Below are 72,089 nucleotides of genomic sequence, written 5' to 3' on the forward strand. Positions count from 1 at the left end.
CCATTGACCCATTATCCTTAGAACACAAAATTAAATTCCTCATAAACTGCTCGTCCAAATTTTTATTTTGATACGTCAACATTTTCAAAAAAAAATTATTCATTAAATAATTTACAGTTTAAAAAGGAGTGTTTCATTTAAAAAAACAGAAGTTTGTATCTTCATAAGCCACTTTTTAAGTAATACAATCAATCTCAAGAGTTTTAAAATATGATCATTAAGTATATTTAAAAAATTCAAAAATCAGATTTTGAGTAACTAATCAAAGAAAAAAGGGAGTGAGCATGCCAAGCGATCATCCTATTTATCACATACGATGCATATATTTTTAAAGACGTATGGTTAATTGTTATGTTTTTTTTAAAAATGAAAAAAAAAATCATACATCATTTATTGTAATATTATTCCATACAATATTATGTTCCGTCGTGGTTGTCTCTCCTAAGATAGACTAAATTAAGAATTCTTTTTCAACAAAATGTTAACTTATTTTATAGGAAGCTTAGCTACGTTTGAAATCGTTTAATGAATTATGTTTGCGTTTAGATTATTCTTCAGTATTCAAAAATATTATTTTAGTCTTATTTCATACATTTTAAAACTAACCTAGTTACCTAGTACCTACATATTATACGATCGACGAGTGACGACATAAAAGAATAAACGATTGAAAAACATAACATTGTTTAAAATAAATAACGTAACAATTTAATATAATTTTAATTGAGTTAAAATTATAGATTTTGTTAAAAAATAACATTTATGAGATCTGGTACTTGTAATTAAAATTAAAATTGTATTATTCGAAAATCGAAATATTATACAACCTGTTGCGTTATAAACTAATTTAAATTAATTGCATGACTTTGTTGTTCATGTCTATGTCCAATTTAAATTGAAGATTATTTTCAGAAATATTGCAATGAGTGTTAGAAATATATGTAATATATGTAATACCATGCAGGTATAATTATTACAGAAAATATGTAATTAAGTTTCAAACATTAAATTTCCATAAAGTGTCAAAATAACTTTGTACAGTATATTAAAAAACAGGACCTACATTGCATATGTTTATCTCATACTAATATTTATTATTTTTCCACACATAAATATATAAAACGGATCGTATATAAAATATGAACAATATATTGGTTTGGTAGGTATGTGTATACCTACTTTATACTTATAGATTTCAAAATACGCTATTGTGCTAATGTCGACGCGGTTTCAGCAGCTATTATAGCTACAAGTTACAACCCTAAAACATTGTAATAAAATATGAACTAGCAAATTTAAATTTGTTTGAAATATTTTTGAAATATCTATATGTGATGTAATGTATTAATTACATTATTGTTTAATTTTGAAATGACGTTATATAGGTATAACCGAATAATATTTACATGGCGGAATTTAAGTACAAATAGTGGAATTGAGCAACATGTGTGAAATTTCACAATGTCATGTCGACAGTTAATTTAATTGTTCGATAAAAACACCTATAAACGTAATGAAGAAAAATCCGGGTCATGGCTGTCCAAGCTACAACTGTCCGAGTTTTAAATAGTAAAAAATAATTAGAAATTGAAAATGAAATGAACACATGCGAGAGAAGAGCAAACTTACTATCTTAACACCATAGAAAAAAAAAAATAAAAAAAATTGGATACTGAAAATGTCCGTTAACAGTTCAAAACAAATCAAAATATTTGGAAAATTTTATAGTGTATAGAAAATGCTAATATAAACAACCAGTGAAAATTTGTTATAGAGTTACATCAAAAACCAAAATCAATTTTGTCAAAAATTCCCGTTTTTCCTTAATATTTATTTTGTTTGGTCTGGCGCTTTTGAAAACTATTGGGAATCTTTTACTTTTGACCCCCCAAAGTACCAACTAGATTCACTTTCCTATCAAAAAAGATACTGTTGAAGAAAATCTAAGCATTTTTACTGTCCTAAAAGGTGATGACAGCCACAAATAAAAAAAACACACACATCATTGTAAAATTAATATATAATCATAATATTTATGATTCATACATTTTCTTCCAGGTGGAAAATATCGAATATTATTTTTTGATTTATGATTACAATAGTTGTTATAATATCAATTATTTAAATTATATTTTACACTAGGAATTATATTGCCAAAAAATACCAATAACCATGTAAATATTGTAAGTGATTTAAAAAATATAAAATTCGGAAAATAATTCCACATATTATTGTCAATAAACGTATATACATATTGTGTTGTAGTCGTCACATTATAAATCAATTAATACGATTTTATTGTGTTATTAATTGTACCTACGCGTTTTATCGTTATGATTGTGTTATATGATTACCGTCAACATGTTACGTATTTTTTCTACTGACACAGTAAAATAAATAAATAATTTTTATTAAACTAAATCCAAAAATCAATATCTAAATCTAACCTAAATCTCCTCAAAAATATTGAGCATTTTTTCAAACGTAAAAAATCCTTAAACAGCCGTAAAAGCAACCAAAGTTTCCTATAAGGCTAATATTTTACACAGGAAAACAAAGCAGCCCACTTTGTGTATTACGTTGATATAGATTGAATGATACCAAATCAAAATGAAATATAATTTAAGCTTAAAAATAATTTCATTGATTATAATCTATACGATTTAGAAATACAGGAATAGGTAGGTATGTATAATAATTCTAAGTAGGTACTCGTTATTCGGGACAAAAAACGTATTTATCGCCGTTTGAATTGTAAATCGATATTGGAGCTATTCATTTGAATTCTATCTAATTAATTTCACATTATTGTAAAATGCTAATATACCTAGTAGGTACCTACTAACTACTTACATACCATAACATGGGTACCTGCCTGCGAAACGACGGTTGCCAATCACGCATAAATATTTTTGTCTAAATTGGCCCAGGAATGTCGATTCACCACTAAAATATCGTCCGACCAAATTAAATGTGAATTTAATTGTCCGTATGCTGTTTACCATTAAACCATTTATATATGTATAAATATACCTGATAGCAAATTAATATCTTTAATAGCAGAGCATTCGAACGAGCAGTCGAACAGTTCCAGACCACAGCTCATTGGAATACCACTTGTCCAGGCATATTGATTTTATTCTTCAAGTAAGTAAATTATTGTTTTATTTTATAGAATCGTAAATCTACAGTTATTAATATTTATTATAGTACTATGTAATATCACTCGACACGTACATTTATTCGATTAAACTTTTATTCAAATGTCATAAATAATATCGTTTAATATATTATTATTATCGACTAACATTTATTCGATTTTATTGACATTTTTAGTTATAGCTTATGTGCATTTCAGATTTAAAATTAAATAACATACACTGTTTAAGTAAATTTTATAATAAACTTGTATATTAATTTAATACTATGTAATCGATCAGTATTTTAAAGACGTTTGTAATATAGATAACTGAAATATAATCGGTACTTACTCAATAATAAATGGTATAAACTGTATAAAAATATATACTATGAAGAAACTAAAAATGATTTATATTTTTTTTTTAAATAATATTTTTGTCTTCTTTTTTTGGAAAAAAAAATATTATGATTAAAATGTTCAATTAATAGATACGGAAATTAAGATAACCTAATCATACAATACAAAACATTTAGAATGTGATTATTTTTAACCAAATTTATCTAATAGAATTATCTTAAACCAATTTTCCTAAATTCTCGTTTTACAGAATGAATTAAAATAATTATTTGTTTATTTATTATAAATGTTATAAAGCAATTTATTTTGTATGATATAGGGATAAAGTTTTTTTTCATCAATTAAAGTAAGTTACTCTGTCAAAAGTATAAAATATGACAAACTTTTGAGAAATTTATCAGTTATTAAACAAAAAAAAATAGTTTCATATATTCATATGACGTTAACATGATATTTATATGTTATATCAATACACCTTACCATAGCCATAAAAAACAAATATAAAACTTAATTTAGTTTTAAAACATTCATTTTTAAGTAACACATAGCTATTCCTAATAATATTAATGCAGAATTTAAGTGTTTTTGGACCAAAAAAAATACATAAATATAATTGTTTATAATATAATAAAGATATCGTGAAATCGTAACGTTTAGACGTGTATTTATATATTTTACAGTTAAATAATATTATAGCAATGTAACTGTACCTATCTTAGATAAATTGTGAAGATATGTTTATTAATGTTATACATATAGTTCTCAAATACCCCATCAATATAATTTAAGTACGTTGAATAGTATTTAAAAATATATCAAAATAATGTCTGTTAGTGTATTTAAAAGTTATTCGCATTTAAAAAAATAAATCAAAAGCACCAATGCAAGACAGTAGACTATTGTTATAAAATTGAAATCAATAATAAAATCATCGAATTTGAAAAGCAATTAATTCTGTTCTCTGGGGGTGGACTGCTGTTTATTATAGAGTTTACTGTTTATACGATGTTACGATGTTTTAGATTTTAAGTGCTGATAAAAATAATATTCCTATATAAGTAATGATATTCAAAATATATTGAGTATCATAATGAATATAATGATACGATAGTAAATATAAATTTCCAAAACTAAAAACACTGCCTAACTTAACCCAAAGAAATTAAACATTTAAGATTTTATAGAAAGTTTGACTATCATAATAGTAAATTAGTGTTTAAATGGCAAGCCTTTAAATTAAAAATTACATATTAGGTATAGAAAATGCATTACTAATAATATAGTTAAAATCTGCAGTGCAGTTCGAATAAATGTATTTATTTTTTATTATTTTTGTTAGTACATAATATTATAATGACTATGAGAATGATATTATAACTAGGATAATAAAAGTCAGGATCTCCCTTTCTGTATTTAAATCAAAATTATTTTTTCCTCCGAAATGCATAAACTAAAAATGTATTATGGTAAATGATAAACTAAATACATTTAATACGCTTATATTATTATTAAGCGTACATATAATTTTAAAAGAAATAGATACGTATAAATTAAAATATTTTATAACAATTATTTTATATGATTTATTTGAGAATAAAATTACTTTATTTTTAGTATACAAAATTTATATTTTCTTATTTTTCCATATGGATAGGTATATAAGATATTAATTTAACGAAATAAAACCCACTAATCTTACGTAGTATTTGCTTATATATAAGTAGGGAAAGTTTTTTTTTTTTTGCAATGTCTAATATTATTTATTTCAAATTAATTACCAATATTGATTTTGTCAACGTAACTATTAGGTCTTCCATGCATTTCTCCAGTTTTAATCAAAACTTGAAGCATTAATAAATGCTGATTAATACTCTAACTCCCTCAATGAAAAGTTAAGTTAATTAAGAGTAAATTTTACTATTTTTTTTTTCAATTTGGTGTTACTGTTTACTGGATTTCCAAAAAACAGTAACACCGAAATGAAAAAAAAATTAGTTACTTCCCTCTTTGTTTGAGGAGTCGACCTATAAGGCTATAGCTATATCATAATTTAAATCTTTGGGCTATAAATTCAGTATATAAAGTAAAAATTAAATCATATATAAAAAAAAGTTAATCTTAGCAGTGCTCAGTTAACACAAAAGTCCCAATTTATCTTAAAACTATGAAAGGCTATACTTAATTTCGTCATTTATTTCCTTAAAGTTCATAGACCATAATTAACGGTGGAAAATGTAAAAACTTACTTCTTTCCTTATTAATTTATATAATATGGTTACGTGACATTTTAGTAGCTTCTCTTCCCAAGAAATAAAAACGGGACAAGCAATAACACATCTAAAAGTTGTAACCTTTTATAAATATTTTATAATAAAATTGTATTTGTTGGGTAAAAAAGCGTGAAAATTTAATGCAAGGCTCCTGATATATTGTTACAATAGCAGTTGAAAAATATTAAAAATAAATTGGCACAATTTATTTTTATAAGCATTTAAAGTTCAAATGTTGACAAAATTTAACAAATTTATAATTTAATAATTATTTTGTAGTTAAAAATGTATAAAATGTTCAAGGTTATAGGTATTAGGCTTAGGTTATAAATAAATTACTTTATTCACAATGTCATCAAATATACTTGGTAATATCATAAGCTGACTGGCCGTTTTCGCTCAGAATCGTTTTCTTATACAATGATATTATATCATTGAATTCAAATTTAACACCATCCATTACAGTGACCCACTTGTAACCTACTGTACAGCAGAGTGACATCCACTTACCCACCTTTTTATTCTTATTTTATTTTGATATAATAATTATTATTTATACTGAAATCTATACCACTGTCCTTACAAAACATAAGCTTTTGGTTACATCTTATATTCATATATTATAACCTCCATGCATGACGCTTAAAATAAATAAAACCAAATCGTTTCTTTTATGAAATATTGTTTTTGTAGAATAGTCTGGTTGTTGCATAGATCCTAGCCTGAATTACTTTTGCCGTGATGGCGCGATCAATGAACGCTGAGGCGTGACAAAAAATAGTATGTGTGGCTCGTGCGGGAAGGCAATTTCCGCCCTTGCCACACATTATACTATTGTAACAGTATACTAAAATATTATATTTTCATTTATTTATTATTATATTAATTAGCATTTAAATGTTATGTTACGAATGGATAGGTAATAAACGCCCATTTAGTTATTAATTGTACAACAAAAATTATTTAAATAAGATAATTTTATTCATAACTTATTTTTAATTAAAATGGTTTCTGTTAAATTCAAAACGAATAACTGTTATATAGTAAAGGTGTACAATTAAGTCATTTAAAAGTATAGAACAAATTCTGGTTTAAACTGATATTAATTGTTTCAAATAGGTACTCATAAAATACTTTGATATTTTAATTTATATGATTAATAAAATAGTTTTTATTACATTTGAATTACGTGTGTGTTTATATAATATGTAGAGATAGCCTACAAATTCCTAAAAAATGACGATACAAATTTTTTTTAAAAATCCAAGGAAGTCACTTTCCTGTATTGTTGGTGCTGAGTGTAGCCGTGTTACATTAAGTAGGTCACTATAATAAATGTGTTGAATTTGAATTTGAATTAAATTATAAATTATGAATATTTATATATATATATTTATTTTTTTATAAAATTATATTTATATGTATATTATAGCGGTTTTTAAATAACTACTTATATTATAATATATTCATTTTGGCGCTTATGTCATACAGCCAATGCTATATAGAATATAGATAATACGAAAAATCACTCAGCGGTGACGTACTGTCAGTTTATATTTCTGAAGATGTTTTATATTTATTTTGTTATTTATTAATATTTAACTATACCCACGGACTAAGATATATCTTAGTCCGTGACTATACCTGGTATTATTTTTTTTATGTTTATAAAAATATACGTAGATAATGTCAAATAGTTTGATGTTAAAAAAAATTACAAATTACAACAAAATTACTAAAATTTTAAATTGTTGTTTAAATATCCAAATTGTCAACAATTGAACTCGAAATGTGTTTAAAAAAAATTGTGTATGTTTCATGTTTTTGAAATGTTTAGTTACTGTAAATCAACTATTATGAAGAACCTTATTAATTATTTACTTATGTAGTTATTATCACAATTTTTTATTTTTTAAGCTATTAAAATTAGCTTAGGCAATACTTATTCTTAAGCATTGATTATGGTTACGGCCCTAGTTATTACAGTTGAAAATTAAATACATTTTTAAAAACAAAATAATTTGAAAAATTTTGTGATTTTAATTTAGTTGTATCTATGCGTTTTCGATATTTTTAAATTACTATAAGCACAACTTATGTGGAATATTTTTAAATTACCTATCAAAGTTTTTGACCGAGCACATGACATCAACATTAATAGAAAAAGAGTCTACAATTTCAAATGTCTATGAATAGCTCAAAAAGAGCCATAATATTTTGAAAACTATATTATGTATAAAAAATTCTAATATAATTAATATTCGTTGAACGTTTCAAACATCTACGATTATTAGTTTTAGTATAACAAGAAAATAACAAAATTATTTTGTCAAAAATGTATACTTTATATTTTTCCATAATTCCCCTTCCCCTTAAGTTACAATTATTATATATAATTATAATCCAATTTTTAGCAAAACATCTCTCGAAGCAGAAGATTGAAACATTTTACTGCTTTAAGAGATGACACAAGAATTAAAATAAGACACTTCAATAATAAAAAATCCAAAAGGTAGGTACATAATTCATTGCTCCGCTCAATCTAAAATAATTAAGGATTTGGTCTTAAAAATGTGGTATGTTATATTCCATTCCATTTGCTAAGGATGTTACGTGTACTAAATGTTTTTTAAACCTTTTTCTGAATTTTCCATATTTACTTAAAAGTTAAAACCACACCAGGTACAAAAAAAGTAGAACACTGACGTGTTTAAATTATCATAGTCAATTTGGCAATAGTTGAATTATATGGATTTTCTAAGATTTCAGTATTAAAATAAAGTATTATTTTATTAAATTATCTAAGTACTTTCAAACATTTCCAATAATGACGTAATAGCCATCAACATTAGTCCAGACATCCATATAGTATTATTGTAATCCTGAAATTAGTTTATTTCCAACATAATATCGAATATAGTTGAATTGTATTGATTTAAATAACATAATTGTTGAACAACATTTTTTCATAGTACCTATTCATTATTCAATCATCTAAATTTTAGATTCTAAAATATAAGTTAAAAATAAAAACTCCGGAAAATTGTCAGATAGATGTGTTGTAGATCTCAATTTAATTTTAAATACTTAGGTTTGTTTTTTCCTCATATTTTCTCCTTTCAATACGAATACCTCGTATGTATTCTTTTTTCAGTTTATGTTTTTTTTCCAGTAGGTACCTACACAGTTACATACATATTATTATGTATACCTATTACACAAACTTTACAAAAAAACATTCACCTCCAAGAGAATAAATTTAGTTCCCAGACTCATTATCAAAATAAAGTATTCGACATCCTAACAGTTCCTAAAAAAATATGATTTAACTTCATACTTATTAAAATTAAAATAAATATATTTACGATCATCAATCCCATACGAATTTCGTCACACTACAAACTATAGTGTCATGATTATTATATATAGTTAACACGCATAGATTCACGATTTCAATCTTATTTTTTATATACAGAGTGTAACAAAATGGCCTCTACATACACTAAGTTAGATTATCTGATTATACAATAAAATATATAGAAAATAAAAAAATAAAAAAATATTATTATAATATGTTTATAAAGATAATTCATCTAACTTTTAGGCAATCACTTAGTTGTGGAAATAAAATACATATCAATAAAAATAAAAATCCATAAAATCTAAATGTTTTAAAAAAATAATAATAAACAAAATAAATATTATGTAATTACCTAGGTATGTGGTTCATTAAATAAATATTTTAAAATTAAACGTATTTATTTATTTTTTTGTATAAATATCTAATATATTTTTATCAATAGGAGATTCTAGGTACCTACTATTGATATATATTATCTATTATAAATTTTAATTTAACATGTTAAAATTGTTTTTTTTTTTTTATTATTTAATTATTATTATTATTTAATTTTTTTTAAATTAGTTTGTTCTATTTCAGGATGAATTCAATGCGATTACTAATACTTCTGACGTTCATTTTATATGAAACACAGAGTGCTCCAAGTATAAAACCTTTAAAGTTTTTAAAGTCTTTAATATCAAAACATTTACCATCAACTACTGAACAGCCACTTTCGGAGGAAGAAATATACCCCGCATATAAATGTGAATCTGTCGAAGAAGGTGCCATTGATGATTCAGTTATTGAGTGGAACCGCCAAGTATTTTTAGTAAATGAAAAACCTATTTTGATAGAAGTTGGAAACGTTGGACAAATTCAAAAAGAAAATCATGATGAAGACCTAACTGTTAGTCCAGAAATTAGTCCCGAAGTGAACTGTGAAGGAAATGCTGAAATAAATCCCGAAGTAAATCTTGAAATAAACCCCGAAGGACATTATGAGGAAAATTCTAAATTTAGTCCAGAAGAAGAACACAAAAATGTATACGAAAAAGATTTAAACACACAATGGTTATTGGGTGAGAATACAAGTGAAAAACTACCAGAAATAAATGTTGGTACGCCTTCAATCAAAGATAAAATCATTAATAAAATCAACATCATCAAATCGAAGTTAAAATTTAAGAATCGTCTAGTCATACCAATTGCGGAATCGGTTGAAGAAAACAAGAATAGTGTTGGATTTACTTCCATAAAACCTATCACCACAATGGAACCAATAACTACCGGAAAACCCACTACTGTACTACACATATCTACTGTGCAACCTATTACCACAGGACATCAATACACTACAACTATGCAACCATTCACTTCCACACATCCTGTAATTTCAGCACAGTACACCACTACTGTAAAACCTGAGAGTTATATACCCGACGCACAAATAAATTATGGCATCGAATCTCAAGAACCAATCGTTACTATTCCCACTCAAAATCAAATGCCTTTACAACCACAACAAATCTACTACTCAGACTTATATTATCCACCATGGCTTAATAATTGTCCACCACCTTTATCCCATCAAATTTGTTACCACCAAAACAATTATTACGCACAAAGCCCTAAATTCACCAATACATTGAACGCAAATCAATTTACCCTCGATAACACACCCTATAACACACCCGAATACCAAAACCAAAAAAATAACAATGGTTTGACCAAAGTGATAAACTATATCAAGATCGACACAACCCAACAAGTGAATCCGATTAAACCAAATCAGAATCAACAGTGGGTACATTATACTTATGACAATCCAAAACCTATTAATCAAAATCCTATATCTAATTATTATAACTCACCAACAGCCAACCCTGAATCACAGCCAGAAATTATATTTCCTAGCTCCAATGGTGTTGACTCTTCGTCAACCATGCAACCGATCGTTGTGTATACCGTTGATGCCAGTGCACTACCGATTAACCAAGTAGATCAAACACAATCAGAATACAATTTGAACCAGCTCTTGGGACCCGCAAAAGTGAATTCCAATGTTGAAGGTTCTCATTATCCGTTGAGGGGAGATATTCAATTCGGTGAAGATGTCAACCCCAATACTAATTACGATCAACCAGAAGGAGATAGTTCCGAATACACGTTGAAGGAACGCAGAAACGTAGGTCACTACAATAGCGATAGTAAGCTGGCTAGACCAGTATCTGAACGAGCTGAAACTCTAACTCCAGCTAATAAAATCGAAATTTCTGCAGTTACTGAAACTAAAACACCGATCATTAAAATCGAAACACCAATCACCGACGTCAAAAATGAAACACCTGCCGTCACTTCAACCGAAACACCACATCTCGAATCCAACAACTTCAACACAGGTGTTGAATAATACAACTTATAGATGCCAAAATTAAAGTGATTTAATCATTGAATTCACCATATTATGTAAATTATTTTATTTATTCTAACACAATAATCATTTGAAAAAATTATGTACCAAGTTATATTTATTAAACTATTTTTCATCTAAATGTTTTCAAGATCAAAATAGGTTAACTTTAAATATTTTTATTTAAGCAAGTCAGGCTTATTTACCATTATGATGTATTTTATGTATATAATTATATTACATAGTAAATACAATCATCAGTTTAAAATAGGCGCCAGATTGAAATGCCTCTGATCAACACAATAGAAACACATAATAAGCCAATTGTTATGAACAATAGTTATCGTACGTGAAAAACCTCTAAAAATTCGTTACAGTCTGGCTGATTATAAATAGGCCACTTAAATTATTAAATTATATATGTACCTATGTTCTTGTTACATTGTAAAATAAAAATTACAATTTTTCTTTCAATATAATATGATATTTGAAATAATTAAGTTTGTCCTTTCCAAAAATGTATGTTTGGATGCATGAAAAAATTGTTTACGATTAATTTATGACATTTGATTATAATCGCTGTAATGTTCTAACGCATTGCATATAAAATAAAGTATTTATATAATTATACTTATTTTACATTACTAATACATTATATTCTTAAATATATATTTATTTAATATATTCTAATAAACCACAAATATTTTTGTAAAAACCTTAAAAAAAAAATTGTTTTTTCTTATCATATTGTATAAGTTATTATCAGTTTAACTCGGAATAAGTTTATATTATATTTTTAATAAACTACTTAAATATATCTTAAAATATTTTTAAATATAATGTATGTGTAATGTGTATTGAAAATTTCAATTGTGGAATAATGAATATCAATCTCAATCAAGTAAATAAATTTGAGATAAATTATTCAAAATATTTAATAACTTTATAAATAAGTTACATTTTATATCTAAAATTTAAAATTCAATATTAATTTAGTAATTTTTTTCTTTCTTTCTTTTTAAATTTTAAAATTAATAATAATTAGTTTACAGTCAGTAAAATGTAATATAAGGTAATAACCATAGCAAATTATTATATGGCTGGAAAGCATGTAGACAATGGGATTACTTATTGGTAATACTGAATCGAATAATAATAGTTAAAAAAATCATTACATTCTATAATTTTATATACAGATAAAATTTCCATAAAAATGATACTGTACAATTAAATTATTCAGCCACATAACTATCGCAAGATTTAAAAATACGATATTAATTTTCATCTTTGACAAATATGTATATAATATAATATATAGTTTTATTTCGGAGTTGAGTAGGTATTGAAAATGTATGGATTATATTTTTTTTATAAAAAAAAAAATTTTAATCTTACTATTATATAAAATATAATTAGAGAAGTGTATAATATATATTATATATATATATATAAATATCATATAAGTTCAAATTAATCAGTATTCAGTATAATATACTTTTGCGCAATTATGAACAATTCGTGTAGTATAGGCATACCTATAGTATAATTAAATGAAAATAAGCAAAAGTGTCAACATTGTAGTATTTTCCGGTTTTGCTGATATAATAATAATAATAATATGCATTAGCGTACCTGCAACTGCAGTTTGATAATAATAAAAAAATAAACAATTCCGTGATAGGAAATGGAGATTTGGCGTTTAATCTAAAACGATTATAAGCAAATAATTGGCAACGGAATGAAAACGAGAGTGAAAATTGACCTCTTGTCCGGTATATAACATATATTGGCACCTACATACACGGTGACGAGTGGTTTCGACGACCGTAACCGTATACATAATAATAATATAACGTACCTATGCATATGTGTATTGCAGTGAAGAAAACAATGTAAAAAAACTATAATACACGTCGCGTATCGGCCAGGTTCATCTTTCCAGGTCATAACTCATAATTGTCGACGAAAAAAAAGTAACGAAAAGTAACCACCGCCGTTCGTACGAGAAAACGCGGTGGTGGAAATAATGGAAGGAGCAATTATATAAAAAGTGCTGTGAAAGCGGATCGTGGACCAAGTGATATTCAATCGCCCACCGAGCGATGTGTCGTGTTACAGTTACTGAATAAAACGCGAATCGTAACTTTTATAATTGATAACAGTCGTTCTATAAACCGTTTCGAAAAGTCGTCGCTGAAAAAACCTAACATAAAATACTGTACATTTATAGTTTTTTTTTTTCGTAAAAACTCGTTTAGACGCTAAGTGTACGGCCATACATCAGTCAAAGGATTCACACAATGGCTACGTGGTGCTCCGCAGTAATGGTTAGTAAACGAAAAAATACAACAAAGTCCGTGGTAACCCTATATCTAAAGTGAATTTACCTTCATTTTGTTACATTACATAATATTATTATAATTGTTGTTGTTTCAAAGATACTTATTTCAAATTTAATTTCTAACGAAATAATATTATACTATGTATATCGTAACGACTTTGATGTGGTTTATAGTTGGGTATCGGTTACAAACGCGTGACAGAGTGATGATTCGTAGTTCTTCTCCAAATTATATCGTAAAAGTCGTACGACCCCGTAATTTGTTCAAACTATATCAGATTTCCACTCTGCACCGCGGTGTGCTGTGATCATCCATATGTTATTTGCTCTGTCGTTAACGTAGTGGGGCTTTGGGCTTTCGACTTTCGACTTTACAAAAGTCTAAAGTAATATTAAAAAGGAATAAAATAATAATATACGAAACAAGACGAAAGTATTAGATTACCTTTGTGTAGGGGGAAAAAACTATTATTTAAACAGTAAAAACGGTGCGCTCAAATCGAAACACACGTTATCCGGTATCGCGCCGCTTTTGTAGTGTGTGTGCGTGTGTGTGTCTGTCCCATTATTAGCTTTATTGCGGATGTCAGTTATTGTCGTGACATACAACACAACAGTAATAATAATAATTATCACGGTGTATATATAGTATATACACTCAGAAAAGTCTGTCCGAATAATGTCGCACTTTTGTTGGAGTTCTAGCTCCAATTTCAGTATTGAATAACGATTATTTTATTTTCTGTACATTATTGTCTGAACATTTTATTTTATTTTTTTTTTTATGAATGCGGTGGCAGTTCATAGTCAGTTGACAAATTAGTGAATTTTGCGTATTAATATTAATTATTTAAAACGCACAATATAATTCCTATACAATAATACTTATTGTTTTTAATAATATGACAACATTATAATATAGTTATAGCCTATAGGCACATCCACTTAGAGTAAAGTTATTATATCATTATTATAAATTATAATTATTTAAGTATCAATTCTATTTTTGACTCTCTATATCTCAAAAAAGAAAATACTTAGCACTTTAATTGGATGATTTTAATTTAAAATTTGTATTCGAACGTCATCGTTAATTATATAATTTGATAAATACAATTAATTCATTAAATACATATTCAAGTATATTTTTTTTTAATCGAAAGTCATTATGCAGGAAGTAAAGTGTCATCGACGGTAAAATAAATATAATTATTATAACTTGAATTTAAAAATATTTAAATGTCAAACGAATAAATCATTTCTGAATTAATTGTCTCGTAGTATACTAATGAATGTTAATGTTTGCATGTTTTGAACATAACAAAATTATTTACAGATGTTCGTAAACTTTATTCTACTTAGAATATCAATACATTTTTAATTAATTCTTATTTTTAAAGCTTAAAACAGATTATGAATGTACAATCAATTCGTATAAATTACTACTAATGGTTAGGAGATGGATATCTTTCTCGTTTTCAATAAAATAATTTTTTTAAAAACAAAATAAAATTATATAAATTACATGCAAGAACCATACTAAGTACTGATGTAAAAAAAATAATCTTTCATTTACCTTTAGTGATTATTCAATATTAGTTCATTTCAATAACAATAAAATCATTAGAAATAACATTTACTTACTTCAAGAAATCATATATTGTGTATACAAATATACAATATCTCGTATATATTATACCTACTTACCTTTCAATGTAAATACATTTCTATCATCAAGACAAGAATCTACGAATTTTATTAACAACTTTTTTCTCTATAAAAGTATCCAGAAATATCAAAATTTAAATTTAATCTTGAACATTTAAATGTTGAATATTTCTTTTCTTACAAAAATTGAAAAATCCATGTATACAATAACTTGTATAAACTAAACAGTAATTCATTTTTTTATTGAAAACGATGTAAACTAATCTTGGAACTGTCAAAATTTAAAATACTGTAAACAACTAGGTATTGAGGAGTGACATATTTGAATTACATAATAATAATATGATATATTGATTTTATGACACATGCAACTAAGTCGTTTTAGTATATTTTACTAAACTTCCAAATACGATTAAACGATAAAAAAAAAAAAATCGCTGTAAAACTAATATTATAAGTACTACGTTTCTCGCTTTTTACAAATTTAAAAAACCTTATGTAGCACAATCGTAGGTATGACGTTATGTCGTTGTATACAATTTGTGTTTTGTATTAATCTATTCTTTCAAATTGCGTAATAATATACACAATACCTACATCAAAACCAGTTGAATGGAAACCAGTATTAAATATTTTACCAATCATCATTACAGTAGACAACATTACGTTGATAATGGTTGAAAAATCACCGGAGTACCAGATTTGCCTATTCAATACGCCGGGCCGTCTGGCTTCATAAAACTAAACAAAAAGCTATAAATTATGCAATATCTTCTGTAATAGTTGAATAAAATGCAACTATGACGATCTGAAAAAATAAAATGTATGATAATGTATGTAATTTAACAAATTTATTTTGAATATGAAGTTATTCACAGCCTTTTACACACTGCAATAATTATTAAATCACGAAAACGCATAAATAAGGAATACCTATAGATACATATAAAAGTACGAAGTTCTATGTTATCAAAAATTCGATGTTTTTTATGCACGCCCACACTATTTTTAAGTATAATATTATTATATTATATTTAAAAATACAATGTTATAACCCCCTAAAATGTTTTATGGAAACAACTGTGATTAAATCAAAACGTTCACAACTTCGCGTCAGTTAAGCATTTACTTAAAATCAAAAATCATGGTAAGAGTCATTATTTACAATGTGCTTATTGTAGTTGAAATGTCGGGATGTTCATCAAAAATAACAACAACAACAACACAGCACTGCTCTATAATAATCATCGTCTGACGCAAATTGTTCCTATAGCTATAATGTCTTGAAATGTTTAAACATAAATATTTATGTGGCTTTATTTGAGTACGCCAACGATTTGCAAATATTAATGCATCGTCGCCCGAATACCCAAGTGAAAGATAATCCATACTCCATAGACAACTATATTGCGCCAAAAGAGCCTTGTTGTTATTTGGAAAATCGAAAAGTCAAAATATATCATCATTTTTGTTTTCACATAATAGCTGAAAATAATAAATATACCAATGCGTATAATGAAAAGTGCTCGAATCAACAGTTTTTGTTTACTGTATTTGTGCATTTTTATTTTTCATAGTGAAGTTAATTTCCTGCACCACGACCATTAGGGTACTTGTATATAGTTGTATGATGTCGAACTGTAAACGTTTCGAATTTTCAAATAAAAACAAAAATGGCTAAAACGTAATATTTGACGTGGAAGAAGCAACCGACGGCTCGGATGTTTACCAGCCGCCCGGCAAAAATGACATTACCAGTGAAAACTGTGCGAACTACGTAGTATAGCGGTATTAAGGAGTCGGTCTGAATGTGTTTTCGTTCACCAGACTTTTGAAAGGTTTTAAATTAGATTATAATGACGAGGGAACGTTTCTTTTAAAAGGCCAATTAAATTCTCTACGACAAGGACCACTAAAGATTATAGAAAAGAACATTTTATATTTGCAAATACAACGCACGTTTTATAATTTACAAGACAAGACTTTCGAGTGCGCGTACTTAACTCTGCACAGCGTTTCTATCCAAAGAATTTAATATGACATATACATATACTCGCCTTAAGTTCCCCACTCGTGATTCGTTAAGTACAGAATCGACCTCAGGCTGAAGCAGCTCACCGGTTCGCACTACATATTATAAGACAATGAAAAAATCCAAAGCTCGTTCAAATTTTCCGTTCGTTCCCGCGTTCTTATTGATTTATTATTTAGAAGGGCAAATAATCTTATCAGTGGTTGCGTATGAATAGATGAAAACACTTCAAAAACTTTCGGTCGAAAACAATAATAATTAATGTGTGTGTATAAATTATGCCCATATAATATGTAATACACGCAACGTCAATCAATTTAATGTGTCACATAGTCACATTATTCGGCCAAGTAGGCAATGACTTCGTCTCGAACGCAATGAAAACGTTTGATTCAATGTCCCATGTTATAATAATATAATATATAAAAATATAAAATATTCGTCACGGTTATGCCGAGAAATCAATAGAACGTCAGAGCGAAATTATCGGTGTTATTATGTTATGTGTCTATGCAGAGCGGATGACAACCGAAAGCGCTTTTATAAACTTCTGTACGTAGATATTAATAAGTATTATACAACCGTTATAATTACAACGAAAGAACATATTATTATACTTGAAGGAAGACTTTTTTAGATAAATATAACCGACCGACGCGACGGTAATATTATTATTATTATTATATCATATTATTTCTCAGAAGACTGGTTTGAAATTACAGCTAAACTATATAACTGACAAAAATTATCGAAGAGTATGAACGTTAAATTATACAAATTATTATAAATCGATTACGTTTCGGGACGAAGGAGGATCGCTGCCTGCCTATGAGCTGTGCATATTAGCATATTAGCTGTGTATATTCGTCCTGATATTGAGTAATGCAATAACATTATAAATTATAATATTCCTATGTAATACCAATTATTATATTGAACCAGTGCGAAACTCGCGTGACATTTACCTCGGGCGACAAACATTGCTTTCCGATCGATCACAAACATAATTATAACGACATACAACTGTTTGTTGTATAACGGATGTGAAACGATTAAACTGGTATTGAGACGTGTGACATGCATGGTGCAGAAGACTGATGGCACATGAACGGGCGAAGTAAATCGGGATGGAATGTATACATATAGGTACACCGATAATTCGTCGCGCCAGCCATCCTACACCGTATATTATTTATTTTTGGGTTTTTTTTCACCACCGCCGCCGCGTATCCATTCTCCTATCTCCTAATTTGTGTGCAGACCAAAGTGGCGAGTCAATTACACACACCAGAAAATCTGGATTGTCCGTGATCACGAAACCAATGGATTGGTCACGGAACGGTTATTCTCGCGTACAATCGACTACCTTGTTTATATACTACCACTGATACTAATACTTCTACCGCAGGTGCACCGTGGTGTGTAGGTATACTGTGGAAAATGGAAAACAAAAACATGTTTAATGGGCCGCAATTTTTTCTCATAGTCTGGGTTTTTTTTGTTGTTTATTCTTATTTTTTTACGTAATCGATCCGATTTCCGTTTACATATCGGGTATTTTTTTTCTAATTTCCGATATCGGGGAACGAAATACATTACCTCGATAATAATAACAATAATATATATGAGGCATAATGTATTATGGTTCCCTCGTCGACGTCATAATATAACCTAGGTACTCAACGTCCACCAAAGAAGAAACCGAAAGTTCCGAAAACGGATATACTGCTATACCAGCTGTATATAACATGACGTATAATAATATAATATAATACATGACATACGCGCGTCTCTTATACGAACAATTGTACAAACACACTGCATACAAATTCAAAAATACAATGTTTTGTAGCGTTGTAAATTCCAGCGGGGCCACACATAATAAGCTAATTAAATAATATATACTTTCCAAAATACATATTATTATATCCTGCTCGCATAAATAGGTAGGCACTCGTATTATGCTAAATACGTTATGTCTGTACGTGTGCGTGCATTTCAAAGCTATAAATGTACCGCTTAAACATTTCACGACGTTTCGGCAATGCGTAACGACAAACGACGATGAAAAAAATGTGCACGATGATAAACCAAAATTTTTGAAAACACTGATGTTTTAGAAACCCATCCCAGATCTTCAAACTCCCGGATAGTTATTATAACGTTAAACGTATTACATAGGTACTATAATAATACTATTATTGTGAAATAAATATTTTCGTGAATATGCCTTGGTCAACACATAATTTCAAAGTAGTAAAATTCGTTCACTTATATTATACAAATAAGCAGATAAGAAAAATAAACTCATACCATTAATATCAGTCATCATAAAATGTGACAAAAATCACGTACCCCTATTGAATAAAAAAAACATTTATATAGTATTTATGATCAACAGTAGCATGAAGCATCGATCTACGTCAGATTGTAGTTTTATACACACAGATTCCCAATACGCCCAGGGGACACATTTGAACGGTTCACGTTGGAAAAGATACGTTTAGATTGATTTTAATAAAATATCTGTAAAACTATAACATATTATGCAGTATGACGACCCCTATACTTTTGCTAGATGCTAGTAGTAAAATAAAACAATTTAAATTGAATTAAAAATGAATCATCTACTAAAAAAATATAAAAGTTACCTAATCAAATATAAAATTTTGTTCCATTGTTATTTTGGTAATACGTTTATACCTTAGAAATATTAAACTGATGTGTGTCGTGTTACATCCGTGTTTGGACGTTAACTAAAAAAACGGGAGAAATCATTAATAATTTCCATAACAAATAAAAATGTTTTTTTTTTTTGGTGAAACTTCATAATCACGATCCCGTGCAATTCAATACATCAATAAATGTCAAACCCAAACTTGTAATTATTGGTAAATACACTCAAACATGAATTCCCCTACGTTTTACCAAACGAAAAAACAACAAATTATTGTAATGGTTAAAAGTGCAAGTAAATAACATTTCGATCAGGTCAGAAATTAGAATGATACATTTCGCCCAAATGACCAGTTATAAATTATAATACAAGTAAAATGTTAGTTTTCATGAATGAAAAAAATTCACGTTTACCCAGGTCCCAGACTGCTCGATACGATCTTAATCAAACTTGTATTCGAGCGAGTACAACTCATCACGTTTAAATTTAGATATTAAGTTAAATATTACGTATATTTAACGTCACACTATAATATTATCGAGTCATGTCTCGCTAAAATTACACGAGTAGAGTACTTATGTGCCAACAAAAATTGGGTTCATACATTTATAAATTACAATTTATCAATATACCTAAACACAAAATAGGAATATGTTATCAAATATATAATATTAGGCAAAAATTTAATTTATATATTACTCAAATCAAAAATATGTCCGATTTCATATGCATATAATTTTTCGCTGAGGAATAATTTTGTCTGTGCCATATTTTGTATTGTTCCTACAGACTACAGTATTTTTCATCTTAATGTAAATATCACATTTCAAACGTTTAATTGAAATATATTAGAATGGCTCACATAAAATATTGAATTATATTTAGAGTGAAACGTTTCACAACTGTTATAGTAGTATGAATTGTAGAACTGAAAGATTCTGCCAATACACAAGGAGAAAATACTAGTACGGCATAGTTCATAACATAGTTATCCATTAAATAAGTTAGGTACAAATTTTAGAATTTCAAAATTATTTAGAACATTATAAGACAAGATCAAACACAAATGCATTTTCAACTTTCTCTAGTTTGAGTAATGGTAAACCAAAAATATACCTTAAAAATGAGCTCATTTCGGAGACTTCGAGCATTTATACTCGGAGGAATTCCGAAGTTTCACAGTTTATCATTAATTATGCGGTGGTAACAATACGGCGAATGTTCTTGACAGAGTGCGACCTATAAATGTATATAGATTTTAATATGAACCAAGCTAATATAATATTATCTTCGTTTGATCTCCGTATGTTATTCCCGCGGCCGTATCGTATTAAAACTTCGTCGTCATGTAAGCGTGCGGAATCCCAAAACTGTTGTGTTATTTGTTTGATCATTTAATCGTAATTCTCTAGTTTCTCCTCACTCCCATCATCAACTTCCCAGCTAAATGTGCGTATCGTAACGAGTGTTTTAGGCATCGGTGCGAATAGGGGTGGGTGTCGGGTGACTCTGTCCACCGCCCCAAAATACATGCCTTTCGCATCAGAATAAAAGATTCAACATTATTTGTTCCTCCCTTTAAACTATATCACCTCTTATTACCAGAGCGTGCAGGGTTATCGTCGTAAAAAGCCGATCGTGGACATTTTCTTTATTCTTTTGTCGAATGGTACAGGCGACTGGGTGACTGACCCTGGCGCCCGAGTGCGTGCGTATCGCCCCCTCAACAACTACACCGGATGCTGCGCGAACAATCCTTGTCTGCGGTATTCGAACTACTTCGTATGATGCGGACGGAAAACGTCGTGGGTCCCGGGGGATGAGGGGCAGGAAATCGGGGAGAAAACGTCCTAAATTGCTGGAGTCCGATGACGTCTGCAGACGCCCTCGTGAAACTATATATAAACGTAATTCGGCGCCGTCGGTTATCCTATTTTATAACAGATTCCCTCGCGCTGCAGTGTAACGATCGATAATAATATTATGCTATTATTTGATTTCTACTTCCGATAGCGCATCTGTAATAGTTATCTAATAATCGAACAAACTGCACCGGTACCTACTAATGACGATCTGTCTGTACCTTAAACATTATAACATTTATAACGAACAACCATGATCCAATAGTAATTCATTGTAATCGATTGTATCCAATATCCATTGTAATCGATCCAATAGTCACGCTTGTTATTGCGCTCGAACAGTATACAAACAGTATCGATGTAGGACAACAACAATAATAATCAAATTAATTTCTAAGCAAATACGAAATAGATAATAATAGTATATAATAACTTATAACATTCGCTTCGCAACTGCTGTCGTATTCTATTAGTCCTTTATCGTGTCGATTTTCTTGCAAAATCTATTTTTGAAAAATCCAAAACATTAACGGTTTTAATATTATGAAAACAAGTGATACTCACATATATACAACAATACAACAACTAGATAGCCGTCTTTATACTACAGTTGTGACTATAATATTGAAATCGGCCACCATTTATAAAGCAGGCAATGTTTACATTTATTTATATACTGTGATAATATTATTTTGTAAACATTCCCTGCTTTGTAAATGGCGGCTGACTTCGATGGCAAGAAGGAGACAGCTATCTAGTTGTTGTATATATCTATGGATACTCATATAGGCAGGTAGGTACTCGGTAAAATAGATAGCCTGAATTGAAAACATTTTTCACTGATAAAGTCATGTATATAATATAGTGATTGTTCGAGTTTATTTCTGGAATACCGACCATTTCCACTTATACACACACATTTAATTTGCGGACGATCTGTCAACTTGTGTGGGTATACGCATCACAATATGTATGCATTTCAATATCATCGATAAAACTAATACGTACGTTGAGGATCAATACGCATCGATATAGTATTTTTATTTTATTTATTCAGACGGTTAGTTCAATACGCGTTACGATATTATTATGAAATAACTCAGCAGCTGCAGCCTGCAGTGGAAGTGTACTGTTCATCGTGTGGTGAAAACGATTTATATTTATTTTGCTGGTAACGAGCGAAACGTCTTCGACATCCGCTTTCAAAAGTTCCATCTCGTTCACATCCACATAAACTGTCGACACAAATAAACATCATCTTATTATTATACGTGAATAAAAACGATATATATATTATATTGTTTCAATCTGGACGTGAAGGGCTATCACGGACAAAAATTCAATCACGTCGCCGCGGTAGATGCTATATTTTTGTTGTTGAATGCCTGATGATATTTTTGTGTATCGTATAAGTTCTTATATCAGAAATTAGCTTACAAGTCATAACGGACACGTAAAACGACCCTCAGTAAATGCAGTAGACAGAACGTCTAGAGAAACCCATTAAATATATCATATTATACGTAAGGTAGCTGATTTAAATACTATTGATGTGATATTATTTCATTGCATTATGACGTGTGTAAATTATTGTGTTGTCCCATGTGTTACATAACAGATACTATTATTATTATCAGGGTTCGTAACTTATTGCAAATTTGCACTACAAGTACTCATGCGAATACGCAATTAAAATTACCAAAAAGATTCTCTATTTAATTACGAACAACATTTATGATAAAATACAATTTAAAGCATTATACTATTTAATGTTTATTTATTAAAAATGCTTAGGTTTCGGGAGTTGGTATTCTAAATTATTCAGCCAAAGTTAGAAAAAAAGCTGAGTGAAATTGTATATGAAAATATACACTGCAATATACACCTAATATTATGATATAAAAATAATTATAACATTTTTTGAATTTTGCCTTTTTTGTACAAAGTAACGAAACACGCAAAAATATGCAGTCAAACTTTTGGTTTTAATTCAAGATTTCACAAGCCAATTTTCTACCTTACCTAGAATATTCTTCAACTACCATAGAAAAATAATAAAATGCAAGATGTCCCAAACCCTAATTTATTATTATTACTAATTGTGCGTTGTTTGCACTTGGCTATATTTATGTATATCAATGTTTCTCCCAGCTTAGAGGGAGTTCAAAATGTTCAGGAGCAGCGTAAGATTTACCTCAATTAAAAAAAACTTCAAGATTAAATAAAAGTAGCTATCCTAATTTGAAATAACTCACACAATAATTACGTCACAAAATATTTTTTAATAGGGTGTAAAATTATTAAAAATATAATATGCTAAAAGGGGAGCTAAAGTAAAAAGTAAGAAACCTCATCGTCTGCTGTATATAACTCAGTGCCGGATATTAAAAGAGGAAAAAGGCCCTCATCACTTGTGTTCAACTTTCATCGCCAAAGAGAAATTATTGTGATGGGGGGGACGTCCAAATAATTACGAGCAATTTTCTTTTAGATATTATTATTTTTATCTTTGCAGCGAGTGGCTAATAAATGTAGTCTTTAAGTCTTTTGCAGTTTAGAATAATTGCTTGTTGATTGACAATTCTGACCACTGATAATGACATGATATTATACTGCGGTTTTGTAAAATGTTGACTATAATATTATACGTGTCTCATAGACGAACGCTGTATGATTCCTTGATTCGTGTATGATTCGATTTTATGTTGTTTTCCCGATTTTTCTTTGAGAATATTTAACATCACAAATTGTAACGTAAATTATACTATAATAATATTCATAATAGAACCTTATAGACCGCCGGACGGTACTTCGGAAGTTTGGCGCATTATATGATCATTTATTATATATTTAACTGCAGTCTACAGCCTGTAAGATGATAAAATCTATGCAAAAAGTTCGACGATCCTGAGCGAATGATAAATTCAATGGCGTCTCGGTGCTTCGTCGATATATATATATAGGACATAGGTAGATGATAGTCCACCACGATTTCCCGAAGAATATTTTACATAGATATATTTTGTATTGCATATAATATTGCAATACATTATATAATATATACTATACCTATATACAATAATATATTATGTAGTAATTAAGATCTATACTGTTTGTGGCGTGAACGCAAGGCTGTATCTCGATCTAATTTTTAGATGTTAACAGGGGTAGAGGGAGAGATGGAACGAGAAGAGAGTATTTTTATGTTTAAATTTATTATTTATAATAATATAAATAATTCCAATAACTCCGTTCATACGTTCAGTATTCTATTCCTTTGACGTTTTTATCCTGATAAGTTAAGATGAAAAAACAAAAATATAAGTGGCTACTATATAACGAGGACCAGTCGTATATATATATATGTAAATAATATATATAGGTATTACAATTGGGTTATATTTTACCTGTGTATCACGCACTCAGTAGTTAAAAAAAACGAAAATCAAAATGAACGAACTCCGCTAGTAAATAATATAGCACTCACGTCACGGGTTTGTTGAGTACGAGTAATGGTATTGAGACAAATTGGTCAAAATTGTAAGGGGATCAAAGAAATACGAGAGGGATGATATCAAATCGATAGTTGTCATGTTGTTGTCATATATTTATATCAATTACCAACTGAAATATAAACTGCACCTATACATACACACACACATATAATATAGCCTTACCACCCTTACCAGACGTAACCACATATACAGAGTGATAAGTAATTCACCTAGCTTCCTCACCAACCCGAGTTCACATAGCTGTGACAATAATTTATCAGTCATGGATTTATGGGCATAATGAAGGTACTCGTAAACAAAAATAGACTTTCAAATTTGAAGTTCAGTATTATAATTGTACTGTAGTAAAAAATGGTCTAACAAAAATGTCATCACAATGCTCAAAATGTATTTATCACATTTGTTGGCAATAAAAAAATTAATGGCAATGTATCATAATAATATTCATATTACATAGGTAAACCAGAACATATATATAGTTGTATTCATCTCAGTTTATCTTTTTCATTTTAAAACAATTTTAGAGGGGCTTCTCAACAGTTTAATGGGCTCATTTTCCTTATTAGCACCAATCATTTTTAACAAATATGTATAGGTAATATGTAATTATATTTAAATTTTAAATTATTTATAAATTTAAACAAGTCCTTGCGGAATACATGTTAAGTGGTAAAATCTGTATGATCGAAAAAATTACATAAAACAATGAGAGATTTTTTTGAGACGGGAAATATGAGTTATAAGTTATAACTATGTATAATTTGATCTTTTTGTTTGTGCCTCCCCTCCCCCCATAAGACATTTATAAATACGCCACTGCCGGGGCAGATGCTGCAGATATTGTTTTCTTTCGGCCACTGCGTTTGTATAACAATAATAATCATTTTACAATAATATCATAATCATGGTTCATCGATATACGCGTAAATATAATATTATTAAGACATAAAACCCGTAGGTACAATATTGTTGTACAAATGATCATATTTTATTGTCATGATATTAAGTATAGGTACTATAAATATACAAAAGTGGACAACGAATTTATCATTCGCTGCAGCGTTGTCCGATATCCTGACGTGAATCGTTCGTATAAAATCGTATTCGTATACCTAATATAATATTATAGTATATTATATCATATATCTTATTACCCCTCGAGTAATATAAGAACGCAAACGCGTTTTAACGGAAATCAGTCGACATGTTTTATTCGTCGTATTTCCGACCTCGGAATCATCTAAACGTATTCTCGAACCAGAATTTCGTACGCAATAACAATATATTATTATGTTTTATTTTATTATGAAACACAAGCCGACTGCGTCTTTATAAACTATAGCATTGGTTGCCGACAAATGATTTGAACGAATAAAGCACGATAATAATATAATACATAATTTATTGTATTATCATATTTTCGGCAAGCGCTTTCGATTTGTCTTGAGCATTATTATATAAAATTATAGTATCCACGCAGTATATTGTTGTTCATACACTGGCCGAACTCAAAATACGTCGTATTAATGTGAATATCATTATGTCATAATAACGATATAATAATCTCTTCTATTTTCCGGTCGTCGGCCGTTCTACGAAAACCGCCCGTTGTGGATAAAAACTGTTAGAACATAATTTATTTTTGATAGATGGAAATATTTTATTTGCATAGTCAATTTAACTTGAACGTGAAGAGTCAAGCGTTGCATACATTAGTGTTGCAAAGTTGGTTTATGTTTATTTTTACCTCTCTCAAAAAGTTTCATGTAACAACTTTGCTATGGACCGGAAATTGAGTCTTAATGGCATTTTGTGATTGGTGATTTTCTATTTTCTAAATAGTTTTTTAGTTATAACCTAACCTAACCTTTTTTATAACCAACAAAACATCACATACTATAGAACTTCCGAGCACCGTCCAACGTAATCCAATTAATATGAAAACTATAAGCAAGTATATTATAAATCTTTTTCAAATTAAGTGCCAGTAGTGATGGTTATGACAGATCGATGTCATCGATTGTAGTTTTACTATGTCTCCGTATGTTAAAAGCAACACTTCATAAAAGTTCGATAAATTTAAAGTATACGGCATAAAATATGATAATATTTGGTGAAAATAGTAATCACTCGTAGTCACGGAGTGGCTTTAAAGCAAAGACACCTATAGATATATAGTAAAATCAAAATTAGAAACAACGAGTTGTTAAATAATTAATAACAGTTAAGGACGGTAGGGTATCAACATTATTTAATTTTGATTATCTAGATGCCTACAATTTGACTGTAATTTTAAAAAAACGTTTATTATAATAAAACGCCCACCTACTACTTGTTTTTCAACAGTTAGTGTAAAAATTATAAAACCGTTATGATAAAAAGTAAAAACTATACTAAAATGATGCAAATACTATTATACTTTACAAGTATAACTTTTTAAGAGGGGACGGATGTTTTGGGAATAAATAAGACTTAAAGGAATAGAAAATGTAAATTAAAAAAGTAGATGGATTCTATACACCCCTACTTTGACCACCGCTCAATATTGATGTCTTGACGCAGCGGGTAACTCGAACAGATAATTATTTTTGCCATTTGTGTTTTGCAGGTGTTGTTAGCAGTGGGCCGAGGCCTGGGACGACCCGAAGCGCCCCTGACCGGTTTCGGCGGAGGCGGTGGAGGATTCCCTGGGCTCACGCTAGACAGCTACGCAGCCCCCATCAGTGGTGGCAGTAGCAGTGGGCCATACCCGAGCGGCGGGCCACCGCCACAGTACGGGCCACCGCAGCAAGCGCCTGTCATACATAAGCACGTGTACGTGCACGTTCCGCCTCCAGAGCCCACATACTACGCCCCGAAGAAGCCTGTGCAACCTCCGCCACCACCGCAGAAGCACTACAAGATCGTGTTCATCAAGGCACCTACACCGCCACCACCCACCGTGCCAGACCTCCCACCTATCGCGCCGCCAGCCGAACAGAAGACGCTCATCTACGTGCTGGTCAAGAAACCGGACGAGGCGCCCGAGATCCACATACCGACACCCGCACCCACGCAGCCATCCAAACCAGAAGTGTACTTCATCAGATATAAGACCCAGGTGATTATCGATTCGCGCCGTCGTCGTTGTTGTTGTCGTAGTAATATTGATGTTTATGGAGGGGGGAGGGGCGAAAAGTTCTAAATACGATCACCTCTCTGCCCGGCGTGTAATGAAAATGTTGTGCACTCGCATCTTTTCTGGTACATATTATACCATGTGGTATTCAACCAAACGATAGGCACCATGCAATTAATTATTATATAGATATTAAAAAATATATTATGCGCGTCCAGAGTTCTGCTCCAATTTTCGGCTAATTCCTTATTATTCTTATTATTCACCCGCGACAGATAGAATCTCACGTAATAGCGGCAATATCAGGCTGTATATTATTATATTACACCAAGGTCGATCGTTGAGACTGTGATCGCTAATAACCACTACCGTCGTATAGGTTATAGGTACCTATAGTACCTACATACAGGGCCGTATTTACGCCTATAGGCCGGCAAATTTTTTGGGGCGGCAAATTTTGTAAGAAATAAAAAACAGAAACAGGCAAGGAAGATTTCAGAGTAAATGTATTCTTCGTTATATTGGATAAATTGAATGCTGAACTTGTAAGACATGGTAGTTCATACAAAGATTTATGTGTCAAGTTTGATTTTCTTACGAATATAATATGTAGTCTTAACGAGGAAATTATTTCTCAAAAAACTAGGGCACTAATAGAACAATATCCTAATGATATTAAAGAATCATTTATGAATGAATGTCTTCATTTGCGTTAAATCTGACAAAAAAAGAAACGCCCAAGAACTTTGTAAGATGTTGTATACAAATGACTTAATAGATATTTACCCAAACGTCACAACAGCGTTACGTATGTATTTGTGCACGTTTGCAACAAATTGTACAGCAGAGCGGTCGTTTTCAGCATTGAAAAGAGTAAAATCGCATCTTCGTTCAACTTTGGAGTCGGATAGATTAAACGCGACATCCATACTACACATAGAATCTGAGATGCTTCGAAGTATAAATTATGATGATATAATCGACGATTTCGCGTCTAAAAAAGTTCGTCGTAAAATGTTATAGATAACATAGGTATAAGATTAAAAATGTATACTGCTAATGCCTAATTAGAATTTATAATTATTTGTTTTGTTTATAATGGCTATTGACCTAATTTCTTTAAAATGAAATTAATTTATTAGAAATAATTACAACATTTTTTTTCCTTGGGGTAGGGGCTGCATATTTAAAAGGGTCTAGGGTGGCACTTGTTCTAAATCCGGCCCTGCCTACATAAAGTACTTAGGTACAAGCATTCTAACTGTTCCGTCATCAGGGTAAAAAGTTTTGGAAAATCGTTCTCTAGATCTGCTCCTACGATGATTACGCAATAATTGCAAAATATAAATGGGAGCACATAAAAAATCCGAAAATGTTGTGTCCGAACCGCATTTCAGCGGATTAGTCCATAATATGGGGCGTATAATAATTAATATATTTTATTATTTCGTTACACGTCGACACTCAAAAACTTGATGAGAACAAATTTTACGTTTTTTTTTTACATTTTTATTTTCAGAAACAAGAAGGATACCCCAACTCAGTAGCTTCCGAGTACGGACCACCTGCGAGTCCGTCTCCGTCGATCCCGTCTGACACGTACGGCTCCCCATCACCGTCCTCCGGATATGGAGCGCCCAGCGGTCCTGGATCACTGTACTGACAGGAAAAAAAATTATCCCTGAAACAAGGCCAAGACACAAAACTATGATACGATACCTACGTTGTCTAATATATATATATAATTATATATATATCATGGCCCAAAAATGAAATCGATTATCATATTATATTAAACAAGCAATATCAAATAAAATAAAATAATATAGGTTATGCACGCCGACACACTGCGCAGTTGTACATTATATTATTATTATTATTATTATTATTATTTTTATTATTATTATATTAATTATATCCGAACGTAGGACGAGAATAATGCGTATATTATATATTATATATTATTACATTTAGTGTTGCCATAAGAAAAATCTTAGAATATGCGAAACGTCCGTTTCAATAATAATATACATTAAATAATATATAAAAAAAAAAACAGATGATCTGCAAAAGACGCCCTATTGAACATTTACATACCATAATAGTAGATAATATACCGCAGCCAATCTAACGACCGACATGAATATAATAATATATACCTAATATACATCGGACAAAATACGATTTATTATTATTAACCCATCACCACCCTCGTACGTTTGCACTTGCCATTTCCACGACATTTTAATAATTTTAAAGGACGAAATTATAATAATAATATTATTATACGTATTTTCATCTCATCCCAACGAAAGTCGCAATCACATCCAAAACATGTCGTTGTTTATACATACACAGAAATATATAATACTCTATTATAAAACGTATACCTACTAAATCGTCATTATTATTGTTATTGTTTACTTCGTCCAGGTATTAATTATTCCATTATTATAAAAGGTATATTATAGTATCATTTAAACCGTGAACATTACCATGTGTGAGCATAATAATAATAATATGTCTGCGCGAATGCGTGACCATCACTTTCTCTCGGTCTCAGCGTATAGGTAATACCTACCTATTCGGAATTCTAAATTTTCGTAAAATTATTACGTAACTGGATTTTTTTCACTCTAGCGGATTCCGTGATACGTGTTTGGATGTATACAATTATAATATACGTACAATAACACACTATTGAATACGTCTATATTATACAATCATATTTGCGTGATTTTATAATGTGCTCTGTAAACTGCAACAACGTTGTTAGATAACCAAAACATATTATTAAACATTTATTTTTCATTTTAACTTTTTCTATTACACTTGATGTATTTGGGCAGTCAATGCGAAAACGTCGGTCTGTTATAGGCGATTATAGCACCTATAACATCTAACTGCGGTTCCACGATATCGAATAAAAAATAAAATAAACACTTGTACCTATAATATGTTTAATGTTATGTAAAATAATCGCGTCACCTTTACTTTATAAATATGTATTAATATATTATTTAGTTGTATAATATCCAACTGTTATACTATTATTTTTTACTTTTTATTTTTTTGTACATATTTGTATTGTTATTGTATTTTATATTATTTTAGCATGTATATAATATTATCGTATTGTGTGCATTTGTTTAGTTCTTTAATAAACTTCATTACCTACTCTTTATATTATAATATTTAATTATATGCCTACAACTGGCCTACTATATTACTACACGCCAGTCGACTTTAATGTTTCATAATGGCACAACGCATAATAATATAAAACGATACATTAAACATTTAAATATACCTATACATACCTGAATAATTGTATGCGCCACAGATATTATGTACTACTAAGCTACTAGATGAATTATCCGCCATCAGTGAACTTTGATGATTCCGCTTACTGCACAACACGCAGCATAACAATAGTCGACTCTCAATACTTCGAAGTTGGTAGGACTTTTTTTGAAAATTTAAAATTTCCGAGAATTCAAATTGTTGAGTGGTTTGAAATATCAAAAGGGCAAAAAGACAATTTAAATTACTGAGTTGTGAAAAAAATATCGTACCTACGATAATAATTCGATAGTTATCGGAAATAATTACAATTATTATTGTAAGGTCCCTCGTCTGTTGATGGTTAGTTTTCCCTAAAATTAGTAACATTTTACTATACGAATTACCGAATGTGCTTAAATGAATTGTTTCTATTCGTATTAGGAACTGTGAGATTTTTAAGGGAACGAGCAATTACTTCAAATCACTGAACAATGTCCGTAAACAGCTCATAAAGAGTCAAATTATTTTCAAAATTTTATCGTGTATAGAAAAGGCTATTCAAAATATTCAGTAAAATTTTCAAGAATCTATAGTCATACGTTTTTTAATTACAACAAAATAAGAAAATCTTTACATGAGAAATCAAGTGAATATCAAATGTTGTAAAAATATGAATTTCAAACGCTCATAAAATTTAATTTGACTTTCTTGTAGACATTTTTTTTTTTTTGATAAAGGTAGAAAAACTTATGTATAATCTTGTATTACATTTTTAAATCTAAGATTTAAAAAAAAAAAAGGTGGGCAAGTGGATGTCGCTCTGCTGTACTGTAGGTTACAAGTGGGTCACTGTATAATGGATGGTATTAAATTAGAATTCAATGATATATCATTGTATAAGAAAAACGATTCTGAGTGGAGACAATATGTCAGTCTAGGTATAAGACATATTATACACTTATCTATGGTATTAAAAAAAAAATTGACCTATAATAAATTCCAAATTAATCATATCACAATATCCATTAGGTACATATAACGCGTTATACATCAACAACAAACCGTGATACTATCATCATAATATATCGATGAAAATATTACAAATTAGAAGTTTCAAGTGCCCACGAATAATATTATACAATCACAACAAAATAACTAAAATAGTTATTCTAGGTTTTTATGTAATTTCGTCCAAATTTGAACTTAAAATGACTATACAAATAAACTGTGCTTGTGTATTTTTTAGATTTTTTGGTAACCGAATTATCTATTTACATGGAATCTTGTTTTAAATTTTCAATCCTTAGCTATAAAAACTGAACATTTTATAATTTATTAATTACAATGGTTGATAATTTTCGAGATTTTGATAAATTCTGTCCAAATTTGATCTTTAAATGCTTATAAAAAAAAACTGTGCCTATGTATTTTCAATATTTTTCAACTGCTATTGTAAAAATATATCAGGAGTCTTGTATTAAATTTTTACACTTTTTGGCCCAACAGATAAAACTTTATTGATATTTAAAGAAAAAAAAACTAAAAAAATTGAAAACTGAAAATGCCCGTAAACAGCTCAAAAAGTGTCAAAATATTATCAAAATTGTATGGTGTATAGGAAATGCTAATATAAACATTCAGTGAAATTTTCATGTATCTACAGTTATTCGTTTTTGAATTACAAGAAAATAAGGAAATCGGTACATGAGAAATCGAGTGAATATCTAATGTTGTAAAAATATGAATTTAAAACGCTCATAAAAATTTAATTTGACTTTCTTGTAGAAATTTTTTTTTTGATAAAGTTAGACAAACTTATGAGGAATCTTGTATTAGATTTTAAAATCTTAGATTTAAAAAGAAAATTTTTTATGAATTTCTAACTCAAAATAATTTGCAAATTTTCGTGATTTTTCCGTATTTTTTCAAGATTTGAACTTTAAACGTGTATAAAAAAAAACTGTGACTAAGGATTTTTAATTTTTTTCATCTGCCTTTGAAACAATAACCTAGGAGCCTTCTATTAAATTTTCAAGCTTTTTTACCCAACAAATAAAATTTTATTGATATTTATAGAAAAAAAATTTAAAAAAACTGAAAACTGACAATGTCCGTAAACAGTTCAAAAAAAGTCAAATTATTTTCAAAATTGTATTGTGTATAGAAAATGCAAATATAAACAACCAGTGAAAATTTCATGCATCTACGGTCATTTGTTTTAGAGTTACACCAATAACCAAAATCGATTTTGTTAAAAATCGATTTTGCGTAAAAATTCCCGTTTTTCCTTAATTTTTCTTTTGTTTTTCACATCGCTTTTGAAAACTACTGGGAAATTAAAATTTTGACCTCCCCAATGCACCAACGATATTCACTTTCCCATCGAACAAGATACTGAAGTCGAAAATCGAAGCATTATTTCGACTACTTATCGTGTACACAGACACAAAAAAAAAAAAAATAAAAAAAAAAATAAAAAAAAAAAAACACACATCATTGTAAAATCAATACATTCATCGTTTCACTCAGAATCTAAAATTTTTATGAATTCTCAAATCAAAATAATTTGCTAATTTTCATGATTTTTCGTATTTTGTCAAGACCTAACCTAACCTAACCTAACTTTAAATGCTTACAAATAAAAACTGTGACTAAGGATTTTTAATATTTTTCAATTGTCATTGTAACAATATAGTTGGAGCCTTGTATTAAATTTTCAAGCTTTTTTACCCAACAAATAAAGTTTTATTGACATTCATAGAAAAAAAGATTAAAAAAAATGGAAACTTAAAATGTCCGTAAACATCTCAAAATAAGTCAAAATATTTGGAAAATGTTATGATGTATAGAAAATGCTAATATAAACGTTTAGTCAAAATTTAATGTACCTACGGTCATTTGTTTTAGAGCTACACCAAAAACCAAAATCGATTTTCTCAAAAACAGATTTTGCGTAAAAATTCCCGTTTTTCCTTAATTTTTCTTTTGTTTTTCATGTCGCTTTTGAAAACTACTGGGAAATGTTTACTTTTGACTCCCCAAAGTACCAACCAGATTCACTTTCCTATCAAAAAAGTTACTGTTGAAGAAAATCCAAGCACTTTTACTGTCCTAAAAGGTAATGACAGACACAAAAAAAAATTTAAAAAAAAACACACATCATTGTAAAATCAATAAATTTATCGCTTCGCTCAGAATCTAAAATAAATACAATTAAATAAAAGTTATTATTTTTTTAGTAATATTTCTATTTTATTACGTACCTATTATGTTCGATACTATAACTTCAGTTATAGAAAACAACACTTGCCAATATGGAATAACTGTCGAAGTTTTTTATTTTAAAATATTAAATAGCAATATAGCATCTGATTGACTGATGTGCTATAATGGTACTCAAAATATAACGAATACACTATACACCTATGTAAATTCTATTTCATATTCGTTTAAATTGGACTTAGTGTTTCTGGGCATTTCATTAAGCTTTGTAATATAAGTGCATTAAATCGTATTTCTTAAGACATTTTTCTTGTTTTTTAATGCATTTAAAATCCACGTTCTATTTATAACTTAACGTTATATTGTCTGTACCTGAGAGGCTAAAGGGTCCAAGTCCACTTTTATCAAAATTGAGGTTATGGTTTTTTCTTATGTGAAATTTTGACGCGCGTCATTTTAGCTATCTTCATTTTAGTCCAATAACGAATATTTACCGAGATATTGGGAAATAACAAAAAGAACTAAGTCCAAATATTTATTTTGATTTATGAATTATGATCCAAGTCCATGATTAGGACTTGGATCATTTTGCAAAATTCTTGTAAGGACTTGGACCCAATTGATAACATTCTATTTTTGGACTTGGCTCTTCTTGCTAGGATTTGCTGTGACTTAGATCTAATTGATAACGTTATTATTATCATCATCATTTATTTTATTTTATTGTTTTATGAAGAGAACCAAAGTTGTTAGTTGTTACTTGTTAGTAAATTAGCATATTAATTTGAATGTTATAAAATATAATGACGTGATACACAAGGTGTAGAATATAATATTATAAAAATTATATAAAATATATACTAAATAATATGAACAGAGGGAGAAAACTTGTAAGCCTTGCAAATGGCAATTCAACACTTGCAAATTCTAACAAAGGTTAGTCAAAATAATATTATAATTATTAATTATTATAATTACATAGTATTATGGATTTGAAATTATATTAAAATATGTAATATAATAGGTATCATAGATATTATGATATAAGTTATATTATATTTTAGTTTATATTGTATTCTAATATTGTATGTAGTTAGGTACCTAGTTAATAATAACCTAACCTGGATTATAATATCAAACCAAGATGGTTATGCATTTTTATTTATTATGTTTTGATTAATAAAGATTTGTTTTTAAAAAATGTTTTGTTCTTATTTTGAATTTTATCAACACTGTTTAATTACATTTTGTTTATTGGTCTAATAAGACCTTTTATAGGGATAAAATATTTTTATATTTAACTGGAATACAATATAACTTTACTAATACCTTAATAAAATTCATAAAAATTGTAAATTATTCAATATTGTATTATAATATTTTTATCTATATTAAAATTTAGTATTTACTACACTCAATGATATAATATTTTCAAAATAATCAAAATTAACATGGAGATTAATAGAGTCCAAGTCCACTGTGTGATTGAGCAAAATGATCTAAGTCCAAAACATTTCATTTAAATCGTAAAATAAACAATTATAGGTAAGTTATAATTAAAAGAAAAAATATTCATCTTATTGAGAATATTACAGCTTATTATTTAAAACAAACCTTGTTGGTATAATCATTAAATTGAATTTACGCCAGCCATTTAAGTAAAATAAAAATAGTTGAAAAACGGTTTTTTGGCTCTCCTGAAAATGTACAATAATGGACTTAGACCCTTTAGCCTCTCAGGTACAGTTGTATATACCAATCGATTAGTGTACATAATAAAAAATATAATATTATTGATGGGTTAATAGGTTGATAACTATTATATAGGTAAGTAAAGTTTTGTACGTATACAATGTAACGTTCTCAATTCAAAAAGTAGCTAAATGAGTCAAATGATTTTGTCAAGGGGGGGGAGGATATGGCTGATTTTTTAACATGCACTCGTAAGAATCTGGTCTTTTTTACATTACCAGAATACTACCCACAACCGAAGGGGAACACTTCGGTTGTGACCTATGAGCCGCACCGCGTGTGACCCGAGGGCCAAGTCGGTGGAACTCATAGGTTTTGATACACGCATTAAAAAATGAATTTTAATGATTTATTTTAAGGGGGAAAGGGGTAATTAAGAATAAGAACAAATTAGGTAATCATGTTACTGTATTTTACCAGGTTATAATAATAATAAATTTGGTGCATGGCAATGCATAAAAAAAAAAAACAATAATAATAATAATAATAATTTTGGCATATGGCAATGCAATAGAATTTAGGCCATGTTTTTCCCAGCCCACGGGAGGCGACGCACCATAACATACTCATGGTTTGAGCTCACAGGGTTACCAGAAAAAATCATGGTACAATCAATATACGTGCTTGTGTAAGGGGGGACAGGGAGAGAAACATATTACGACAACGACCGACGGTTTGTGGCGACTCCATGCCTGGTTTTGTCTTGGCCACCAGCGGCCCATCGTTGCCCTTAACCCATCATGGCGGTGTCTTCACTGCAAGGAATCGGGTTCAGTCTAGAGAAAACGTGTAGACGGATCGACAGTTGTAGAGCAAGACGTGTGCCAGGTCGCCAGTTGTAGAGGAAACGTGTAGACTGATCGCCGGTTGTCGAACAAGACGTATAGCCAGGTCGCCAGTTGTAGAGGAAGCGTGTAGACAGGTCGCCGGTTGTCGAGAAAAAAATCCGTTGAGTCCGCGACGGAGCTTGGCTTTGGTCCGGCGACGGAGCGTTGTATATTGAGAAGTGGGGCAGGTCTGTGTCGGCATTGTTGTCATTGTTTTACAATAATATAGTTCATTTTTGGTGACAGGTTGTTCTGCTGCTGTTAAGATGCCGAGTGTGACCGAGGCGCTGACAGCATCGGCGGCCGTGAGCAACGGCGGGCGGACACTGAACACTGCAGGTTGTGGGGGTCGGAGGATATTTGTTACATAATACTGCGATCATTTACGCATCAGCACGCTATACTATTATTTATAAATGACTATTGTATGAGAGTAAGTACGCTCGGGGACTGTTTTTAATAAATAATACGCCAAAAAATGCTGTGATGTTACACACAATTTCAAGGGTTCTTAACGTGAAGGGTGCGCTACTCTAGGGAGGCGTGACAAAATTTCAGTGAAAATGTTTAAAAAAAATACAAAAAATGAATTTTACTAAATTTACGATTATATAAGATTGTACAAATCATATTATATTGTCAAAACAGCCACTCGACGCGATAAGAATAAGTTTTCGTGACCAGTAAATAAATATTGAGGTTGTTCATAGGCGCAAATAGTGTTTGAGATCCAAGTACATTAAATTGTTTTACATTGTTTAAAATAAAAGATATAGTCGGTTATTTCGCCAAGCGTACTTTATTTAATTTGTCGTGTAGACGTACACAACAATGCCTATTCAATATTCGAATTAGGTATATTATTATAGCCACTGTAGTAACAATAACACAATAGACTGCAGTCTACGTACAGTTTATCGTTAACAATTAATAATTTTGGCGGTTCAACATTTATTTGGTTGCTTTATTCTGTATGCTACATTCACGATTAAAGTCTGCGCACGCGGCACGCCTATATGTACCCAATATCCATACTATATTCAGGGGGGCTAGGGGCTGTATTTATAATTTTATAAACAATTTTATACTGTTGAAAATAAAATAAAATTTTCTGAAAATGATTACTCCCCCCCCCCCCTTAACCTATCCTGGAGTCACCTTGACTATATTCAAATTAATTATATTATCTGCTGAGTATCTAAAATGTGTCATACCTAGGTACTCACGTGACACAATTATTATAGGTAGACAAATTTTAAATTATTATCGACGACTGTTCGATTTATTAAAATTAATTTTGCGCTCTACTGCTTCTACTTTGTCATTTTTCACAGTCGTGACATAGTCAACATAGCCCCAGCCGCGCCGTGGAAATTAATATTGTTCGTTTTGACTTATGAAGAATCCTAATATGTGTTTTTCTTTATAAGCAGTCATTACTGTGTAGTAAACAATTAGTAGTAGGTATTGTTAAAAAATAAAAAACATTTATTAAATTATCTACCAATGTAGTTTTTATTTTTTCAGCGTAAAAAAAACTCATTATATATCGAAAACACCACGTACAAGGTACGCTTGCATTATCAAAGACATGTAAAGAATAAAGTCAAGGTTTTAAAAATAAAATGTGTATTTCTCATTGGCCTGACGTCGGTGTCCTTCCTTGCTTCGGTGGCCAATCTTCTCTAGACAACGCGAACAACACTGTGTCTGTGTGGTCACTGGTCATGTACCTTATCGTCCTACTCGTCCATTTCGAGTTCATTTTTACACCTCTGTAAAATGTAATCATAAATAAATATAGTATACAGAGTGTCCCGTGAGGATTTACCCATTGCGATATCTTCTGTAATAATGGATACATCATAGATCTAGTTTTTATGATTTACTAATTTGATAATAGTTTCATAATAGGTTGATTCACTCTAATTTTTAAACTAACGATGCTAAATGTGATCTGCTGATCGTAAATTTGCTATACAAGATGGAGACAATAAAATGCCGGTGTCACGTTTCACGTCATCTTAAATCGTGGTCATGGCGGCAGCGTTCCCGATCTTTCGGAATTCGGTAAAATTTAAATGCCCGCCAAATCTACCAAAAGTGTCACCAATAGATAACCGTTCTGACTTATAACTAAGATAGTAATAATTGTTATCAAATAAATAATAACATAATATCATTATTTTATTGTTCACCGACTTTTGAATCCTTCGATTATTTGAAATTTGTACAGAATACAGAAATACAGACAACATTCGTACAGAGTTCTTTTCATACATTTTAGTAAAAAATGACCTCGCATAAGTGTATTCTTTTTAGTAACACATCCAAAGTATCGCCTCGTCACATTACGTTAATTTATTTTCATCTGTAAGTATTATTTTCTAGTTGTACTGATTATATTTTCTTAATAATATGGGGTCCATCTAATTTGCTATTTTTTTAACAAATATAGATTTAAAACAATGAAAATCGAAAGAAATAATGGCTAAAAATCATCATATTAAATGATTACTCAATTTTTAACTATCAAGACTCAGTAAATTAGTAGATATCATGGCAAGAGACTGTAGAAATTCGCTAGACGAAACCGGTGTGAAAAATAATGTACCGGGATGTTTGGACCATATCATTTACATTGTTCATTATCCCGGTGCGGAATAAATGAATAATGTGGGATAATTTTAAACCGGTTTAGTCTAGCGAATTTCTATACTGTCTCAAAACATAATCCATACAACTTGTATGGGATAGAAAAGTAAAATAAACATTATAAAATAAATTTTAATAATTTACAGCAACACTGGTCTACTCTGAGCAAGACTATAATATAGTAAATCATCTAAGAGGTAAAATCATTTAATATATTTCATGAATTAGGTATTTAGAAATTTTTTATAACTTGACATTTTCAGAAAATTATATTTCTCCAACGATGAGTTAGAAGAAAATAAACAGACAAACATAGGATTTGGAGACGTTACAGTTGATGATTTTAATTCACCCAGAAAAGCTTTAGAAACTTAATAATGTCTAATTCACACACACTTATGTAAGTATATTACTCAAGTCTCTCATTTTAAATGATTTCCAAAACCAAAAGTTACTTAGTGGTTTATCGTTTTTAGTTCATACAGTGGATTATACTTATTATGGTTTTAAAAACTGAAATATATGATGTACCACATAGGTGTAAATAGCGTTTGGAATTTGGGGGGGGGGGGGGCTAAAGCCTTACTTTTATAATATCGTATAAGCTTAAAACAAAATGTAGGAAATGTTTGGGGGTTAAGCCTAGGGAGCCACACCCTATTTTTGCCTATGATGTACCACATACAAGGAACTAGGAAGTCAAACCAATGTATTGACAATTTTTTAGACATTGACTTTCTCGAAGATCATTCAGCCGACTCAGATCAAGCCATACAATATTGGCGTGAATTATGAAATTAGGTGAGAACATTATTGATAAGTTTTCATTTTAAAGCCATTTTAATGTACTATTAACTAATATACCCATCTATTCACGGACACATTGTATATCTAATAGTGTGCATAGACTTATATTTGTATCGAAAGGGCTTAGCCTGTTTAGTCAATATAAATGAATAAATAAATATTTATATGTTACAATCTTAAAATATCCATAACTTGTTTAAAAAAAAAAATACAAATAAATGCTTAGTGCTTCTCTATAAGGTTTCCCCCCCCCCCCCCCTCAAGACATTCAAGTCATTTTAATTACCTATGTTATCAAATTTACTTATTATACAAATTGTATAGATTTTAAATATGCTTCAAAAAAAAAAAAAAATATCCTTAGCTTGCTTTAAAAGTAAAATACAAATAAATTCTCTATAAGGTTCCTTACAAAATATTTTTGACAAAATTTGATTTTGTTTTTTTGGTGTGACTAAAAAAAAACTATGGATACATGATTCTTTCACCGAATATTCTTATTAACATTTTCTATACATCATACAATTTTTAAAACAATTTTACTCTTTTTTGAGTTAATTATAGGAATAAGAAATTTTTATTAGTTATGTAATTATGTTATTACAATTAGTATAAAAAAAAATGCATTGCTATGTCAAAGAGTTTGAAAATGTAACACAAGGATCCTTACAGTTTCTATAATATCAATTCAAAAATATTAAAGATTTATAGCCACTATTTTTCATAAGCATTTAAAGTTCAAATGTTGACAAAAATTCATCAACAATTTGCAAATTATTTTGTAGTTAAAAATGTATAAAATGTTCAATAGTCAAGGGCTTACATTATTTTAGATTTTTCATAAGTACTGTTCATACTTTACCTACCTACTTGAATCTTTTAAAGTATACCAAATGAAATGTTTTTGGTAAAAATTAATTCAATTTACTGTTTTATTAAAAGTAGAATAAATTACTTTAACAGCATTACCATAAAATATAGGTACATATATTGTAATATAGGCTGAAAGTCCTTTGGCTCTTCGCTCAGTATTGTTTTTTTCGTATAAAATGATTTTATATCATTTAATTTAATTTAACACATCCATAATACTGACCCACCAGCTGCCACCCACATGACACGTAATTTACAGCACAGCTATAAAAAAAACTAATAAATTGAAAATTGAAAATGTCCACAAACAGCTCAAAATATTTTTAAAATGTTATCAAGTATAGACAATTATAAAATGTTTATTTTATAATGGTGTAAATTTCAAGTATCTACGGGTATTATATTTAGAATTGCAACAAATTAAGAAAATCATTCACTAAGAAATCGAGAGAATATTCAATGTTATAAAAATTTGAACTTCAACGCTCACAAAAATTTAATTTGACATTCTGGTAGACATTATTTTTTGATAAAGGTAGACAAACTTCTAAGGAATCTTGTATTTACTTTTCAAATCTTAGATATAAATAGAACATTTTTTTAAGAATTTACAACTCAAAATAATTTGTAAATTTTCGTTATTTTTACGAATTTTGTCAAAATTCTAACTTCAGACACCCATAAAAAACTATTGTACATTTACGCTAAACTTCTTTTTTTATTTGCACTTACACCTTTACAAGGATTTTTTATCGACATTATTTAAAAAAAAACTAATTATAATGGAAATTGTCAGATGCCTATAAATAGCTCAACATAAGTTGAAATATTTTGAATATTATATGGCGTATAGAAAATGCTAATATAAACAATCAGTTACAATTTCACATATGTAGGGTATTTTTTTTTAGAGTTAGGTACGCAAAAACTATAATCAATTTTGTCAAAAACCGATTTTGCATATAACTTCTAGTATTTTCTTAATTTTTTTTTAGTTTTTCCCTGAAATGTTTACCTCCCCAATGCACCAACTAGAATCACTTTCCCACCGGAAAAGATACTTAAGTTAAAATGGAAACATTATTTCGACTACTTATCGTGTGTTGACACAAAAAAAAAATGAAGACAATTGTAAAATCAATACATTCATAGTTGCGCTCAGAATTTAAGATATTATTTATTCAATCAATTTTGTATTCTAATTATTCATTTTGTTTTCAGTTGACAAAACTAAATTTTTTGGAATCTGTGACTGCCTATAGAGCTAATTTTGATGCTACAATGGAACCTTTATTGAAAGATAATCCAAGACATTTTGTCATATTTTCTATTATATATGACTATATTTGGGCTATGTACAAAAAAAAGAAGCTTCTTTTTGAAATGTAGGAGATGTCAATTTGCAAACTGTAAACTCTAGTTCATCAGAGTGAATAAAAGTAATTTTCTAATTAAAGTGGACTTTTGTTTTTAGGATCTTGAAGATTGGATGAGATTGACTGATGAAGAGCGTCACTTTGTATCCTACGTATTAGCATTTTTTACTGCTTCAAATGGTATAGTCAATGAAAATCTTGTCAAATGATTTTCTCAAGAAATTCAAGTAACTGAGGCTAGATGTTTTTATGGGTTCATGTAATAATTTATGTAAAATTTCACAGCATCACTGGTACTACTATCTAAGAGGTAAAATCTTTTAATATAATTTATGAATTAGGTATTCAGATAATTTTTACAACTTGACATTTTCAGAAAATTATATTTATCCAACAATGAGTTTGAAGAAAATGAATAGACAAATAAAGGATATGGAGACGTTACAGTCGATGATTTTAATTCACCCAGAAAAACCTGATAAACTTAACAATGTCTAATTTACACACAATTATATTAGTATATTACTCAAGTCTCCCATTTTAAATGTTTGTCAAAACCAAAAGTTACTTAGTGGTTTATATTTTTTAGTTCATACAGTGGATTATACTTATTATTGTTTTCAAAACTGAAATATATAATACATCACATACGCGGAATTAGGAATTCGAGCCAATGTATTGACAATTTTTCAGATGTTGACTTTCTCGAAGATCATTCTGCCGGCTCAGATGAAGTCATACAATATTGGAGTGAATTATGAAACTTAAAGGTGAAAATATTGTTGATAGGTTTTTATTTTAAAACTATTTTACTGTGCTATTAACTAACATCCCCACCTTTTCACGCGACATATTGTATAATATCTAATTGTGTGCGTGGACATAAATTTGTATATCGAAAAGGCTCAGCACGTTTAATCAAAATAAATTAATAAATAAATAATTATATGTTACAATCTTAAAATATCCATAACTTGTTTAAAAAAAAAATACAAATAAATGCTTAGTGCATAAGGTCCCTTGAAATATATTTTTGCTTTTAAGTTTGATTTTAATATTATGTCATATAACTCTAATATTAAAGCTAACAGTACAAAATTGGATCTTCTGTACTCACATTTGCTTGTTGCTCGTTATTCAAAAAGAGAAAACAAATGGTGCACTGACTTATTTTTAACAAAGTTTTAATTTTTTATGCAATACAATTTTGCTGAGAAAGTAGGTATCCAATTTCAATAACACTGAGGGCCTCAACAAATTTTAAATTGCAAAAAAACACATTTCTAGTTTGGACTTCAGTATATTTTCTGAAAGGAAAGTAAGATATGTATATCATAGATGTGATTTACACTTTACGGTTGTTTTCAAGCAACGGTTATTGCTAGATTTCAATGTTAATAGTAAAATTAAATCTTAATTAAAAAATACTCAGCTCAAAAATTTAAATCATAACTTTCTAAATACTTGCTAAAAACATTGCATCACATATTTTATTATTATAATGTTTTTAGAGTTTACACAATATGTATCTTGCCTGTGTCTTGTTCTAAACAATTGGATAAAAAGCCACCTCTAGTTGTTATCACACATATCATTTGTGAAATCGTAACTATTGTACAAGATTTTTGACAAACGCTTTACCTGTCAGAATGGTTGACATGAGCTGTGAATAAATACACAGTGTGTTCACGCTAAGAGGTACCACCAAGGTGGATATATATATATATATATATATATATCCACCTTGGGTATCACTAAATATTTCAGTTCGATGACCTTATATTAAAATGTGGTTTTCACTGAATGACAGATAGTACTTAGATACACAATTTCAGATAAATTTCAAATTTTAACTCTTTCAATACGCGCCTGCACGATATAACTTACTTTTTTTTAAATAATAACATAAATTTTTTTACATATTCGTACAGAGTATGTTTTTCTAAACAATTTATGTATAAAAAGTTTTTTACTAATTACAAAATTAGCATATGAAATTTAATAATTACGAGTAATTTTTTTGACGAAATCTAAACTAAATTCAACTTATTGTTACTTATTAATATCCAATATTGTTAAATACCTGTTTGCACACAGATAAGGTAGTAAAAATAACTTTGGCAACATTTTCCAGTATTTAAGATATTCAGTGGCGTACACAGGGGTAGGTTTCTAGGGTTCTGACCATCCCTGAAATTTCTTTTATTTTCTACAAATAAATCTGATTTACCACCATTTTGATGCACAGATCAATTGTTAGTCATTTTTAATAGATATAAAATAAATTGTTGAATATGACAAAGACGTCGATAATCATGGTTTCAGTTTTTTTTTTGGCTGATTTAGAACATTGCTAAACGTCTGCCATAATCTATAGTGTATCGTCGTCCTTCGATTATAACCACATTTCTTATGACCCGAGGTGGCTCTATAAATTACCAAACTACAATTTTTTGTATAAAAACTGTTTAGAAAAAAATAATATTTATGTTTTTACTTGGGTAAAACGCTAACCGAACCAAAATCCTGCGGACGCTACTGAAGATAGTATAATTCCCGTTTGTTATACATTTATTACTTGTAATATTAAATTTCATATGCCAATTTTGTAATTAGAAAAAAACTTTTTATACATAAATTGTTAAGAAAAAAATACTATATCCGAATATTTATCTGAAAATGTGTGGTATTTAAGTATTATCTGTCATTCAGTGAAAACCCTATTTCAACACAAGTTCATCAAACTGAAATATTTAGTAATACCTCTAAGCGTGAGCACACTGTATACGAAGATGTTGCTGATAGGCTGTTAAAAGAATCAGGGTGTCCCACATACATACATACATAAATACATACATACATACACATAAACACAGTATGTACATTTATTGATTATAGTAATATTAATTATTAAATTTAATTAAATATGTAAATTATAGGTTTACTCTGTCGTCAAACCTGTTGCCATTCATGGAATTTACTTCTCACAAGGAAAGACAAACTTCTTTGAAAGAAGACTAAGTTAACACCAATTACCTTCAGTTGTACTCTGAATCATGTTTGTGAATAAAATTATTTGTCCAAGACTTATTTATAATTATAAGAAAATTTTATTTTTAAATTTTATAATTAAAGAGAAAAGTATTAAAAATTTTTATTAATTATACTATTATAGTTTTCATATTTGTCGTATTTATAGTTAGATTGTAATTTAAAATGTATAAATATATGACTAATGTGTTGTAATTTATTGTTATACTTACTTGCAGCTGTTATTTGTTCATGTTAAATAAGAAACTCTTACTAAGTAAGAAGAAATAAATTATAGTATAATATAAGATGTAACTGTAGGCATATAAAACAGTTAAAAAATTTTGTTTTTTATGTCTATGAATTAACGAAATTAATAATAATATCATTAATGACCAAAATAAATGTATTAAGAGACGTGTGGTATTACCGTTCTTTCATCACTGTACACTATATACTAAAGTTCGACAGACGACAGTTTTCCGGGCGTGCCTGGGAAGTTATATTTCTTTGGTAATCAAATTACAATATGAATTATAAGTTAGGTACCTATTATGTAGGTAGGTACTTGTCCAAAACTCGTTTATCAGAATTTAAATAAAAAGGGAGGTCAATTAAAAAAAAACAAAAATTGGAAGTGACTGCTGAACAGTAGGTTACAAGTGGGTGACTGTTATGGATAGTGTTAAATTTGAATTCAATGATATAATATCATTGTATACGAAAAACGATTCTAAGTGGAGACGATTTGTCAGCCTAGGATATTATAGTATACTTATATTGATATCTATATATATATATAAATAAGTGTACATTTTGAATAAATTTTATAACTCAAGATCCACCAAACCGATTTTGATAAAAATTTCAGGATATATTAAGATTGTTACGTAGATGGTTTCTGTGAAGTTTGTACGCTGTGGGATAAGTGGTTCCGGAGTTATGGCCTCTTAAGTGCACATCTGGCGACATGGCCAAAAACAACAACAAAGTCTATACAATTATTTTTATCTATATTGTAATAACGTAAAATAAGATAACATATAAATAAATATAAATACGACTCCTGTCGATAGTTATATTAAAATGGTAAAAGTTAGAATAGTAAAGTTACGCTATTACCTTCCTCCAGGTGTTCGGAGGGCTCTCGAGATCCTGTATTCGGGAATTATATCAAATACACCGTACAATATAATATTATGGAAAAAAGCACATAGAACGTATTGACTGCAATCAACATAAAATATTATATCATATGCCTTACCTGATTCGCAGTTGTTCGTAGACAATATTGTAAGAGTTTTAGGTTTTAGATAAAATAAAGTACTACTTCAAATACACAAATTGAATTAACGAACGCACTGATTATCGCTTGCATAAGAAGTCCAGTTGTCGCTCGTTGAAATCGGTTTCTTTGGTATTTGAGAGGTTGTTACTGCGGTGGTTGGTGCTCATGCACTGGTTTAAGGGACGGACGCGAGGATGCTGACCAGAGAGTGGTGGGTGGCTTTGTCACTAAATTATTGTGGGCCTGGGAACTAGATTATTCTTTGGCGTCAGCATAAAATAAGGTCACACACATCCTACGTAATATTGTTATGAGTGCGTGTCGATATCTTAGTTGTCGTTGTTAATGGTTTTATTTGATGCGACCGATTTCTACAAGCGACAGTCTGGCCGTTGTTTATTATTCTGTAAAATTTTAGTTTATTATAATGGTGTGTGAGCATATCATTACAATATATATGTTACGGTAAATGATGTTAAATGGAAATTAACGTTATTTACCAAATACACAGATAATTATCGTTGTAAACCGGATAATCACGTTAATGACCAAATACAAAGGTAATTGTTGTTATAGATCAGATATATGTACGCGATGAATCTCAAATACTACAATACAATTTGAAAAATGATGATTTTGAAAAATAGAAGAAATGCAATATTATTTTGTATTTATTTTTACAAGCTGTACTCCCATGACATTTACTATTGCATAATATTTCAGCCCCACGGCAGGCACAACGCACTAACGCATACTTACACCTTTTTTAGTGTAGTTTATACCCTAGACAGCTATAGATATAGGTATTAAATGTTTTGCAATTATATATTTTACTATAATTATTAATTTCATTATAATATAATATATACACTTTAAATTAAATTGGTGGTTATCAAGACAGAAAGTCTTAAAACAAACTCTTTTCTGGACGTTTTCAAAACGAATTATGCTTAAAAAAAACTGTCGTAGCAGTCAGTTGCTAGATCAACCCGTGTGACATAAAATAGGAATTATTCATGTTTTTTTAAATAATTTTTTCGAAAAATATATGTAACATGTATAGCTCATACAATTATGAATTTATAGTTAATAGAAATGCGCATGTTTATACTTCATAGATATTTTTCTTATTGAAATCGTGTAATTAATAATTTAATTTAACAATCGGGTACCTACTCATCACTAGTATACATTTTATTATATTACGTATAAAATCACCGACACTAGGTGCAGACTGTATTAAAAAAATTAAAAACATAAAATAATGTTGTAGCAGAAGCTGGAAACTGTAGTTTATTCTAATTTATAATCCAATTAATGTAACCGAGAATGTAACTATTAAATTCATCATTGAATGATTATTCAGAGATCACGTTGGGATAAATGCCAAACGCATAAATGTAAATTAAATTAAAAATAATTAAAAAACATAATATTGTGAAAGGAACAAGATTACTGTTAATATTTAAGTCTTAATTATTATTAACAAATAAATACAAATAATAGATATATTAAAAGCTCTTTACTATTAACATTCTTACCTATATGTAAGTACCTCCTATAAAATAATTATTCATATCAAATAATCCTAACAATTTAATGCAAGGATTCTCATAGATTGATCTTACAGCAGCCTTAAAACACCAAAAATACATTTGTACATAATTTACAAAATTTTAGTTCCCTATTATGGTGTAGGTAGTAGGTACTATAGTACTAGGTACTATTATAATACAAACAATAAATTGCTATTCGAAAACACAATTTCGTATACCTATTATTATTTACTAAATACCTACAACTAAACTAAACTAAAAATAAACATATGATTACATACTGAGTGCCTATATTATAATATTATATATGAAAATTTATTGGTATAGGTTTATATAATATCTGTAACGCATAGGTCATAAGAATATTGTAGAACATTTTACTGCAAGATGCGTGTTATTTCAGAAATGGTATTCGTCAGTGAAAATTTTCCAACTGGGAATAATATATCATAAGCAGACTGAAATGTGTGAACGTTTCAGTGTTTCGAAGCAGTTTCGTAGCAGATTTTGATTCCGTCATGGGGTATGTATTTATTTTCTTATTTTTCAGTAGGTTTCTTTTTATTATTGTTAATTGATCAGGGGATGTATTGCCCGAAAATTTTCAATTATTTGTATTGTAATTATACTGGTATAACACTATTCCGGCTATCGATAAAGTCGTGTTCAAAATTAGAAAATTGCTCAGGTATGATATTTTTTTAAGTAATTCTTTCGAGTAGGGAATTCGCTCAATGATATTTAAATATTTTCACCGATAATCAAGTACGATCAATTATAGTCCATCAATAAAGTACCGGATAAAAAACGATGAATTCAAATATGGAAGGTATTTATATCATATACTTGTATCAAAGTATGATTGTGTTAGTCACAGTCTTGTGTAAATGATATTGTCTTATGTTTTCCCAATCTAATTATACAAAATACTGAAAATTAATGAAATCACAAATATTAATACAATAGAGAGACTGTGTATTGATTTACAAATTTGTCTTAAATTTACTTTTTCATAGAGAATATGAAGGTGGGCTGGGCTTTTAATATCAGAGTATGTGGGACAGGGCTGGAATTTCTAATTATGAATTGAAATATTTGTGGACACTGGACGACCAAAAAGACCACCCTCCATAGCATGTTTCAGGTTAGGTTAGGTTAGGTTAGGTCCCCCCCAAGGACTAGCTATTCAAAATATCATTGATGTGTTATTGTGCCTGTTTGTGTAGGTAGTGTGTAGACGTGTAGTGTGGTCTTGTACTCTTGTGCACATATTAATTATTATTATCTCCAATAATAAATTATGGACTTTGGATTATGGTGTACCTACACGGCAGTCGACGACACAACGTTGTAACATAATATTCGGCCGTAGCCCGTATAAATCGGGATAATTAGAATTTAGAAATAACATAAAAGTGGCATGGAAAATTATTACCTATTACTTTGTTATTGTTCTGTATTTGTGCAAGGATGATTTATTAATTTAATAGGAATTTAACATTTTAAGACATATTCATAATTTACATAATGTCATGCATTGAGATACGTGGATTATTTATTAAATAATTTTGAAAGTACGTAAGCCAAAAGTAAAAGCGTGAGCCACCCCATAGCCGGGTTGGGGGCAGTTGTCCGAAAAATGATAAGGCAGTTTATACCACAATACCATACCAGCATATACCAGCATATTCCAGTAACACCAATTTGAAAAAACATCGTACAATGATGCCATGCTAGTGGCACTCGTCGCTACGCTCCTCGGCGCCGTCGCTCCGCTCCGCAAATCGAAAATATCCCCCGACTTGCTGTGCAACACCACCTCAAGTTGGTCACAGGGTAACCACAGGTTAACCACCGTACAACCACTCTTATCGGTCTTTATCATTATTCGGACAACTGCCAGCCACCGCCCATAGCCAAGGGCGTCCGCAGGGGGGGGCAGTATGGGCAGTTTTACCCCCTTGACTTTTCTGAGCCAATTATCATAATCATTAATGATGGTTTAAATGTCCTAAAGAAACTTAAAAAAATGCCTCAATCATTTCAAAATAGTGCACCTGTAAATTTAGTGGGGAACGCGAATAAGGTCCGAACAGGGACGCGCGAGGCCCCCGAGGGGGGTAAAACTCGAAAATCTCGAAGTGATAAGACATTGGTGATTACGCAGCGACGGCTCCGCCGCCGCCGAGAGACCGCCCACCGGTTCACTAAAGGGTTTGGATTTAATACAACAACAATCATTGACATTGGCGTTTTTGAATAAATTCTGGTGACTCTTCCACTTCTCTTGTCACTAATTTATTAGTGGCCAAAGGTAGTGATAATGGGAATCCATCAACAAGGAATAATGAAACAACCACTGTTCTAGATGATCTTTGAAGATTTTGTCTTTATTAGCTGCATATGTCTGACATATAGCAATATGTCGATAATAAAATACCAATTTCAATTGGTTTAAGCTATCTTAAGCTGTAACTAGCTGCTATTAAAACATTTTTATGTAGTCTATCATATATTATATTCAAACTCATACTAGCATAGTATGATTTTTAAAGCAAGTAAAGCGACATCCACTTGCCCACCTTTTTTTATTTGATTTAAGTATATCTCGGTCGAGTTTTATTTCGGGTGCACCGTTTCTACACCAAAATTTTGTTTCTAGTCCTCCTTAATAGCCCCCCCCCTAGTCAGGGTGCTTTCGACCCCCCCCCCCCCCTAAAAAGTTATTTCGGAAAACTCGGCAAGTCATCGTACGTTTCTGAAACTTTATGATTTGTATAGTGTGGATGTCGGTGATTAAGTTCGGTGTCTTTTGTCGAGACCATACGAGCCTTTTTTACCCGTCTTTGAGGGGTTCGTGTAGGGTAAGTAGCTGCGTTTTTCGTGTTTTTCGGCACGAACACTTAGATGTCGGGCGCTACGATCCGTTTTTGTAGTCGGAATATATTGAGAAATTTACGCCGGAACGATTGGCACTGAGATGAAATTGATCCGACTTTTGGTTCGGGAGTTATGATTTTTAGAGTGTTTTTTAAATTTTTTTTTTGCGTCTGATCACTACAAAATTCAAGAAATCAAAACAAATTAGGTATGCCATTATTCGTATTACCTAGTTGTCTCCTTGGGGTATACGTCTGTTTAACGTTGTTCGTAATAATTTTTTTTTAATTTTTTTACGCACTTATTTAAGTAGGCTTGTGGTTAGTTGGTCATTCATTAATGTAAATCGATTTGAAGTGTGAGGTAGCTGCAAAAAAAATAAAACCGAGCGTCTTCTTAATTTTTTTTTTGACTTGTATCGAATCGTTCTATTTAGCCGCTGTATTAAACTTTCGATTCAATATATTTTCATCGGACCCCATAGACTACGTGCAAGTTATTAAACAGAGCGCCCCATAGTGGTGAATGCACGCATTACGGGGGGGGGGGGGGGATTAGAATAAACATGAATACTATGCAATGTGTATCATAACGGCATGGCTAAATAGTTATTAAAACTTATTAATATTTACCCATGGTTCTGAGACCAGTATACCAGGTACTAAAAAATGAATTCTTATCAGATTGACAGATTCAGTGGCGTAGCCAGGATTTCTTAAGGGGGGGGGGGGGGGGGGGCAAAAAAAAAATCTTATAAAAATTAAATTTTTATTGTTTTCATTATAAAAAATAATTGAGATAATTCGTACACTTATTATGTGACCACATATAACACTAAATACATCCGGCTGAAATTAACAAAATATTTAACAACTTTTTATTTATAATAATTTATTGCAAACAACTTAATAAATATAAGGTAAATATTTTTAATACTATTATTATGTCCAATCTACAACTTTCATCCTCCTAGGAGATTTATTTATAAATGCAGTCATTATATCTTTTTCTACGTTTTCGTATTCCAATTCATCTTTATTTATTGTAGCTAAGGCCAAACCATTCAACCTTTCTTCATTCATTGTAGCTCTTAAATATGTTTTCAGTCTTTTAAGAACTGAAAATGTACGTTCTGGAGTAGCGGATGTATTACAGGCAGAGTAGCAAATAATTGAAGAATCTTCATATATTTGGAAAAAGCTCTGTGCAGTGTTGAATTGCTTCTACAGCAGTCTCTGGTAAATTTTCTCTCAATTGCCATTGATTTCTCCATATGAATAACTCGGCTTTCAAACATGTATTCATACTAACTAAAAAGGCATCCTCGTAAATAGAAGCAGCAGCTAAGATTGCTTGGTCATCATAATGTGACAAATAAGATGGTATGAGTCCTTCTAGTGGTATAATTGTTTCTAGTATTTTATCAAATCTTGAATGCAACTGTAAGATTAAATTATCAAGAAATGGTATAAATATTACTATTTTATAATATTCCTCTGCGTCTTTGGCATTGACATTGTTTCGGGCAGTTTGTCTCCCAAAGATTTGAGGCATGCGTATTTCAATTTCAACTTCAGAAGCTATTGTGGTAACATTTTTCATTATTTCCTTAAAGGATTTATCAGCATCTTCTCGAATGGCTTCTAAAGCTTCTCTAACAATCATAACATTATTTAAAGCTTTAGATAGGTCCTGCTGTTTACTTTGTAGTACTTGACTTAATTGTATTATATATGAGAAGCAAGTTACAGCTACTTCCAGAGAGATAAGGAAATCACTCTTAGTTATAGCACTCACATATAACGACGCTTTGGTTGACGTTTCAGGATTTGTATCATATTTCTCAAGATGTTCTAGAGTAGAAATTATATAAATGTACAGTTCTTTGAATGTTATAACTTATAAGTGAATCATGTCGATCAACCCATCGTGTTTCACAAATTTTTTTTAATTTTGTTTTTTTTGTATATGACCACTTTTATTAGAATTACCTGCATCAATGAAATGTTTTAATTTATCCATACGTTTCGCTGAATAAGAAAAAAATGTAGCAACTGTACCAATTATACCGTTCATATTTTTAATTGAAGATACCTCGCATGCCTTTGAGAGACAGTGGTTTAAAGAATGACTAAAACAGTGGGTTACTGGGTAGCCGACGATATATAAAATTCACTGCTGATCGCCTAGACAAAACGATTGGTAACATTAGACGTGTTAGTAAGTGGTGATACCACGACATATCACCACACTCACGTTTGTAACCGAATAGGTACAACTACAGCGGCACAGATATAGATAATAAACACGATTTATGAAGACCATCATAAATCGTGATAATGAATAACATTTCTACTTTTTTATACTATGGACGAACTGATATAAAAACAAAAATAATAAAAAACACGGTCGATGGGGGGGGGGCATGGCCCCTCTGGCCCCCCCTGGCTACGCCACTGGACAGATTGTATTTTTAAAATTGATATTACAGTCAGCCAATTAAAAACCATAGAAGCCTAATTAGTAATTTCAAAATAGGTAATGTCAACTTTTAATTTTCCAAATAGCTTTTGATTTGAATTCGTTAAAAATTGTATTATAATGTCTAACATAAAGGACATAATAATTAAGTGCGGTTTTCAAAGTATTTATAGTAATATTGTATTTACAAATAGTAAAGGTATAAATTTAGCCGATAGTGGTCATGTAACTTTTGTTACTGAAGTGAGACCACCAAATAATTTTTCTGTGATCACAGCAAGTATTATAAAACAAACGTCCGTCACATTACACCCATGGCAAGTTAAACTAGAAGTAGGTTATTAATTTATACAGAATTTAATTTATTTCAATAATTATTACTAACACGTGTGCCATATACCTTATTCATACATTTAGATGATACCAGAACCATAAAGAGATGTTTTTGTAATTGTCCAGCTGGAGCTTCTGAAAAGTGTAAGCATGTTGCTGCATTAATACATTATACAGGGTGATTCTTTTATCAAACAACACTTATTATTTGAAAAAGTATTGACTTTTTTCAAAATTTTTTTTTTTTCAAAATTGTAGATTTACGCTGTTCTAGAATTGAATATTTTTTTTATATTTTTCACCCTTATATTTATTAGGTAAACCACCATCAACTTTTGATTTTCAAATGGTAACCTATACTTAAAATTTCATAATTGAATAAAACTATTTTTTTCATTAATTATTACGTTCAAATTTTCATTTTTCGTTAATCCGTTGATGAGATATTGTTCCTCAAAGTTGGGTGGTTTTGGGAGGTAGTTATTGTGTGTAAATGTGTTATACCTCGTCAGTAGATATTATCTCTACTAGGATTTTTATTTCCCAGGGTTAAAAGATATTACACTTTTCAAATCAGTTCATAAAGTACTTAGAGCCCCTAAATGTATTTTATTATGCCGATTTTTCAGGGAGTCACACAGTTTTACCCCACGAAGGTGATTGCGGCACTGGTCATTGGTCGTAATAATTATTATCAATTATAAAGACCAGAAGTTATAAGTAATAAATTCGATATCGTTCGACCCAAGATATAGCGGTGATTATCTTTGTACCTGATAGCTGGTAATACCTACATACAATAACAGACGATCATATTATTGGGTATACGTATACCTAGCTAATTGGACTGCTTCTGTTTGTAGATTTGATCACGATTTAATCTCTATTCTATGCCGACTACAACACACCATAGAGTAACATACGGAAATACAGAATTATTTTAGTCCATAAGTTGTCCATGGTTTATCACTCTAAGACCGTGATCATTACAACTGTCTATCATAAAGAAAATACAGTGTTACCAGTATGTGTATTTACAAAATAAATAGTAGCAGTCACTTACTGTTAATTTATGTCACAAATAAAATCCTGTTTTTGTTACTCAATTAGACAGTCTGTACTACAGTTGCAACAACTAGATTACTGATAATAAAACTTCTAAAATTATTAAAAATCTGTATTTCAATGATAAATGTATACAATAACAATTAATAATAAATGTACAAATTATGATATAATGGACCATAATATTAACAATAAATTAACTTAATTTTTTTTTTATACATATTTTAATAATATACATATAACTGTGTATAGCTTTGGTAGATTTAACTAATACAAAATAATGTGTTAATTATTATTATACATTTAATATTTATATTTTCTACTGTTTACCATATGGATACTATAAACATGTAAATACCAGAATACCTATGAGGATTTAATATTTTTAATAATAATTTTTTTTTTTTTTGAACAAATCAAATATTGTACCTCTTCTTATACATATAAAATATCATTTAGGCACATGCACATCGAATAAAGAAGTTTGACAAGTACATAACACTAGGGTCTGTGAAAATTTAACATTTTAACTTTTTTTATAGTCCCGAAGAATCAAGATAAAAATTAATTTTACACATAATATAACACTAATTGTACAGTGGTATTAAAATTACAATTTATTACAAATCTGGAAATACAATACCAACATAAATTTAAATAATATTTTCAACAAGTTAACATTATATAATACCTAATAAATATAACTCTGAACTAATTTAATATTAGGTATAAACAACTTTTTTTTATGTTTACAATTTCAATTTAATGCATTTACAATTCCAAATCAAATATTAGTATAATATAAATAATTCGCCATAGGTCACTTCAATAGTTGTAATATACTTGGTAGGACTAGGTCTTTTTGACCAATCACATGAATTTAATCAATAGGTAGGTATTTAAATTATAATGATATACATGCAAATACATAAGGCACTAATAAACTTAAATAATTATAAAAAAAATCATATTCTCAATGTCATGAACAGGGTTTGAGACCATTGTCACAGAAGGGTCTTTAGCACGCCAAGCTCTAATTTAGCACCCCTTGTTTTTTTAGATTTAACTATCATTATTATAGTGAAATGCCATCAATTTAATGTTTTTAAAATATGAAATATTATAGCACCCCACATTTTAGAGTGTTCTTTTTAACACATTTTAAATTTTTTAATGTATATTTTCTACTTTAATATGATGCAAGTGATAACCACTAACAAAAACTAGGGAGAGAATAACCATTTTTTAGATTGCTTAATTTTGATTATTTAAATGTTTGATTTGATGATTTTAGGTTCTGTTTAGCCCTGAACCCTGTTCACGACCGAATTTCTCACATTTTATACTGATATTATCGTGAACCATTAAACAATTTTACTTTAATAAGCCCAGGACTATGAAAAATCTATTTCAAAATGATGATACAGTTTAATCAAAATGTTCGTTTTGCAGTTATGCAAAATATGAGTAAAGATAAAACATGTATTCAAAAAATTAAAACAAACTTTTCAATCACCCCAGACTTAGTAAAATTTAAAAATGGTGTTAATAATATTCTTATTTGAATTTAGTACTAATTATTATTTAATGACAACACCAATCATTGACAAAAGTAATTAAGTATTTATCATTATACAATGTAATACTAATATCATTAAAAAAAATATATGTATATTAATAATAATACATTTATATTTTTTTAAATACTTTACATTGAGCATTTATACTGTTGTTAAAGTAATAACTGAAAAATAATTATAAATCACATACCTATTTTATTTTTTTTTAAATTCTTTATTTGATTTACACAATCTACATATTATATTGTGTGTATTAAACACAACATACATTATTTTATCTTTTGATTTGTAATGATTGATGTTGTCACCTCATTTAAATTAATTAAAATATCATACAAAGTACAAAACATTAACATTCACAACATTTTTAGTTTCAATACACATCATTTGTAATATGTATGCACTTAGTCCAGCTACATTTTTCCCACTTCTTTGCAATTGTCTTGAATATCTAAAAAATTGAATTTTCAATATAATAATTTAATAATATTACAATTAAAAATATTTATACATACTTTATTTTGTTCTGTAGTCTGTTGAAATACTTAAATCCAATATGTGAAAAATTATTTTTATTTTTCACAGTTACCATTTTAAAATGTAATTAAACATAGCAGTATGAATATAATTTTAACATACAGGATCTTCTGAATTGTGTGTCATAGGTAGCTGATTCCATTATGGCATATTTAAATTAGGTAAAATGACCTATGTGAAACTGATTTTGAATCATCACATATTATGTAGATAAATAATTTTCTATTCACTTTTAGTTTAGGAACTAAAAAGTGGAGATTTTGATATAACATTTGTAGAGTAGGTATAGACTTTCATGAAAAACCCAGTGTCCAGCTGAGTATTGTAATGACTAATTTTAAATAATATGGAAATATTATCGCAATATTTCTGTGTTGTCATATTATGCCACTTCATTGTATAACAACTCATATATTATCCAGTAAGTACCAGTGTTCCTTGGTTAGGTATACATTTGAACAAAAATAGTGTATTATGTATAAATGATTAAACTGAAATCAGAATGTCTAAAGTTAATGACATACTCATTGTATTATTTATTTTAATTTTGGCCACTATACTCCGCGCCACGAGAGAATGCATACGGCACGCGCATCCAAATGACTGCGCTCCGCTGTCTCGAGGCCAAATGTCCCCACCATGCGGCAACTGGTCTCTGCATACAGCGGTTCAAGTAACACAATAGAAACACGAGCCGTGTCGCGTATTTACGTATAAATATTATTATTATTATTATTATTTACTTATATTCGTATAATTTTTATTATTATTTACTTATATTCGTATAATTTTTATTATTATTTACCTGTAGTATTATTTACCTGGTACCATTCAATTTATGTTTGTATACCAAAAATCAAGACCTATTTTTTTGGTATTTTCTTTTATCAAAATCGCAAATAATTAAACATAACAAAATTACAAATTAATCATTTATTGTCAGTGCATATAAATACATAATACAAATAAAAATATATAATATATACAAATACATAATACAAAAATACAAAATTAAAAATATTATATTAATTTAATCGGAATCGGAATATGAATCAGACGTGTCACCCGTAATTGTTAGAACGTGTGGTGTTACTTCAGCATCTAACAATTCGTTGGATATAAAATCTACCTCCCAGAATTTATCTTCTACCTTAATGATATGGCCAACAAAGTTCTTCCACATATCGGGCGTAACCCGTTCGACTCCTTCTTCTAATAATTTCTTAACGTCATTAATTTTATAAGTACGATTGTTCATTCTAACATAATTTTTCACCGACGCCCACGCAAGTTCTATTGGATTTAATTCACAGTGATACGGGGGTAGGCGTAACACAGTTTTATTTGCAGATTTCGCCAATTCGTCTATCACATATTCATTATACTGTGATTTTAAAATTTGCGCTCGATCCAACAGTTGTTCCTTGACCATTGGTTTATCTATTACCTCGCCTTTATCTGTCAACCAATCAATGATGTCTTGTTTTTTCCAAGATCTTACTGGAAACGTGTGCTTCTTCACAGAATGATACGACGCGTTGTCCATGACTATAACGGCATTTTCACGAAGTAGCGGTAAAATGTTGGCGAACCAGTCATAAAAGGTATCACCGTTCATCTCATCGTGGTAATCGTCTGTATTTTTTTTCGATTCAAAACATAATAATCCACCAACAACAAAGCCGTCAGATGAACCTATGTGTACCACGATGAGACGTTTTCCTTTACCGGACGGTTCCTTTTGTCCAGTCGTTAATCCTCTTAGGAATGCGTCTCGTGGTGACTTCACAGTTTTTATCGACCCATGTTTTCGATGTGGTTTCACCAGCATTCACCCATGTCTCGTCCAGATAATAGATGGGTCTACCTAACTGACGGTATTCTTTTATGGACTCCAAGTACCTTCGACGCCAACACACAATATCAATTCGTTCAATAAGAGCGCTATTACGAGATTTTCGAACATACTCAAAATTGAGATGTTTTAAAAGTCTACGTAATGTTGTTTCGGAAAAATTTGGTAATGTTGTATCTTCGTTGACCGTAGTTAAAATTTTCTTTAAAGTTGGAATTTCTCGCCTGTGCCAAAACTCGTGTACTTTTTTCCTAATGGCATTTTGGTCAAAATCATCAACTTTTTCCGTAACAGTTGGTCGGATTTTGGTTTTGTTAGGTGATGATACACTGCCTTTATTTCGGTATTCCGATAGAGTAACACTCACTGTCCTTTGCCCTATACCACTCTCTTCGGATATTTGCTTAATAATCTCCTTCGCTTTTAATTTTGGGCCGTCTGCATTGTCTTGCTTAGCCATTTTAGTCTTGTAAAGGTTTACGATCATCAATTTCTGTCGAGAACCAACAAACTAAAAAATAAAAATTTATTGAACATTAAAAAAACATATTGAAAAAAAAATGAAAAGTAAATATTTTCATATAATATATTCGAATAACTAATTCTAATGATTATTTGTATTATAATTATTACATTTTCGAGATTTTTTTAGTATGACATATCATTTTTATATTTCATTGTTATTTTACTTTGTATACGACTTCAAAAAAAAAGTACATGTAAATAATGTTTAAATTGATTTAAAACTATATTAAGGTAAATCGATGTGTCATACCCTCAAAAATATTATTCTATATCGTTTTTGTAATAGGTGATTTACTCTAAAATTACACAAAAACATTAAAAAAAATGATTCTGCGTAAATATGTTTTGCCTATGTTGCGCATGGGCCAGAGACAAAAAAAACAGTGCGCTGACATCCTATTAAATAAATGTTTTAAAAATCTTACTTTTCCACGAGGATTTCTTTTCATCGGTGAAATGTTGATGGATCCACAGTCTTCGTCCATTGTATTGACAGAGTTAAAAATGTAAAATTGGCAAGTAAAAAACAAAAAAACGGGCGCAAAATAGGAAACGTTGATAAACGAAAATCGGTAAACGACTAACGACGTGATGAAAAAATGTTTGTTGTTGTAATCGCAGTGTACACACCTGCCGACAAAATCGATGTGCTCCGTAGAGCTCCGACGGGTGGCGATCGTGCTGGTAAAGTGGTGGGGATGCGCGAAAAAGAACGTGTTTTGGTGGGCCGCCGTATGCATTCTCTCGTGGCGCGGAGTATACCAACTAGTAAAACTTAGTACTTACCAATAAATTGTACAAATGTAATCACCAAGCATCTAATTCAAGTGTAATAAGTAAATTTAGGTACTTATATGATTGATAAAGTATTAAATTATTAAATAAAATACGTAAAATACAATATGTGGTGAATAATTATATTATATTATACAAGAACTAATAGGTATTTCAAAAATAAAATACCTACGACCACGAGTCACGATTAAATTAGTTCCGAGTTATTATCTTAACCATTAATTGTCTACAACTAACGGATTGTTATGTGATTAACGCTAACCCAGTATAAGGTATACTTCCATATCATGTAACCACGGAACCACGATATCAGCGCAGAGCACGATAAACATAGTAGATGATAGTAGGTACTATCTAGTATCAGCTGTTATTACCTAATCGCAAATCCACCATAGATATTATAAGATATATGCGCATATCAGTCTAATCACTAATCAGACAACAATCACGTATCGTTGTGTCCGTTGTCACAAATTGTCGGTACTCCATACTTAATAGGTATTTAATGGGGTCGACGGAATTACACGCGAGTATGCGCAAGTGACACTAATGGTCCAATTACTTAAAATATGACATTATGACAATAAGTATTAAGTTATCAATTATCATTACCTTGGGTTCGAATGATATAGGATTTAAAACTTTTAACTTCTGGTTTTTATAATCGATAAGAATTATTATGACCAGTGACGAAATCACCTTTAGTGGGGCGAACGGCGGACACCCAGCCAAATGGATATTATACAATACATTTAGGGGCACAACTCAACCTTACTGCACCTACTTGAATTGATTTTAAAATGTAATATCTTTAGCCCCGGGGCATACAAATCCTAATAACTGCGGTATCTACTGACGAGGTATAACACATTTACTGTACACACACCCAACTACCTCCCAAAACCACCTAACTTTGAGGAGCAATATCTCATCAACGGATTAACGAAAAATGAAAATTTGAACGTAATAATTAATGAAAAAAATAGTTTTATTCAACTATGAAATTTTAAGTATAGGTTACCATTTGAAAATCAAAAGTTGATAGTGGTTTACCTAATAAATATAAGGGTGAAAAATATAAAAAAAATATTCAATTCTAGAACAGCATAAATCTACAATTTTGAAAAAAAAAAATTTTGAAAAAAGTCAATACTTTTTCAAATAATGAGTGTTGTTTGATAAAAGAATCACCCTGTATTAACAATGAAGATAGCTTTTAAAAAACTGATTTTCCTCAGGTTTGGGGGAAACCATCAAAAGTGGGGGAAGAAAAATATTAAAAAGGTAGAACAATTGAACAGCTCTTTCCACCCATAAAAAAACTTAAAAATGAAATACTAAGTATTAGCCATTATGACTTGGTTAATACCTATGATAATATATTGTAAATTAATTGTGGTGTAAATAAGATGATACAAGAGGAACTAATGTCAGAAGATGATAGAGAATGTAAAATGTGTTCAAATGAAATAATAGATAGTATTGAAATGGAAGAAATATTTATGAAAAATGATAGGTTAATCGGTTAATGAATTCAGTTCTCGAGAATCAATCAAGTTGTGATCACAGCTATGTTACTCAACTCATTAAATTTCCTTTGAATAAAAATGAGTATAAGTTTTATTTTAATATGATTGTAGTGAAAAAAGAAGAAGTTACATCTATTTTCAATAGCACATTGGAACAATCTAATAGTAACAAACGGACAGAACACAGAAAAGTAAGGATTTCTGCAACTAAATGCCACAAAATAAAAATTTGTAAAAATATGTCAGCTGAAAATCAATAAAAAATTGTTGAAATTATTTCTAATGATGTGAAATTAATTGGTAAAGCAGCGTTAAATACAGCATATGGTACACAAACTGAAATGATAGCTATTGAAACATATTGTGAAATGTTCAACAAAAAAACAATAAAAGCCGGACTTATAATTCATTACAAATACCCTTGGTTATGTGCATCACCAGATTCATTGGTTTTATCTCAAAATGGCGAAATAAATAAAATCTTGGAAATTAAATGCCCTATAAGTTGCAAAAACAAACCTATAGTGGATGAAGACACAGGAAATCTAAACTTAAAATATTTGAAGTATGAAAATGGAAAAGTAGTATTAAGGTCATCTCATCAATATTATACACAATGCCAGATTTTAATGTTTGTTTCTGAGTTAAATGAATGTGATTTATTTATATATAACTATAAAAAAAGATGAACATTTTTTAAAACAAGTTCTTTTTAAAATAGAATGTTTTTATTTTAAATATTATTTACCAAAATTGGCATGTATTAAAAAACTAAAAATATAAAAAAACATACAAAATAATGTAAATGTATAAAATATAAGATATACATACTTATAATTAGGTATTATGTAAATATTATTAAAAATAAATTATTAAAAACAGAATAATAATTTTTCTTTTTTGTTTGATTAATTAAGGTTAAGGTAATAAGGTTGTTGAATAAAATGTATTGTATACAATATAACATAAATTGTTTAAAAACGGGGGTGTAACATGAAATAGTGTGCAATTGTATTGCACTTGTAATTAGTCACAATCAAAATTTCATTTTTTATCATTTTTTATTATTGGAGGTTGTAAATTTGTCAGAACACAACACATATGAACAATATCATCTATATGAGGTAGAAGCTCTATTAGTATTTTATTTAACACTCCGTGAGTTTTTAACCTAGCAAAGAATCTTTCCACATGGATTCTGATGCTAGCAATGGAGTATGTTTCAAGAACCTCTTGTTCAGTGAATCTCCCATGATGTAATACAGGAGGCATGACTAATATTGAATTTTTATTTTCCTGAGTCATTGGTAATAAATGAGTCACTAGCTCTTCCTCTATAACATTTAGAAATAAACGAAACTGCTCCACTGGGAGTGATTGCAGCTAAAAATTTTACAGTATAACAGCCTTTGTACCTAGAGTACATATACACTCTTTGTTCAATTGTGGGGGGCTGTTCAACTTTAATTTCAGTACAGTCTATAATACAGCGGGTATTAGGGTATAATTTTTTAAATCCTTCAGGTAAAGTTTCTTTAATTGTACTTTTACTGGGCCAAAAAATTAGATTTTTCGTTTTTATGCTCAATATCTCTAAACACTGGAAAAAAATTCTACTTACAGAAGTACGGAGTATATTAAATAAAACACCAATTGCTGAAAATGTTAAGTTATGTTTTATTTTTATCAGAAATATTAATAGTCCATCATTTTTACTTGTAGAACTATTGCATACTTGTGGTAGCATTGAACATAATAGGTCGAACACTTTATAAGTAGTACCAGTCAAGTCTTTGAGTGAATTTTCATTTTTTATTGAATTAAATCCATGAAATCTATCACAAGATAAGCATGAATTTATACTGCTTGAATCTGGACCACAAGATTTATCAGAGGTAGATGTAAGGATATTATAAAAACCATGACAGACATTTGGGGAAGTTACTTGAGTTCTAACATTTTGATTTTCAAATGAACATTCAAAAGAAAACTGAACAGATTCTACAGGTTCAAATGCAACCTGAGTACTAGCATCACAAGTAGATACAGTTTTACAAGGATTATCAGTTAAAATGTCATCTAAATTACAATCAGTTGTATTTTCCAAAGCAGAAGAAGTAGATTTAATTTTATGGCGCTTTAGGACACGTTGATATCTTGAACAAGACTGCTCTGAATCAACTATTTTTCGCTTGTATACTTCTGGAAAAATTGAAGGCACATAAGAAGGGCTACGAGAATCATTTGACCGCTCATTACCAACAAAGTGTGCACTACAAATCACACTGTGCACTTTCGGATTCCATGGACTTCCATTTACCCTGGAAAATAAAATAAACCTATTATTTTATAAGCAAACATTTTTCTAAAATAACCTTATAATACCTATAGTTAGGTACCTATTTTTCATAGCTAGATTTCATAATATTAATTATGGACATAGAAATTGGATATCTACACTTAGTTGATAGTGAATCACTATTATATTGTAACAGTCAATAATATTGATTGAATTTAAGTTATTTAACAAAAAAAAATCATATTTTTAATAGGATTGTCGGTGTTCATATTTGTTAAATAATATAATACGAATGTAACTGATATGAATCTAGGTAGGTACTAATATTCTAGAATAATAGACAGATACAAATGACCTAACATTCAAATATTTGTTCTAACTATAGAATATTAATTTAACAAACACCAAAGGTACTTACTCTGTACGGTTAACTGCGCGTATCCATTTTTCTTTTAGGTCCTTTTCATATTTTCGATTAGGAAACGTGTAAAACTTAATTTTTTGGGTATTTTTATACATATTATTACAGTTGACCACACAGCATATTTTATTACTTTTACTCATTTCAAAAAAATATTAGGTCAATTATAGACAGATTGATTCAACACAACAAACAACAAACAAGTGACAACTGAAAAGTGACAAATTTGAGAAGTCAATAATCAACTGATTACTGAATACTGAAAGAACAACATAAATATAATTATAATTTTGTATATGCTATCATCCAAGTAAATAATAAATATAATTATTATTACCTACCATCTTTTCATAACATAATAACCGTCACAGGTATGTGGTAATAAGTATGATTAATGCTGTAATAAGATACTCTTATATTTTTATATGACGAATACAACTGTTCAATCATAATTTAAAGATCAAAAGAACTTTATGAGTTATGGCCATTATTTTACATGACCGCCAAGTAATGGTGTGTAACAGTAACAATATCCCCCAAGTAACGCCGACATTTTCACCCCAGAGCGCTAGTAGTACACATGCACAGCGTCTATAATAATGTCTTTTCCCGTTAGGCCGTTTGTACTTTGTAGTTTGTACGTCACTGTCGTCACTTGACAGTGACACTTTCTCTCCAGCCGTTTTCGTGCCATCGTCACCGTTTCGCTGTTGCCGAGTTTATTTTTTTTTAGTGTTTTTTGTGCGTTTTTTTTTAAAAAAACCCACTCGTCTGCTTCGCTGTCTCAGCCCCAGCAAGTACCTGCTGTCCATTCTTCTTCGCGTAAGTTTTAAGTCTAATTTTTTGTAATTTATTCGTAAAAAAATTTTCATTTCTTTGTGCCGTAAATGATATTCGGATTCTGAGATTCTGGACGTCACCGGCGACGATCCAATCGGTGGACGGCTCTTTATTGTCGTCGTTGATTACTATTGATTACCAGCGAGATTATATTGTTGTCTACCGGTACTCTGGTTTAGGGATTTGAATTACGAAAAACTTTTTTGGCTATACGGTATATTTATTTATTTGATTTATGTATATGTCGTTTGGGTTTTTACGTGGGTGCACCGTTTCCTTATCAAAAATTTTGTTTCGAGACCCTCTAAATAGTCCCCTCATAGTCGGCGTACTTTTGACCCCCCCTCACACTTTTGGATTATTGTCATCGCCAGTGCGCGGCCGCGGAGCGTCGTATAATTATTTCGTAAACGGCTATGGGTTGTGGGCGGCCACGTGTATGGCGTACCGAAAATTACCCCCCCTTTTTTTGATTTAAGTATATCTCGTTCGGGTTTTAACGTGGGTGCACCGTTTCCTTATCAAAAATTTTGTTTCGAGACCGTCTAAATAGTCCCCCCGTAGTCAGCATACTTTTGACCCCCCCCCCCCCCTCCCAAAAAAAAAAAAAAAGATTTTTTGATCGTCAATCTTGTTTTTCAATTTCGAGATTCGGCAATATCATTAGTACTATACATGTACCTGGCGCACCTTCGTTTTATATCAGTGTAAGATCACAAAGAAAAGAATGTGCGAAAATCTCAGAAAATTGAAATTAGTTTCAAGAGTATAATCATGTTTTTTATATTTATATTTAATTAATTTTAATCATTTATTGTAAGTGTTATAAAAATGTCTTTTTTAACAGCATTCAATATTGCTTCTAATTCGGTTATTGAATAAATGCCAATAGGTATTTTATAAGTACCTATTATTTGAATATTCACCATTATTATATATTGACATATTGTAATTTTACTTTCTTTCTCTATACTAATATACTGTTCATTTGAAGTAGGAACATACATTGTTTATTTCTTAATAGTTAATGAAAAATCTATTGTTATGTTTTGAAAGCCTAAACCTAACAGTGACATTATAATTACAATTTATTACAAAATAATAATATATGGACCGATATACTATACATTTGAATAATAATTTTGACAGGTTAATATTACATAATTATAAATATACTAGCTGAAATAATTTAATATTATGTATGAACAATTTAATTTTTGATTTTTGTAATTTCAGTATAATTTTCAAATTTTAGTATAATATAAATAATTTGTCATAAGTCGCTTCAATAGTTGTAATATACTTCTTATATAATATAGGTGTTATTGGCCAATCGGCAATCACATGAATTTAATCAATATTTAAATAAAAATGATTTATATAAAAATATATAAAGCACTGATAAACTTAAATAACTATACTTTATGTAAATACTCATATTTTCAATACCGTGAACAGGGATTAACTTAAAATCTGGTAGAGGTCAGATGTAAAGTATAAAATTTAAAATTTTACATCATCAAAAATTTGTTACAAAATTTCCATTTCAACGAAAAAATTGCAGGTTACGATATTATTAGTTTTTTAATACACTTACTGGTATAACATCAAATAGGTAGTTCGAATGGTAATTTGATTTTAACTTGAAACTCTTTAAGAAATGTCTAAAATTAATCTTTAATGAAATGAGAGGAAATAAAATAAATAAAAATAAACAACAAACAAACAAATTATTTCTTTAGCTTCTTTAAGGTTCTTTTTAACCATGGTCACTACAGAATCCCTAACATTTTATACTAATATTATTACAAACCATTCGACAATTTCACTTTAATTATAAGTCCAGGACTATGAAAAACCTATTTCAAAATGACTATACAGTTAAATCAAAATTGTCGTGTTGCAGTTATGCAAAATATTAGTAAAAATATAACATGTATTCAAAAAATTAAAACAAACTTTCCAATTACCCCAGACTTAAATAGTAACATTTAGAAATGGAGAATACTATTAATTTAACTTCAATTTAGCCTTAATTATTATTTGATGACAACATATTTCATTGACAAAAGAATTTAGTATTTATCATTGTACAATGTGATACATCAATTAAAAAAAAACCTAATAATATAATATTTTTTAAAAATAATTTATACATATTGAGCATTTATACTATTGTTTACCTACTATTAGTAGTAATTTAAATATAATTGTTAAACCTCATACCTACCTACTTTTTTTAAAAAAATTTTTTCTTTGACTTACACAATCTACAATCTACATATTGTATTGTGTGTATTAAACACAGCATATATTATATTTTTATCTTTTGAGTTGTAATGATTGATGTTGTACAATTTACAAAACATTAACATTTGCACAATTTTTAGTTTTCAATACATATAAAGTATGTGATTGTTGATTTCACTATGGCATACTCAAATACCGTTTTGGAATCATAATATAATATTTGTAGTTATGATGTGCAGTTCGTCCAAATAGATTTTTTTCCACTTCTTTGCAATTAACTTAATTACCTACAAAATTTGAATGTCAATATAATAAATAAATAATATTACAGTTTAAAAATGTATACTTTATTAATTTATTTTGCAGCGATACTTTAATCCAATATATGAAATTATAAAACAATATTTTTATTTTCACTGGTACCTAATTATTGGTATTTTTAAACGGAATTGGAAATAGCAGTATGAATATCATATTAACATAGAATATCTTCCAAATTGTGTGTGATGGTAAATTTCATTATGGATTATTTAAATTCCGATTTGGAATCATTATATATTATGTGTATGAATCATTGTATAGGTATTCACTTTTTTTATGAATTAAAAAGTGGGGATCAAATCATCGGTCTAGGTATGTTTGTTGTAAATATAGATAATTTTAGACTATTTATGTACCAAATCAAAATACCATAACAAACAAAATTCTTCAATAACTGACGGAAACATCTTAGTTGTGACTTGTGAGTAATATTTATATGCAGCGCTCTGCCACTTGATTGCATATAGGTAGGCATTTATTATCCAGCAGGTATCATCAGTGAACCATAGTCTATACATTTAAACAACAATTGTAGATGTATAAATGATTAAACTGAAATCAAAAATATGTTTAAACCTAATGACATATTGTATCATTTATTTAATAATTGTAGAAACTACCAACTATTAAAAAAAAAAACACTATCAAACAAATTGTACATAATAATACGTACCTATTCACCAAGTAATAAGTATCCAATTGACATGCTACTAACCAGTTTAGGTACTTTTTTATTTGACTTAATCATTAAAAAAAATATAATATGTATGTAGATAAGAAAAAATACACACAATACTTTGTACTCGAACTTTATTTATAAAAAAGTGCATTATTAGAATTTAAACACTTACCTACAATATGAAATATTAAAAAGCAATAGGTAGTGTATTAACATTAATGATTCAAGATCACTGCCAAATACTTTGAATGACTTGGTTAATTCCAAAAAGTATTTGGCATTTTGGCACAAATAAATTATTTATTTTAATATTTCAAGTCTATAACAATATGTCAATATTTACCTACTATACAAAATTAAGAAAAAAAAACAAAAAACATTTAGTTGAATTCAATTTAGAAAATGAAATGTACATTGATATTACCTACCTAACATTTCTACTGTGCTTCCATACAATAGTAGGTAATTTGTAAGTTGGTAGGTACCTACCTATGTGGCTCAAATATCAAAGATCTAACCTTTTATTTGTTTAATATATAGGTACCATCAAACATCTCAAACCGTCAATTTTGTTTTGCAATTTTATTATAATTTTTTTTTTTATTTTTAGATTTTTAGTCCTTTGCATTTTCCTGCTTTGAATATAGTCATGGACCAAGGACCCTCAGTAAGTATATTTTATTTATTTGTTAACTGTCATTTCATGCGACTTTTCATGTTTTTTTGTTGTTCAGACTAGTACAGCAGGCCAAGATTTTGGAGGTTTTGTTGATGAACCCGTGAACGTAAGTTTATCACGTACATCTTATAATTTTTTTACTCGCAAGTTCATGTTTTATGTATGTGTTGATATTTGTTTACGAATTTTGATTTTTGATTAATACAATTTTACGTTTTTTAGGAATCTCAGCCTCAACCGATTACCGGTAACTCAAACGATGAACAAACAAATCCGCGACCAGGGGTAAGTGGCATTATGATATACATTTTTTTGTCTATTACCCAATTCCACATCACCCTAGTGAGGTTAATCAAATTTATTTGTAGCATGGGATGTTTTAAGGGATGATTTTCCATTTTGTTGTGTGTTTGGGTATTTTTTCAAGTTTATTATTTTTAAAGTTATTGGGGAGGATAGTGTTTTGTATAGTGATTTTTAAATTTAAATTTCAAGTTTACCGCACTGACGCTTGACGACGTCAATAAAATGAAGCCGGTCGAGGTTGACGTTGATAGCATCGTGTACGGGTTCTCCTCGCTTCAAGCGTATAAACCCAGCATGCCATTCGATGTGAACGTCACCGGCAACTGTGTTTCATGCAAAAACATCAAATTGCTGCAGGGGATATTTGGTGTGTTGTGGAAGAGTAAGTATGAACGTTTAATCGAGGTTAGGTCAGGTTTATTAATTTGTTTTAATTTTATAGCCTATTCTCACGTCGAGTTTACTCTAGGGGGCGACCCACCCATTAGGGTATTGGTTAGCATCCCGACGGGACTTCGCTCCTCCGAAGTGACCTCGGACACCTCGGAGGACGAGCTCGACGTAGAGGAGGTCATCCATTACGATTACCGAAAGTACTTCCTCGACACAGTTCTGGGCCCAGCTATCCTCAAGTTGGATTCAGACTGTCGTAGTAGAAGGAAAGGGGCCGGAAATCCGTTCACAAGTAAGTGGCACCTCCACCCCGCCGACTGGCCGAAGTTGGCATTAGAGGTGGAGCGGTTGACCACCGAAGCCGGCACGTTTGGCCTTTTTTTGTAAGTGTCATCTTGTGTATTTCTTTTGTATTTTCCTTATTGCAATCGTACATTAATTTATTGAATTGTAGGTTTTACGTGGCGCTCCATGGTTTGCAGCTGCCACATGATGCTGCCCTTAACATTATTGGCCGGTACATTGACCCTTACCACGCCACTATCGTTATTGTTCAATGCTATTTTGCCGTTGAATTTACGATGAGGTCGTCGGTGAGGGCCGTGCTAGTGGACCGTCGTGTAGCCCAGGCGTTGCTCAGTGGGGTCAAATTTTACCCTGGTCTGGGGGTGTACGACTATGGGTATTTTACAGCTGATCGAGTTGGTCTACACCATCAAGTAATTTATTTTTCTTTTAAATTACTTACTGTTGATTTTAAATGATTGTTATTGTATGATTTAGCACCTTCTCCCCATGTGCCGGTACGTGCAGGCTTACAACCCGGCCGTACACACCCTTCGCCGCGGCCTGAGTGACACGTCCGTGTTCACGTGGCTGTTGTTGGGCGGTGATAGTTGTCGGGAAAGCTCAATG

General features: G+C 29.8%; 5 protein-coding genes and 2 long non-coding RNA genes across 14 annotated transcripts; 3 read left to right on the forward strand and 4 right to left on the reverse strand.

The window, feature by feature from the left end:
- The first annotated feature begins 3,048 nt into the window (after positions 1 to 3,048).
- On the forward strand, positions 3,049 to 12,282 carry LOC132950396 (uncharacterized). The gene is made up of 2 exons (XM_061021830.1): positions 3,049 to 3,147; positions 9,710 to 12,282. Exon 2 carries the CDS (start codon positions 9,711 to 9,713, stop codon positions 11,520 to 11,522), a length of 1,812 nt encoding a protein of 603 aa, XP_060877813.1. The 5' UTR covers positions 3,049 to 3,147; position 9,710; the 3' UTR covers positions 11,523 to 12,282.
- Positions 12,283 to 13,580: 1,298 nt separating this feature from the next.
- Positions 13,581 to 31,919, forward strand: LOC132950887 (uncharacterized). Its single transcript, XM_061022492.1, has 3 exons — positions 13,581 to 13,849; positions 28,226 to 28,717; positions 30,255 to 31,919. Exons 1-3 carry the CDS (start codon positions 13,823 to 13,825, stop codon positions 30,396 to 30,398), a joined length of 663 nt encoding a protein of 220 aa, XP_060878475.1. The 5' UTR covers positions 13,581 to 13,822; the 3' UTR covers positions 30,399 to 31,919.
- Positions 31,920 to 39,308: 7,389 nt separating this feature from the next.
- Positions 39,309 to 48,284, reverse strand: LOC132951017 (uncharacterized). Its single transcript, XR_009665291.1, has 2 exons — positions 47,827 to 48,284; positions 39,309 to 39,596 (listed from the first exon to the last, which is right to left on the reverse strand). It is a non-coding gene; the product is annotated as an uncharacterized LOC132951017 (long non-coding RNA).
- On the forward strand, positions 39,587 to 46,973 carry LOC132951016 (uncharacterized). Of its 8 annotated transcripts, none has more exons than XR_009665287.1 (8): positions 39,587 to 40,194; positions 40,280 to 40,673; positions 40,740 to 40,876; positions 41,204 to 41,277; positions 43,378 to 43,541; positions 43,631 to 43,842; positions 43,909 to 44,302; positions 46,472 to 46,973. It is a non-coding gene; the product is annotated as an uncharacterized LOC132951016 (long non-coding RNA). The 8 variants fall into 8 exon arrangements; XR_009665289.1 differs by lacking the exon at positions 41,204 to 41,277 and adding an exon at positions 45,044 to 46,407; XR_009665290.1 differs by lacking the exon at positions 41,204 to 41,277 and having other exon boundaries at positions 43,909 to 44,049; positions 44,122 to 44,302.
- Positions 48,285 to 59,312: 11,028 nt separating the features above from the next.
- Positions 59,313 to 59,900, reverse strand: LOC132951417 (uncharacterized). Its single transcript, XM_061023220.1, has one exon. The coding sequence runs from the start codon at positions 59,898 to 59,900 to the stop codon at positions 59,313 to 59,315; it is 588 nt and encodes a 195-aa protein (XP_060879203.1).
- A 106-nt stretch (positions 59,901 to 60,006) lies between these two features.
- LOC132951418 (uncharacterized) lies at positions 60,007 to 61,395 on the reverse strand. Its single transcript, XM_061023222.1, has 2 exons — positions 61,088 to 61,395; positions 60,007 to 60,648 (listed from the first exon to the last, which is right to left on the reverse strand). The coding sequence occupies exons 1-2, from the start codon at positions 61,145 to 61,147 to the stop codon at positions 60,007 to 60,009; spliced, it is 702 nt and encodes a 233-aa protein (XP_060879205.1). The 5' UTR covers positions 61,148 to 61,395.
- Positions 61,396 to 64,030: 2,635 nt separating this feature from the next.
- LOC132951419 (uncharacterized) lies at positions 64,031 to 65,396 on the reverse strand. The gene is given in 3 exon segments (XM_061023223.1): positions 64,031 to 64,280; positions 64,282 to 65,307; positions 65,386 to 65,396. Coding segments are annotated over 3 exon segments (1,287 nt in total).
- Between the last annotated feature and the right edge of the window lie 6,693 nt (positions 65,397 to 72,089).

The sequence above is a fragment of the Metopolophium dirhodum genome, chromosome 8, assembly GCF_019925205.1.
Source record: "Metopolophium dirhodum isolate CAU chromosome 8, ASM1992520v1, whole genome shotgun sequence".
Lineage (NCBI taxonomy): Eukaryota > Metazoa > Arthropoda > Insecta > Hemiptera > Aphididae > Metopolophium > Metopolophium dirhodum.

Coding starts and splice junctions, on each gene's coding strand:
- LOC132951417 (XM_061023220.1), bottom strand. CDS start 59,900: ATGAACGGTGATACCTTTTATGACTGGTTCGCCAACATTTTACCGCTA.
- LOC132950887 (XM_061022492.1), top strand. CDS start 13,823: ATGGCTACGTGGTGCTCCGCAGTAATG. Junction 13,850..28,225: donor CGTGGTGCTCCGCAGTAATG/GTTAGTAAACGA, acceptor TGTGTTTTGCAG/GTGTTGTTAGCAGTGGGCCG. Junction 28,718..30,254: donor TCATCAGATATAAGACCCAG/GTGATTATCGAT, acceptor TTTTATTTTCAG/AAACAAGAAGGATACCCCAA.
- LOC132950396 (XM_061021830.1), top strand. CDS start 9,711: ATGAATTCAATGCGATTACTAATACTTCTGACGTTCATTTTATATGAA.
- LOC132951418 (XM_061023222.1), bottom strand. CDS start 61,147: ATGGACGAAGACTGTGGATCCATCAACATTTCACCGATGAAAAGAAAT. Junction 60,649..61,087: donor AAAGAAATCCTCGTGGAAAA/GTAAGATTTTTA, acceptor TTTATTTTTTAG/TTTGTTGGTTCTCGACAGAA.